Genomic DNA, 72089 nt, shown 5'->3' on the forward strand with positions numbered 1-72089 from the left:
GAAGCAGAGTAGTTCCTGCACTGTAGAGAGAAGTAGAACTGAAGACACGATGGCGGTGGGAAACAGGCTGATATTGGTGGCCTATGCTGCCACCTCGGGCCATTTGCTGTCCTGGCCTGCACTGCAGCTGAGGAACCTGTTAGGGTCCTCAGCCCTTCCGCAGCTGGGTCAGTGCTGATGTCTATGGCCCATGTCACTACCAAAGGCCATGTGGATGCCTGTTTTCTAGGCCACCACCTGAGGCTAAGTTGGTGTCTGAGGGCCATGTTGTCACTGGGACCATACCGATCCACACCAGTCCGATTAGTATGTACAGCCACCCAGGACTCTGGTGACATGGGGGCCTGAGCTGTGAGGGCACTGGTCCTGAGAACCATAACCACAGGATCTCCATGGATCTGGGCAACCGCTGGATAGCTGAGAGGGATTTTGGGGAGAGTCCTGTATTGATGGTGTACCAGAAGCCAGAGGCCTTGAACCAGACCAACAACTCACTGCAATGAACATTTGCAAGTAAGACTGGACAAAAGGGCATACTGTGTGACCCACCGCAGCTCCCAAAGCTACTCTGATAAATGAATATGTGATGAAGAGGCTGGAAGATGGAGAAGGGAAGTGTTCGTTTGTTTTTAAATTATTTTTTATTTTCTTTTGAGGGGAGGTTACAAGGGTAGAGGACAGACATGGAAGGACTGGGAAGTGATTGGGATTGGGGTACATGATGTGAAATTTCCAAAAAAGCAACAAAGCTTATTATTATAATGTGTATGTGTGTGTGAGAGAGACAGAAAGACAGAGACAGAGACAGGTAGAGACTACAGGTGATTTTGTGCCATGGCAAGTATGTGGAGGTCACATGTGGAAGCCGACTGTGGCTTCCAGGGACCAAACAGGCTATGAGATTTCCACCACCAGTGAGAGTCTTTACCTGCTGGTCCAGCAAAAACTGTTACTTTTAACTAGACAATTTGATCATTAAATACCTACTTAGACTATGTTTTGCTGGGGAAGACCTGTAGGGTACCTAAGGCTAACCTGCAATATCTGTCTCTCTTCAGTCCAGTCACTATAGCAGAACATTAGTTGAACATAGTCCCAGGTTGACTCTAGGGTGCCCCCTGTGATTTGTGTTACATGTTCTTGAAGAGCCCATGTGTTAGGCTTGGTGCACATGGAGGGGCCATTAGAACACAGAAGTCCTTAGGTCACTGGGGATGGACCCTTGAAGAGAGCCTGTCTTCTCTGTTCCTTCGCTGCTGGGTTAGGTTGATGAGGTGATTATCTTTGTCCCATCACATGGTTCCATGACATCCTACCTCACCTACTCCAAAACCATAAGGCAAAATAAACCTCTTCTCTCTATAATTTAGTTATTAGTATCTTGCTATAGTCATGAACAGTAAACTGAGGTGACAGTATGATTCTTAGGCGCTAATTCTTCACGTTCATGCAGGCATGAGGAGCAACACGGTATTAATGATCATAGCATCTCCATTCTGACAAGGCTGAGATATTATGTCCCTCATAATTTGACTACATTTCTCTACCTATTATTCATCTTTATAGCAACAATTTCTTTACAAGCCTCACATTATCTCATATTAAGCATGCACAGTTCTGCTTTTAGCCAAGGACACCGGAAAGATCTCACATAGGCTTTGGGGCATCCCATTTCCCATAGTTCCCTCTATATTTGGCATGTCAAAGATTGCAGAAGGTTCAGCTGCCACAGCTGTTGTTCTCTGCTCCAGCCTGGCGTGAGTGATGTTCTCTGCTTGGGCTCCAGCTTGCCTGACTTATAATTGGGAAATTATCCTGAATAGAGAACCGTGGCGATTGTGTAGCTCACCGTGCTAGTACCATTTCCACATGGAACCACCATGGGATTGTGGTCTTGCTTTGCTCACTGTTCCTGAAAACAGTTGCCTCATTTACAGGTTTTAGTTTCACATTTGATTATGTTGCACAGCCTCCCTCTGCTTATTGTCATTTCTGGATGCAGAATTTCCATCTATCACCTGTTTCATTTGCAAACTCTTTAATCTTAGCTACGTCTCCAAACTAATGGACTATTAATTGATTGCATGAGTTAAGATTTGAGTTTTAGAATTAGCAGACTCTATGTGTAGTCCTGGAACTCGCTCTGTAGAGCAGGCTAGCCTTGAACTCAAAGATCCACCTGCCTCTGCCTCCTAAATGCTGGGATTAAAGATGAGCACCACCATGCCTGCCAATTATTTTTTTAACCATGTTGGAGTTTGATGCCCAGGGCCTTGCTCAGTCACTCAGGGGCTTATTTTTTAAACTGAAGTTTTACTCATCCCTAAGATTCAAAGGTGGAAGCAAGGGAAGCCAAGAAGAGAAGGTATTCTCTCTGAGGGCAGAACTCCTGAAGCTTGAATGCTTTGCCACAGAGGTGAAGGCAATGCTGGTGAGGAGGCAACTGTTTGCAAAGGTTACCACCCACTACAATCTCTTTGTATGCCAGACACTCCCAGGGAAGAGGTCATTTCAAATTGAGCCTTTAGGGGTATGTGGGAGTTAAATAAACAAAGGTGTCCTATAGACAGAAGAAATTTCAGACAAGAAAACCAAGAGCAAATGGCAAGTTAGTGATGTTTTTAACCTCATTACAAAAGACATTTGATTGGACTAAAGCCTTGCAGTCACCTGTCAAGTTGGCAAGCATCATTTACATATTAATGCCCAGGAATTTTTCAGGAGTGGAGACCTCTTAGATTAAATATGTGTTAAACATGCATAACTTTTGGTAGTCAGCACTGAAATTTCCCAAGAACTTTAAGAAAATACTGCAATCTGAGATGATTCTCTAGGAATTTATCCTAATGGAAAAAAATCTTCAGACATAGAAATGGTAAAATATAATAATAATAAAATAAATACTACCTCATCCATATGATGACTATGCATCACACCACGATCAAAAGGATGCGTTTAGAGAATATTTATTTGCACAGGAAGTTGTGAATGATCTAATGTCAAATGACTAAAAGTAAACTGTGAATCAGCATCTCCACTAAGCATTAGTTAGGAGAGCCTGGGGCATGCTGCAGTGACAAATAGACTCACAAATTGCAATTGCCCGGTGAAACAGAATCCTATATATTATTCATATTCCAACAGGATGCAGATCACCTGAGTGACTTGTCTTTGCCTGTGAACCAAGGATTCAAGGATGACTTTGCCATAAGCCAAAGGGTTTAGAGAAAAGCTCCTTGTGCAGAGAGATTTGTTCCCAGTTCTGGAAATGCTGTGTGTCCCTTCTAATCCATTGTTCTAACAAAACTTGATCACGTATCCTGAATCCATTTTGAGGGAAATATAGAAATATCAAGGAATACACCAATATAGATATAGGGAGAAGAAAGTCTCTAACACAGTTTGTTTCTAATCTTTAGAAAAATCAATCCATGAGGCTGAAGAGCTGGCTCAGTGGTTCAGATCACTGGCTGCTCTTGCAAAGAACTTGGGTTCAGTTCCTACCATATGGTAGCAAACAACCACCTGTAACTCTAGCTCTATGGGATCTGACACCCTCTTCTGGCCTCCATGGACACCAGACACCCAAGTGGTGCACAGACATATAAATAATACAAGTATACCCACAAAATTAGTCTAAACATTTTAAAAGAAAATCAACCTATACCGTGCATCTATGCATCATCAGCCCACCCATGCACTGTTTCTTCATTGATTCATTTACTTGACTGTGTTTAAGATGTGAAGAAACTCATCAGCATGCACACAGGGATTATACACAGTCCCACTGGGTGATCTCTTTTTCCCCATATATTGAACTGCATGCTCACATGGATTATGCATGACCTACTGGATGATCTTTTCTTTCATATATTGAACTGAAGTTTTTGAGTTTGCTACCTTGTAGGTGTAGTTATAATGAAGCATGTTGTGATGAATTTTATGGAGAGCCAGTCAATACACTTCAGCCATCCCTTTGGTTGAGGGGGACAATCATTTGGATTAGCAGTTATCCCAGTCACAGACCGTTTGCAAAGAGATACAGCTTTGTGACTTGCAGCTACCATCTCTGACCTGCTGTAGCTAATGGGTAAGAAACACTCAGTGATAATAGCCCCATGTTTGTTTACATCTAATTGAATGTATTTCTATGGCTTGAGAACTTCCTTACGTGCTTTCCTGTATCAACTCAACTTATCCTTTTGTATCAAAGATCCTTGAGTGAGGAGAACCCTGGTTTGCGAGTTTTCATTGTGAGCAAGTGAAAACAGATTGTCTGGCTAACAGCAATGGAAAAGTGTTAGGCCTGGGGTCACTGGCCAAAAATAGGCATACAACATCTCCTGCTATATGTAGATGGGTTCTATTGTCTGTTGTGTATAGACATGCTCCATTGTCCACTGTGTAGACATGTGATCTCTCCCACTATGTGCAGACATATGACAGCTCTCACTGTGTGTAGACATGTGATATCTCCCACTGCGTGTAAACATATGCCATCATCTACTGTGTACAGATGTCTTCCCCTATATACAGATGTGTCATCATTCACTGTGTGACATTCAGAGATAGGACCAAGACTGACAGTTTTCACAGAGCAGAACCTTACAGCAAGCTCCCAGAACCTACAGAGGCAGCAAGGTTGCACAGGAACACCTGCCCTGAGTTAGAGGATCAAAGACACTGGGTGTTCTTAGTTCATCAATCCAGGAAGGTTTCCTGGAAGTAAGTCTGAAAGTGCTAGACTCCATCATCTGTCACATCTCAGAATGTGCTTCAGCCAGATCTATATCCATAGCCCTCTCTTGAGCACTTCCTATACAAGAAAGAAGCAGGCAGTGCCTAGGCAGAGAAGTGTTGCCTGTGAGGTGCTCAGTCAGGCCATTCTGCTGTGCACACCCAGAGTACAATCAAGATGTGCAATCAGGATGCAGAAAGCAGGGGGCTGGAGAGATGGCTCAGAGGTTAAGAGCACCGGCTGCTCTTCCAGAGGACTTGGAATTCCCAGCACCCACATGGTGGCTCATAACCATTAGATAGTGGAATCTGATGCCCTCTTCTGGTGTAAAGGTGTACATGAAGATAGAGCACTCAAATGTACATAAAACAAAGGAATAAATGATTTTTTTAAAATGCCGACAGCAGAAGATAGACGAGGCTGCTGCTGCCAGAAGAGGCCCTATTACTGTGCTGTACACTACAAAGTAAGTATTAAGAGGACATGCCACAATGATGACAAATTATAGTAGAGTAAATACATGTTTATTGTCTCTCAAGTGTGACACGGTGTGTATGATGATTGTCACACCTTTATGTGGTCAGATATACCACAGGCTTCTTTGTCCCCACGTTATAACAAGTATAGAGTGACATGTTAATATAAAGTTATAATGACTGCCGAATTACGGTGATACTGGTGGCACTAGGTGATGCAACCTTGGGAGTTCCAGTTTAGTCTGATGAGATCATTGCCACATTGCTGACCAGTTATTTATGAGATGTAGGGATGAGACTTCCTGCCACCCCAGGGCCTTTGCACTTTCTTGACACTCTGGTACAACTGAGTGTCTTTCTTTCTTTTTCCTACTCATCTCTGAAACTTCAGATTTCAGTTTAGTTTTCCCACAAAAGTTCTTGTGTGGGTCCAGACTGCCTAGCATGCCTTCCACACTTCTCTTTCGAGCACCCAGCACAGGAATATGGTTGTAACTTCTTATTTGGTGTTTTGATAGACGCTTGCACCCCCAATTACAATGCAGGCTCCATGAAGAGAGGACACCTTATTATTCTATTCATCCTGACATACACACACACACACACACACACACACACACACACACACACACACACACCATGGCTCAGGCATTTAATGTACATTTAATGTCAAAAGAAGATAAATGAGGGATCCTGTTGAAGAGAGTGTACCACGGGGAGGGTAAGTGACTTTCTCTGGGCCTTCGAGCTTTGAGAACATTCTGCTTCCTGTGATACAGACAGCAAGTAATAAGTAACAGCTCGTATTAATAGATGTTCCTGGAGATGCTGAGAGAAGAGAGCAAGCCAAGTGCTTCATTTTGTCAGCCAAGCTCTGCAGAATCTACAGTTACTTCATTATACTTATTCTGCAAATTGAAAAATCCCGAGTTACATAATGTATTCAAGGGTCTAACTGCTTTTGTGTTTGTCTTTAACGTATTATAAACTTTTAGGGAATGATGGGACGAGAAGTCACGAGCAGATGGCAACAGTGACAGGGTGAAGATGTGAATTCGGGACTGTAAATCTGCAATGACTCCTACTGGGTCTCCTAAACCCAGGAGAGATGTGATATGCCACAGAAATGTTCAGGAAAGGGTGGGATTTCCATGAAAGTGAAAAGGGTGGGAAGGCTGGTCTCTGCTGAAAGAATCGGAGTGTGGTGAGAAATTGGTGGAGAAGTACAGTGGTCTTCATTCCACATGCAAGGAAGTAAAAGAGCAAAGTCCTGATGAGGTCAGAAACAGGGCTCTGAGTGTAGCTTTGAGGCATGTGGTGGACAAGGGGGTGGGGGTCAAGAAAGCTGGAAAGGCCATCTGTTCAGGGTCAGGTGACTGATAGGCATGTACTTGGCATGGGCACTGATGTGTCCAGGTTTACAAAGGAAGTATCAGGTCAAGTGCATGAAAATCAGTTTAGGAGAGTCTGATTATCTTTTTTTTTTTCTCTCTAGTCCACATACTGATGATGGGCCACAGTCACATCAGGAAACACTCTGCTCATCATGCTATGGGGAGTTCTCGTCACACAGGCTGCTGCATCTCTAAGGGGGTTTGAGGGTGATGTTTGCATGACCCACTGAGGGAAGATCCTGTCTTCCTCTCTACCTCTCACTGACTCTGAACTGCATGAGGACCAGTGACCAAACAAGAAGGGATGCTGATTCAAGTTGAGAACTTTACACTAGAAAGATTTTTTTTTACACTCGGTGACTCATAATCAACTCCCTATCCTCTAATTAAGGTCATGGGCTTTTCAATTGAGGCAACCAGGATTTCAGCCCTGAATCTTCCATCCCATGGCTGTGTGAATTTAGAGAAACACTGTTACCTCTCTGAACCACAATTCCTCATCTGTGTTGCTCTATCTCACCTTAAAAAGATTCTATGAAATCTCTAAGATGCATGAAATACAAGGTGGCTAAAGTCAACATCGTTTCGCTGCTACTGGAGTCGGTGTGCTAAGTGTGTCGACTGGTTGTGACTTCAGAGCCATGGGAAAAAAAAGCAGAGAGTCTGCTGTTCAAAGCAGGGAACCAGCCTGAACCTGATCTGGGCCATATCTGCTGATCTTCTCAGTGTGTGCACCCAGATGGCTCAGGAATTCCAGTTTTCTATATTAGATCTTGAGATTCGTGTATCTGCCTCAGAATGTGCATAAAATAATGCTTGTTGAAGCATGCTTAATAACTTTATAAGAAAAAGTATATGTCCATTAAATATTGGCTAAGTAAAAAAAATATAGACATAGCATGGAACATAAATTGTAGTTTAAGGGAAGGAGATGCACAATAAACAAATAAACAAATTACAAAGAGGTACAAGTAATATGACATAATTTATGCAAAATAGGATGTAATTCTATAATCAGGAGAGGAAAATATGGAGATGTTTAAGAAGCTGATGTGCATATCACTGGAGAGAAGAGGAACCAGCAGAGACTAAGACTTCCTGAGCTAGATGTGATGGTGCAGCCTGCAACCCCAACATTTAGGAAGTGGAGGCAGCAGGGACATGAATTCAAGGCCCACCTGTGTTATGCAGCAAGGCCCAGACTTAAGACAACTATGATAACAAAATTTTAGACTCCTGGTCAAAAGGAACTATAGCAGGGCATTGACTTGTTAGACAAATTATTTTTTGTGTAATGTATGAGTGCATGTATGGAGAACATATGCATGCCAGGGTACCTGTGTGGACATCACTGGACAACCTTCAGGCATCAAGCCTCACCTTCCTACTTTGTTTGAGGCAGTGTCTTGGTGCTTCTGCATTAGCCAGGCTGGCTGGCCTGCAGGCCTCTGGAGAGTCTCCTGCCTCCAGCTCCCCACAGGTGTACTGAGATTACAGACGTCTCCACTACTGCATCTGACTTTTTTGTGAGTTCTGGGGATCCGAACTCATATAATCTCCCCATCCCCATCTCTACTTTTAAAATCTTTTACAAGAATATAGTTATATATATAAATAGTATGTGGCCCAGAGGGTAGGATACATTCCCCCTAATACCTAAGTTCAACATCTAACTCTGATTTCTTCCCTGGATGTGAAAGCATCCTCCCAGCTCTGGAGCTCCCAGCCTCTCATTTTTAAAGTCCCTCACAAACACTTTTTTTTTGGGGGGGGGGAATCTTTTGAGAATCTCTTGCCCTATCAGCCTGTGATTAGATTTTTTGGAAGCTTCCTGGAACAGAGGCAACTGCCTGGCCTCTCCACCCCTAGATCCATAGTTAACAATCTGTAAAAGAAGGTTCCAGGACATGCAGACATGGAAGGTAGAGTGTGGGGGAATTCATAGAGGCCAGCTACTGTCTGAAGAGTCACTAAAAAAAGAAATAGATGGAGAGTAGAGGGATGCAGCTGTGAGCTGTCACGAATAAGCAGATGCTCTGGGTAGGCAGCTGTGGTGGGCTGGTGCTCTGACAGCAGAGGAGAAAGTCAAGGATTGGGATGAGCTATAGACATGTTTGATCATTGCCAAGGATTCTGGGACAGACACAATGTGGAACAGCTTTGGAACTTTGCTTCAAAATCCAAGACTGCTTCTGAGAGGCTCACTGGCGCCTGGACCCTAAGGAGATGCTGAATCCCAGGAGTCTTCAGTGGCTTCCAGTCAGTGCTGGGTTCCTTGCCCAACCATGTCTTCTTATGGGGAAAGGAACTGCTAAATCAAGGGCTTCACAGCCAGATTATCTGTAGTTTGGATCAGAACTCTGCTAACATTATTTAAATTGTCTGGGTATCTGTTCTAGTAAGAACACTATCTACAACTTTAAAAAATAAAAAGTGGGGTTCATTGTTACTATTTTAGTGGTAGAGCTAGAACCCTGGGTTCTGTGCCTGCTATGGAGGCACGGTGCCTCAGAATTCCATCCCCAGCCCCATATTTCATGCTTCTTTTATGCGTCCACTGAGCACCCTTGGGAAACCCTGTGCTGTGCCCTCCCCAGCAGGTTGTTGATGTCATCGTCATCTGTAAGGGTGAAAGGGGGAAGCCTGATGACTTGGATGCTGGCCCTTAGACAAGCATCATATGTACTCACATTTCAGTGGACATGGCAAGAACATTGACTCACCAACTCAAAGGGCAGGACAGTCAGGCATTTTATCCAAGCATGAGTGCCGGCACTAGCATTTGCAGTAGCCACCTGAGAAAGCTCACCTTCCCCATGTCAGAATGGGGGCGACTGTGGCTTACCCAGTTCTGTGGTTGAAGTGTGAAATGTCCTCCACAGGCTCATGTGTTTAAATGTTTGGTTTTCAGATGGTGGCGCTGTTCTGGGAGGTCATGAAAGCCCCTGGACATGGAACTTAGCTGGCACACACACGCGCTGGCTCCGTCCATTCCACGTGAGCTCTCTCTGCTTCTTGACTGCTAGACCACAGCTTTCAGTGCAACAGGCAGGCCACTCTTGACAGCATGCCTTCCCTGTCATGATGAACTACATCCCCTAAACAAACCGTTCCTCCTTTAAGTGGCTTCTTATGGGTTATTTGGTGACAGCAATTAGAGAAGCAACGAATACACCTAACAAGTGGTGGTGAGAAACTCAGATCTGAAGAGATGCTTAGCATGATGTACAACCCCTAATAAACTGGCAGTGATCGCCGGCTTTATTAGAGCTAAGGATTTGCGCATCCCTATTACCTACAATCAACTTGGCTCAGCTCCCCACCTTTCCTAAACCTTTATGGTGGGGGAACTCTCTAAATAGCTCAGGTGGGCTAACTTCTTCCTGATTAACCATCTATCTTCAAGATGTCATGAAATGGTTCCCAGGGCTTTATGATATTCCAAGGATTCCTAGGTGAGACTAGTAAGGCAGCTAAGGTTTTTGATGGATCGCATGTTGAACTGAGGGAAGACTGCCATGGAACCTGGAGAGCAAAAGTTGGATAGAGAGAGAGTGCTGAGGGGTTTATTGCCGAAGCTTAGTCATTGCCGGGGGATGGGGGGATGGGGGAGTGAGAAGGGTGAGAGAGTGAGAGGGGGTGAGGGGGTGAGGGACATGGGGGCTGCAGGGAAGCTCATGATGCAGAAATAGAAGCAGGAGCTGCAGGCAGGCGAGCAAGCAGATGGAAGTTATTTTTAAAAGGAGGCTGCACAAAGCCGTAGGCGGAGAAAGCTCTAGACAGAGAGAGCCAGGGCTACAGGTTAGAGCAGAGTTTGGAAATCATAAAGAGAAAACTGTATTATCCTGACAAGGGTGAAATTTTTCTAAGGTTACTTCTTAGGTCTTGTGTCCCCAACGTCAAGGATAAAGTCCTAATTTTGAGAGTTAACACGTGTTTTTCAGGTGATAGACATCTAATCCCAGGCTGCTTTAAACAGAAGGGAAAGCTGATTAGTGCATGTAGTTGGGAAGTCTCAGATGGACAGGATTTCAGGCAGGACTGCATCTGGTTGCTGAAGTGGTGTCATCAATGGCATTTATGTTTATTTTCTCAGTGATGGTCTCAATCTTGTGCAGATTTTTCCTTCCTGGTGTCCCAACTGTAGCTAACACCTCCTCACATCCCAACACAGAAGCTAAACATTTATGGGCATATTTACTCACTAATTGACCTGGGTATATCTCTACTTCCATGAGACATTGGCTTGAAACTTCCTCTATACTGGAGATCACCAAGAATCAATATGCCAGACCCACACAACAGTAACAGCCAACGCATGAGTAGAACTTCTATTATTGATAATAAGATGCGTGGAAATTCTCCCCATAGACTGAGGAATTGTCTTCCCTGGGTGGATCCAAAGTGATATTTCCTGAACCGTACAGAACCTGGATCAAAAGAGTAAGCACCTTATGTCTAGCACTCGGTTTCTCTGCATCCAGCACACCTGTACACGTTCCTGCAAGACCTGTTTCATTTACCTGCTGCTCTCCTCTCTAATGGGTTTTGAACTCCCTAGAAACCATTAGTTTCTTTCTTCCACCTTGCTCCCCTGATGTACTGATCTGGATTGAGCTCATTGTGGCTCTGCTGTTCTTTGAGGCCAGTCTTGGATCTCATTGGTTCCTGCTTAATAGGTGGCTACTTAATGTCAGTGTGATGAAAGGTTGAATGAATGGCTTATGGAGATCCAGCTGGAGTAAGTATTTGGGATTTACAAAACGTAAACCATCACTGTAAAGGTGTGAAATCTGTCAGAAGCATGGGGCAAGTAACTCTCAGAAATGCTCAGGACACGTACAAGCACATGAAGACAGAGATGTCTTAATTCTCAGTCCAGAGTCCTGTGTGCAGTAGCTCTGTCCCTCCAGGGACCCCTGTATCTTGGGATTTCCTTCATTCTCCTTGGACAGTCTCATCATTCTCCTTTTAATAGTCAAGGAGCATAAGATTAAAAACATGATGCTGGAAGTGTTTGTCAGCTGTGCACAGTCCAGTGGCAGATCTGACTCTGTCTTGATGCTCTTCCTCTGGTGGAGAAACTTAGAAAAGTCCCTAGAGTCCAGCTTACCTCCTAGAATACCTATGCTTCCCTGTCTCCTTCTGCCAGGCAACAGCTGGTAACCTGAAATAGAATTGCTGAAGTACCAACCAGGTTGGTGATATCCAGAGCCTGGAGCCTCATTCTGGCAGCTAAAGAGAGCTGGAAGACTCCGGAAGTTCACATGCCAGACTTTGGCTCTGTGGTTGAGAGAAGGCAGCTCTCTGTGGCATCCAGATCCTGGCACACAGCTTCTGCTGCTGCCACCCCAGGCTTGTGGGAGACAGGGGAGAAAGAAAGGGACAGTTCTGTAGAACAGATGGATTCATGTTGGAATTTTCCACGAAATATCTTTATTTCCTTCTGTAACTAAAGCAGGATGCAGCCATTTTCTATGCTAACACCTCACAGGGTACCGGCTGTATCTGTGTCATGCATAATCCCACTTGACCACAGTCACCTTCTAAGAAGAGCCCTGTCATGATGATCCACACATTATCGATGATGGAATAAAGGAGTCACATCGTGGTCGATCAGCTGGCCTTGTCGTGGGTTTCAAAACTGGTGGAACATTGTAACTGAAGTGGTCTCATTGAAGAGCGTGGTAAAACCAAAGGTTTTGCTTTTGGGATCTCCCTAGCTATATGAGCCTGTGGAAGTCTTGCTTTCCTCATCTGCAAAATGAAGCCAAAATGATAAGGTTGATTACCAAGTAAGACTGCACAGGTAAATATCTATTATACAATATAATTCTGTGCAGAGGCGGCACACTAAAGAAGACATAGAGTCTCTGCTCATAAGCAAATTATTTAAGCTCCATGAACCTCATACTTGGAACTGGAGGTGGAAAATTTTTGCTAGATGATTTTGTCTGTTCAATAACCAGTAATAATTGCTACTTATTAAGAATTGTTGTGAGTATTGACTGAAAAGCCATCTGAAAACATTAAGCACAGACTAGTGTGTCACAGTCACCCAGGATGGCTGCTTTCTACTTTTCCCTTTTTGACAATATCTTACTGGCTACATCTTCATTTACTGATATGAGGCTTTGATTCTTACTCTCGTCTGTCAGATCCAGACTGGAAGGGGTTAGAATGAGGCAGATTTGGGAGAGCACCTCTTTATGGGTTCTAGATGAGTAGTTGCATGGTTAAAATTGTTCTTAGTGTTATGAGGAATTCCTTATTGTGGTTGACTCTCTTCCTCCCTCTAAGCAAAGGAACTCTCAATTCCACACTCAACAGAACCACTATGCCAGAAGCAGCCATTGCAAACACTCTGTGGATGATATGAGACAACCAAACAGAGATTGTGGCTGATTGCTGGCTCCTGAAGGAACAGTTTTTAGCAGGCTTTTCATTATCACAAGCCTCTAAGAAATCTAGATGACTCTCGAATTATTTCTACTTTGGCCAGAGGGGGAGCACTCCCCCCAGTAAAGGGACTACAGAGCCTGGAGCTGGGAGATGAGGTTGTGACTAGTCCCCAGCACAAATCTCAATGATTATCATTGGAGCTACGAGGTTAAGATGTGCTCTGTTGCTTAGTTGTTTGTTGTTGTTTTAGTTTGGTTTTGTCATCAATTTGACACAAACTTCTCATCTGAGAAGAAAGAAAATGTGAGAAAATGTCTCCATCAAATTGACCTGTAGGCAAGTCTGTAGGACATCTTGATTAATTATTGATTATATGGGAGGGCTCAATCAACTGAGGACAGTGCCATCCCTGAGCAGGTCGTCCTGGCCACTCTAAGAAAGCAGGCTGAGCAAGTCATAGGGAGCAAGCCAGTAAGAAGCATTCCTCCATGTCCTCTGCTTCTCTGGGTTCCTGCCTTGAGTTCCTATGCTGACTGCTCTTCATGATGAACTGTATACCATAAGATGCAATAAATTCCTTCCTATCCAAGTTGCTGGGTTTTTTTTTTTTTTTCCGGTCACATTGTTTATCACAGCGTGCTCAAGCAAACTAAGACAGTTGGCCCAAACAATGGCTATGACAACAGAAATGAAACTAGCACAGTGAGTCTAAGAAGCCTCAAGATGTGGCAGGAGGAGGGGCATTTTGACCAACCACAGGCATTTGTTTAGACCAGCCACATCAGAGACAACAGAGAGAAGTGATGCCAGCAGTGAGTGTCTAGTTGTCAGCTGAAGAAACAGTTGGATACTTCAGTGGTGACCAGGACAGGAGGAAGCAGAGAAAGAGATGACAAGAGAGATGACTGCAGGAGAGTAAAGGGCTGTAAAGAGCCAGAAGACAAACCTGCAGGTCTTGGTCACCGGAAGAGGGTCAGAGAGCTGTCAAGTGTTGAGGCCAAGAGTTTCAGCCCCAGGTTGAGGGTTGTAGGACTGGCCACTGCCAAGGACTAGGGTTCTGATACCCACGGTCTGTGCGGGGACTGTAATTTGTATATAACTAAAGGCCTGCTGCCCAAGGACTGCATGGGTACTATGGCAATAGAGGGTTCTGCCTGATGCTGCTTACTCCTGTCTACAGCTGCCCATAACTCTGAGGGGAAGGAAGGCACCGGAGACAGCCTTTTGAAGGGCTTCCCCTTAACTACCTACAATTTCTACCCAGGTTGAGCCCAAGGAACCCAGACATGTGACTGGTGATGAGACAAGAACAATTTGAAAGAACCCGGAGAGACAAGGGTAGGTTCAGACTAGGGAAAGGAGAACATATGAAATAAGCACATTTCTAACATGAAGAACTGGGGCCTGGAGAGTTGCTCAGTGATTAAGAGCACATGCAGAGGATCTGAGTTTGGGTCTTAGCACCTACATGGAGGCTCACCATCACATCTAACTCCAGTTCAAGGGGATATGTCGCCCTCTTCTGGTCTCCCTGGGTACCAGTCATGCACATGGTATGCATTCAAAGTTACATGAAGGCAAACACTTACACACATGAAATAAAAATAATTTTGTTCCAATTTACTTACTGCTTACAGCAAAGAAAAGTTGAACTGAGAGACCTAGAGACAGTATCAGGGCCCACCTTAAAGGTGGATGTAGAGAGTTCTGGCAGAGGTCATTGGGATGACTAGCAGGGCTGAGATCCAATTTCACTATGTACCAGCAGGTGACAGTGTTGTCTGTTTTGACAAGCACACTGGTGCCATGCTGTTGGTTCTAAAAAATGAGTTAAGTGTAAATTCTTTGGCGTCAATACAACTTCATACTCTCCTGCTTAAGAGTGTTACATGTAATGAAAAGCAATGTTCCAGGCTTCGAGTGACTGCTCAAAACATGGTTATTACAATTGTGGGCTAAGAAAAGTGTCTCTGAATTCTAAACCCTGGCCTTGGAGAGTGAGCTTATCAACATCTGCCCAAGAGAGAAGAGGAGAGAACAGGAAAAGATGGGAGAAGAACAAAATGAAGAGAGTTGACAGTGGCCAATTATTTTAGTATTTATCAGAACCTCAGGCCAAGACTCATGAGTGTGAAAGTACAAATATGACATAGAATCACAGGTTCAAAAACTTGGGGTTTGCCACTAGTGTCTGAAATGAAGGTGGGGAGACAGCTTGGCAATTGTGAGATCTGATGCTGTCTCCAGGTAGATAGCGTCTGTGGGGATCACATTAAAGGATCTTCAGCTGGTGTCCATCAAACAATTGATCAACTACTTACTAGGAAGAAGTTCCCATACATATGGTGTCAGTGGTCTGGGGTGATTGTAGTGTGAAAGTAGATAGGAAAACCAGCAATTTGTCCTGATAGACACATAGTCGTAAAGATAATAGTAAGTGTTCATGGTGTAAATACTGGTAGGAAAATGCAAAAGGTTGTCAGATTAGATTTAATAAGTAGGGCTCAAATATATTCTGCCTCTGAGAAGTGTACTTCAAATGTAGAGGCTGAAAAGATTAAAAAGAAAATACTGGGTAAAGTTTTATCAAAGAAACCTGGCATGGTTATATTAATGTGAAAATATTGCCAGGGACCAGGAAGTTCATCTCCTAATGATCATAGAATCAATTAATAAAAAAGACGTGGCCAAGCCAGACTTAAGGTAGAAGAAGCAAGAAGAACTGCAAGTGTTGCTGACTGAACAGTACAGCCTGGGATTTCAATACTCTTCTCTTGATTGACAGAACAGATAAAGAGAATTGGCCACGCTATGGATTGTGAGCTCTACCAACAAACTCTACCTAATTCACATTTATAGTATACTCTGACAAACAATAGAAACATATACAACTTTTTCAAGGGAACATACCCCATTTACCATGATGGATCATTTTGAGGGTTAGAAAAATCTCTTAGCCAGGCATGGAGATTCATGTCTATGCTTCTAGCAGTTGGAAACTGACACAGGAGGTCTTGAGTTGAGCCCAGCTTTGGCTATAGAGTAGGACTCTATCTCAAAAATAAACAAATGAATAAATCTTTCAAAATTTAAAAGGATTCAAACCATAGATACCCACAATGTACTTGACTCTCCAAAAGCTAGAAGAGAGGATGCTGAAAGTTTTCTACATAGAGAATGATAAATGGGTGTGGGGTCATCCATATGAAGGTGGTCCATGCCCCAGTGAGTGAGTCTGTAAAGCACTGAGTCCAGTTAGTGTTGCCCATGTGCACAGGAATATGAGGTCACCCTCAGGGGCCTCACATCTCGGTGCATATGGGCAGCACTCGCTGGGCTCAATTCAATATAAAACGGAAAATTAAGGACTGAATTTGGGAAAGAGATGTTCTGGCCGGGGAGTTAGAAGTAGATGTCAGGGTGCATTGTATACCGTGTATGAAATTTAGAAAGAATAGTTTACATAGGAAAATAAAAGAATGATAAATGCTTGGTGTCCTGGTTGGCTTTTTGTTTTTGTCTTTGCTTGTTTGGTTTTGTTGTTGTTGTTGCTGTTGTTTAACTTGACAGGAGCTAGGGTCATCTGGGAGGAAGAGCCTCATTTGAGAAAAATGTCTCCATCAGATTGATCTGTGGGGCATTTTTTTTTTTTTTGATTAATGACTGATATGGGAGGTCCCAGTCTACTGTGGGCATCGCTACCCCTGGGCAGGTGATCCTGGACTGTATAAAAAAAGCACACTAAAAAAGCCATGGGAGCAAACCAATGAGGAGCATTCCTCTGTGGCTTCTGCTCCACTTCCTGCCTTCAGCCCCTGCTCTAACTTCCTTTCATGAAGAACTGTGAGCTGCAAGGTAAAGTAAACTCTTTTCTCTCCCAAGGTGCTTGTGATCATGATGTTTATCAGAGAATAGAAAGCAAACTAGAGTGCTAGCGTGATAGGTGATGTTTTCCAGATGAGAACACTGCACAATGTGTGCTTGTGAGGAAGGCCATACGGTCACACAGTGCACTGTCAATAGGTCCGGTTTTGTGGTTTGTTCTTCTTTAGTCAAGAAAGAATAATGCCAAATTTAGTTTTAGAAAGTGGAAGAAATCTTCAGTTAAAATAATTAATGTGCAAAATGAGTAAACAAGCAAATGAATGAATAACTAAACAGGCTCTCTACTCACAGTGTGAATTACTCTAGAAATGTAGAGCTTCAAGCTCTCACTCCTATAGAAGTTGAAAGCCAAACAGAACTTTTAAATGACACATATGTCAAGGAAGAAGCTAAATAGTGAATTATAAAGTAGTTTAACATGAACAAAAATAAAGATTCAAAATAGGTAAATGTTTGAGACACCACTAAAACAGAACTTAGGAAATATTTCACACTTTATGCCATTTATGCTGGCATTTGAATGCTGATGTCTTCTGAGATCACACCAGAACCTCTCTCTAGATGGACCTTAACAGAAGCACTTGGTCAAGTGTACTCAGTTATAGCAATGACTTCACTCTGGGTTCAGGTTTCTGTGTCAGTTACTTTTGCATTACTGTGTACAATACCTGCAGAAACACAGACACATCTTGCTTGTGATTCCATTCATTATATGGTGGAGATGGTGTGGCAGGGGAATCCATTCATTACAATGAAGAGGGTATGGCAGGGGATCCATTCATACAGTAGAGAGGTTGTGGCAGGGGAACCATTCATTACAGTGGAGGGGTATGTCAGAGCATGGTAGTTCATATCATTCCATTTAGGAAGCATAGGGAAAGAATCTGACTAAGAACCAGATATAATCATCAGGGTCACAACTTCAGTGACCTTCTTCCACTAGTAAAGGCTCAGCCCCTAAAGTTTCTGTCAGGTCCAAAAATAGAGTCATCATATGGTGACCAAGTATCCAAGACATACTCTTTTGGGGGACATTCACATCAAAGCCTAACACCTCGTGAAGATAGTCATAAACATGTTGACTAAAACGTCAATAAATCTAACCCACTGAATGTAACAAAGACGGCATGTGCATGCTCTAATTGTAGTGTGTCCTGGCACTGATGCCAGGATTTTGAGTTTTACTGAATTTTTCAAGACCTAAGTTGAGCTACTCAACTGCAGTTCCTAATATTAACTAACTACAAGGGGGAAAGGTTATGGTAATTTCAACAAATATAGAAGTAATATATAACAAATTCCCATACCCAGTTCCTAATAAAAACCTCTCAGTTGGGCTGGGGTTACAAACAGGAGGACCTGAGATTGATTGAGGGTCCTGTAAAAGTGAGGCCCACTGACCTATCCGTGTAATACCAGCACTGGGGAGCCGGAGACAGGAATCACAAAGTAAGACAGACTGACTAAGTTTCAGGTCAGGCCAGTGAGAGATTCTGTCTCAAAAACAATGGTGCACATCTGAGGTACAACACCCAAGGCTGTCCTCTGGCTTGCACATGCACAGTCACACACACAGGCATGTGTCCATCCCCCAGCCGTTCACTCCAATCCATTAACGTAGGTGACAGATCTACAACTTAGCAAAAGCTGAAGTTTCCCAGCAATTTTTAAGTTGGTTTTCTGTTCTTGTGTTGTTGTTGTTGTATTGTTGCTGTTCTCCTCTTTGAATCTGGGTCCCCGGCATGAAGCTCCGTGTCATTGGCCAGGTGCTTTCTCCTCTGAAATGCTGTTTATCCACCCAAGAGCCTCTGTTTACAGAGGCTGGTGGTGGTGGATGGAAACTGTAAATTATGGGCTGATTTTCAAGCATGAAGGTGATAAATGAACAGATTTTCCCCCAGATTGCTGAGCAAACAGCAGTAGAGCAAACTAATGTAAAGATATAATCGTGATTAATCTCTTGATTAAAATAATTAATCTTGGTTAATTCTGCATTTAATCATTTCTTTTTATCAATGTCTAACATGCAGCTTTATAGAAATATTCATTTAGACTAATGGATATTTCATTCCTCCAATTAGTGTGTTTATTCTGAGCTCCTAAATGCCTTAAATTCCAGCTCTTGCATTTATAGGAAATCTCAGTCGTATCATCTGGGCAGGGTGTTCCTTTTATGTTCAAGAAGTCCTTGCCATGTTTGGTTGAGGGGAAGACAGAGTTAAAATCTCTCTCAGGGTCTGAAGGAGACTCCCTGGGTGTCCCTTATTAAACATTTGCTTAAGGGTTCCAAGCAAAAAAGTTTTACACTGTCTGCTAACTGTTTGTGGTACTAAAAACTACAGTGTGTGTTTTATCAGAATTCACAGTTCATTCTTTTGCATCTAATGTCTGGTGAGTCCTCTAACACAGGCTTAGCTTTCCTGAGTCATTGAGAAGACAGAAGTTCAGAGCAGTAATGTGGGTTCTTGGAATTATATGGCAGAGAACAAAGGCAACATTGCATTGGTCTTGGTTTCTCAGAATCTCTTGCCCTCTGCTAATTAGAATAAGTTTTATAAAAGACAAAAGTAGTTTTGCAGAAGACCCAAGTCTGCAAATTCTTAATAAGTATACGGAGAGAGGCTGAACACACATTGCAGCTCACCTGTCTTGAAGAAGCAGGAGATAGTCACACATTTACTCTTGGCTTATTTATCAACTCCGTGCTAAACATTGCCCTAGAAGTCAAGAGCCCATCGTGGATGTAGGTTTAAAACTGTAACTTCTGGTCCTTGTAAGAATGCTTGGGCTTAGAATTTAGTGCCAGCATCCCCAAAGTAAATTCACCCTAGATAGAATGTCTGGGATGCATCTGGTAAGAAGGACTTGTGAAGGGAAGATGGAAAGAGGGGACTGGGTGGGTCATGGTGGGACGGGCAGGCACAGGTGCTCCTCTGGGTTGCACTGGTAACACCAGTCTCCCCTCCTGCTGGGTCTGTTTCACTCTGGCACTTTCCTTCCATGTGAGCTTATCTGGTGTATTTATTGCTCATCTTAATCTTTTCTTTCTCTCCCCACTGTAACATCAGCCTCAGGGGAACATAAATTGTATTTTGTTTCTTGCTGTATTCTCAGAACACGAAGCAGTGTTTGGCCTATATCAAAGGCACTGGGTAAATCCTCATTGCATGAATGACAGGTGAAATGTAGGGTCTAAATGATAGTAACTAACAGCAAGGAGCGTTTTTTTTCACTGCACTAGCTCCGTAGTAGCAATTTACTGGTGATCTCTCTTCACCACAACAGCATCTCTGATCACTGCCCCAGTTTACAGATAAGAAAACTGACTTACAGAGAAGATGCAAAACTACTTGCTCAAAGTCACTGCCTGTCTGCTGCCAGGGCCACTATGACCCCTAGTGCACTTGGTCAGTCTACCCTTCAGTTTTATTAGGTGCTGAATAATCCCCAAGATATCCTCTTGCCCAGATAATATTTAACCATGGATGCTGGAAGTGTCCCAGGTTTTGGTGTGTTTATTCTTTTTATAAATTATATCAGGTTCACAGTAGATTCATTGCATGATAAGTCTCATGCTTATTTATTTTGATTTGATTTCCTTTGTGAGAAAGGAGAGTAATTGAGTGTAGCCGGGAAGGCAGACCTTGCCCATCACTCTGCTCTGCTGTTTCTCTGCAGGAGCTCCCTGCTAGCAGGTAGGGCTGTCCTAACAGGAGCAGCTCTATAACCTTGGAGAAATCCTCCAATGGAAGAGACATCAGCTCAAAGTCAGAACACCCTTGCAACTGGATAACACTATGATATATCTTTCATTATGTGAAAGAAAGAATATATTACTGACTTAATCCGACATAGGCATTGTTAATAAGCCGTCTGAGCTGCAGAGAAAGTATGAGGCTTATGCAAGGTCACACAACAATATCAATGGAAGTCTAACACAAGCCGGTGGCAGTGAGGCCTACTGCCAACAGCATAATGAATTCTATTAAAAAATGAACCGAAACACTCTTTCCAGTGTTCCACTCACACTTCAGATTGGATCAGAGCACCTCCTAAACCTCTGCCTTCCCTGAAATAACCCTTGCTCAGATCTCTCCTTTGGATTTTAGATGAGGGGTTTGGTTCCTGTCTATGACATAACAAGACATGCCTTTTTATTATAATTATAAAAGATATTTCACAATCTGCTCACAGTCCTCATATCTCAGCTTCATTCTTTGCCACATTATAGCATTAGCTAGGGGTTCCTTTTCCTTAAAATGACTCAGTATATATCGTCCTCTAGTCCCACACAACCTTCACCTCTTGTTCTGCGAGTCTGAAGTGTCTGCTGGCGAAGTCACTAACTCAGCATTGGAAACTCTTGGATTATGTGTAGAAAGTTATCGGAGTCAAATCCTGGCTTCTGAAGAGAGGGACCCTGAGGCCAGGATAGGCAACAAGACTTAGTTCACACAGCTGGGGGACTGCCCTGCTGGGGTTTGAACCCACTTCTTTCTACTTCGTTTCCTTTTACCTGAGTCCATCTACCTGGAATGAGGCCTGCCGTGCACACCGAAGCCTTCTCTGGTTCATTCTGTATTTTTTTTTTGTTGACATTAATAAAGACCAGAAATTTATTTATCATAGATCTTTAGGCTAAGAGCCCCAGAACAAGGCAATGGTCTCCCTATCTGGGTTGGCTCTTTCTTGCTCCATCTAGCAGAAGGAAAGGACTGTGAACTCATTATGTGGAAGACAGAAATCACAGTTAGATATCTCATAACGCTTCTTTTATATGGGTCTATGTATTATTCATGGCCTCACCACCTCTTAAAGTCCCACCCCTTGGTGTTGTATTATAATGCTGACAACACCTGAATTTTGGGACCTCCCTCCAACCATTAGTACCTTCTGTGGTGATCTGAGTGAGAATGGCCCTCATGGGCTTGTCTGTTTGACTACTTGGTCCTCAGTTTGTGGACGTATTTTGGAAGGATTAGGAGGTATGGCCTTGTTAGAGGAGGTATGTCATGGTGGTGGGCTTTGAGACTTCAAAAGCCTCTCCCTATCTCAGGTACGCTCTCCACCTCCTGTTTGTGGATTGTGATGTGAGCGTTCAGCCACCGCTCTAAACCGTGCCTGCCTGCCTGCTTCCATGCTCCCCACCATGATGGTGATGGACTCTTATCCCCCAGCTAAACCCTTCCTTGTCTTGGCCGCGGTGTTTTATTATAGCAATAGAAAAGAAGCTAATACAGAAGTTGGGACCAGGGAGCAGGCTATCGCTGTGATGGACCTGACCATTCTATTTTTGTTTTTGTCTTTGTTTTGTTGAAGAATGTAGAAGACTTTGGGTCTTTGGATTGAAAAGGTGGTTGAAGGCTGTGAGCAGAGTTTAAGGACCAACCCAGTAGGAACTTCCGAGACAGTCATGCTGAAAGTTATTCAGATTGTGGAGGCCCAGATCCAGAGGTTTCAGAGGGGAACAATATTACTAACAGGCTAAAGACCATTCTTGTGGCATTTTGAAAAGCAATTGACTGATTTTTTTGGCAGAGGAGTTTTCAAGATAGTCTAACACTGACTTTGTTGCCTAGTTATTAGTGATCAGTCCTATGCAGATCTATAGTAAAAATGGGTAAACAGTGCAAAAGGGAGTACAAAACATTCAGTTTGAAGAGGAAAACAGCCCCAGGAAATTTAATGTTAGAGCCGAGATGTGTGCTGAAAAAGATGAGAGGAGTAGAGAGGCCAGACCCTCATTAGAATAAAGAGAGGAGCATCCTCAGGACCAGACTCCACTGGACTCAGCTTTTAACCTGTGAAAGAAAAAGACCTAAGGAATTTTACTCTTAAAGAGTAGCAACGGCCGGGCGGTGGTGGCGCACGCCTTTAATCCCGGCACTCGGGAGGCAGAGCCAGGCGGATCTCTGTGAGCTCGAGGCCAGCCTGGGCTACCAAGTGAGTTCCAGGAAAGGCACAAAGCTACACAGAGAAACCCTGTCTCAAAAAACAAAAAAACAAAACAAAACAAACAAAACAAAAAAGAGTAGCAACAAATGAAAGCTGCTGCAAATGTAATTCAAGGGGAGGGGGGAGGGTACACCCCAAGTTGGCCGCCAAACTTATCAGTGTTGGCCATTTAGTTCTGGCCCTAGAGTCACCAGGGATACAGGAGTAAAGAGGTTATGCAATTTTCACCCATGGTTAAGAAAACTGCTAAGGGCAGGTATGTGGCAGGGGAGTTGACACAAGGAGCCCCTGAGACGCTATTGAGTGAAGCTGTGAAAGTGAAGCCTGGATTGTGTTGAGGACCCCAAGATGCTGGGGGTGCCAGAGTGGTGGGATAGCTGTCAAGGGGAGACAAGGCGTACAGCCATTCCAAGAGATGGTAGGATGTGGAGGGCAGCAGCAGCTGGAAGGGCAGCTAAGCCCTGACATCTGGAGTTGGCCCTGCGAGTTTCAATATTGCTTTGTTCCACCACTACGCCCTGATTCCTCCCTTTTGGAGTGGTAATGCATATTCTGAGCCATTGTCTGTTGGAAGTGTATAATTAGCTTTTCGACTTGGGAAATTAGACTAAATGTATTTTGCATTGTGGTTTGGCCATGAGCCTGTGAGGGCCAGGGAGTGGAATGTGGTGCTTTGAATGAGAAAGACCCCTGTAGGTTCATATGTTTAGATACTAGATTCCCTTTTGTTTGGGAAGTGTCTTAGTTCAGGTTTCTAGTGTTGTGATGAAACACGATGACCAAAGCTACTTAGGGAGAAAAAAGTTTATTTGGCTTATACTTCCATAGCACTGTTCATTGAAGGAAGTCAGGACAGGAACTCAAACAGGGCAGGAACCTGGAGGCAGGAGCTGATGCAGAAGCCATGGAGGGGTTCTGCTTACTGGTTTGTTCCCCACGGCTTGTTCAGCCTGCTTTCTTATAGCACCCAGGACTACCAGCCCAGGGATGGCACCACCCACAATGGCCTGGGTCCTACCCCATCAATCACTAATTAAGAAAATGCCCTACATGCTTGCTTACAGCCTCATTTTACGGAAATGTTTTCTTAATTGAGGTTCCCTCTTCTCATATAACTTGACTTTGTGTCAAGTTGTTATAAAATTATCTGGCACATGAAGGACTAGGATGTTTGAACTTTTTGGAAGAGGTGTGTCATGGGGGTGAGCTTTGGGGCTTCAAAAGCCTCCTTGATCTCCAGTGTGTTTTCTGCTTCCTGTTTGTGGATCCTGTTGTGAGCTCCCAGATGCTGCTCCAGAGCCATACCTGCCTGCCTGCTGCCAGGCTCCCAGTGTGATGGTGACAGACTCCTATCCCTCAGAAAGTATGCAGCCTAAATAAATCCTTTCTTCTCTAAGCTGCCTTGGTCAAGGTGTTTTATCATAGCAATAGAAAAGTAACTAACACACCCTCTAAAATGATCTTTTGACCAACAAGCTTCATGCGTGCCCAGCTCTACTGACTAGAACCTGGCACTAAAGGACTCAAATGCCAGACAGAGCCACATTTGCTTCATTATCTGCTGCACAGAGAACACGATGTCTGCATAGTCTTTGCAGAAAACTGATCAGAGATAGCCACAGTAGTCTGCAGGGTACCTGCAATTATCCTCAGTTGTACCTGCCACTGCCAGAAGACATCGGGCTCCAGCTCCTGCATCCCTTCAGTGTGGATCCACACCAGGGACTCTCCATGGAGCTTCAGCGTTGGACCAAGGATGTATCATCACTTCCCCTTGTTTTGACACTTCTATCGTCTTGGTCTGAGCAGCTACTGGGTTCTCTGCCTCTGTAGCATGCAAACAGCCATTGTGGTACTACTAAACCTTGTGTAAGACAATATAATGAATACAATATTTATTTATGTAATATATAATACAACCTGTGTATATATAAGGGTGTGTGTGTGTGTGTGTGTGTGTGTGTGTGTGTGTTCTATTCTAAAGAACTCTGACTAAAACACTCAGCATTTTACTTTCTTCTTCCCCATTTAAGCTCTTTTGAAATTAATGATTCCATGTGGCCATGGGGAAAGAAGAGACCCAGTACAGCCTTCAACTTCATCTTGGAAGGTGGTTCACTCTCCAAGGCTAGACTTTGTGGGGAAAGCCGCTCCCTTGTCTCACCATTAGAGTGGGTACTATAGGCTCAGTCAGGCAAGGGACCGAGTGGCTGCCTGACTATACTGGAAGCAATGGCTGCAGCTTTTCTCCAAGCTGAACTTTGGGACTTTTGTAGCTACTTTCAGTCTAGTGTATTGAAATTCTGTGGTAATTTTTGAAGCAAAATCCTGACAAAATGCCAGGTGCCCCCAAGGACTGTCAGAATCACTTGGAATGAACCAATAGTAGCAGTGTTTCAGTTTCCCTCAGAGATGTTTCTAAGGACCTGTGGTGATGATGAGACATGAGGTGGAAACCCTGAGTTTAGAGGATTAATATGAACACATATACTTCATGTCCTTTAACAGTACTGTTATCATATGTATATATGACATATGTGCATAAGCACAGGCATGTGTGTGTGCGCGCGCGTGTGTGCGTGCATGTGTGTGTGTGTGTGTGTGTGTGTGTGTGTGTGTGCAGAGGTCAGAGGACAACCTGTGGGAGCTGTTTCTCTCCTTCCACAATGGAATCCAGGGATCAAACTCAGACCATAGGGTTTGCATGGCAAACATCTTTACCCACCACGCTATTTTGCCAGCCCTTTGTCCATCTTTTGATTATAAGCTCCTGGGTCAATATTTGAGTGCTGAGACACCAAACAACATCTTATCATGATTATAAGATTTAGAGGGGACTGAGCTGCCCCCAACAGGGTCCCTGAAGGAGAACGTCATGTTGGGTTGGCAGCAGCAGGAAGACTGTAGCAGTGATGGGTGATGCAGCTAATGTATTGGCTTCTTTCTTCTGTCTCACGCCCCACTAGGACCTCCTGCCTAAAACAGGAGCATCACAACCTTGCAGAACTGTGCCTTTAAAAAGAAAAGGACCCAGACTCTCTTTTAATGACCCATAGCAATGCCAGTGATTGGCTCAGTTTCTGCCAGGTTAGGAAAAAGTTCTGTGGTGCTCTTCTCTTTAAGAAGAAATGCGGCCGGGCGGTGGTGGCGCACACCTTTAATCCCAGCACTCGGGAGGCAGAGCCAGGTGGATCTCTGTGAGTTCGAGGCCAGCCTGGGGCTACCAAGTGAGCTCCAGGAAAGGTGCAAAGCTACACAGAGAAACCCTGTCTCGAAAAACCAAAAAACCAAAAAAAAAAAAAAAAAGAAGAAGAAATGCAAGGGATGCATGCTGGATGCAGGATGCTGGTGCGCACGACCTGTTGCCCCACTTGCTTCAGGCACACCTGGAACTGTACCACTTGAGCAGACACAAGACCTTTGGGTCTGCTGACCTTTGCGGGACAGTCACCTTTTAATTAAACCTGCAACCCTTCCCATTCAAAGGGTGAATTGCCGCTTTGAGATCCCTGAGAAAAGTGGATGTTGAGTCTTCTTGGTGTCTGGATTCAGAGCCAATTGTATTACATGCTGGGTTGGGAGAGTGGGTCTCTGGAGCTGTAGGGCAAAGGGGAAGTGGATTAGGGGATGTGTGTGCCAATACAATTCTGAAATTGGATTCTTCCTGGCTGGGGACTCATCACCCTGTGGAGACAGATCAATGTTCAGAGTACAAGGCAAACTCATGCTGGGTCTCCTCACTAGCCCCGCCCCTTGACTTTTGATAGTCAGTTGTTCAATCAATAAATAATTACAGGGCCCCCTGCTGTACTCTGAGCTCTGGGCTAGAGATTTATTTATTGGTACTAAGTTCAAACTGTGCAGGGGGCACTGGATAGGTCTTCATTCATTTGCAAATACTTTCTGAACTCCCATGATAGTAACTATAATTATCGCCCAAAATAATGCTACATTTTTGTCAGGTACTTTTCTAACTGGTTTTGACACATTTGGGGATTTGACTCTTTCAAGAACAATAGGAGGCCAATGTTGCCATTATCCAGATGAGGAAACTAAATCCTGCAGAGATCAGAGCTAGTGACAGCCCAGAGGTTGAGCTCAGGTAGCATTCAGCAGGAAAAGCAGCCTTCTTGACCACTCAGGAAGCTGATGCATTCCTGGCTGTGCTGAGCTCACATCAAGGCATGCTAATAATACAGTACTCTAGGTGCTTTGAAGTCATGGTGTAGACTCCACATCACTTCAGTCCACAACTTGTATCTACTGCCCAGTAGCTTACACCTTGCAAGTTGTTTACACTCTTTCTGCCTCATTTTTCTCCAAAAATAAGAAAACTGATAGTTTAGATGTGCAAGATTATTGAAAGACCAACTGCAAGATGGCACAGCAGTGTGCATGGCACTTGATCCATGTGGTCGTTGTCACAAATCTGTAATTCTCTGTAATAATAAGTCATTACCCTGCCCTGAACATTTATAGTTTAATCGAAGAGAAACTTTCCATGCTGAAGATGTTCTAATTCTAACTAACTTGTATATAAGAAACTAATATGGCAAAGTGACAACCAATTTTAAAATACAGCAATAACAGTGATACATTTTGATTGTCACAACTTTTTGAGAGAAAAGCATATTATTATCTCAATATGATAGTTGGGAAAATAAAGGTTCAGAAATGAGGATAATTGTTATAATAATAGTAATGACACTGATCATGGTAACAATATGTAGGTTCTGGTTCATTCTACAACAGGCTCTTACCTGGTAATTTAAAACCATGACACAATATTAGCCTATTTTACAAATAAGAAAACGAAACAGAGAGATCATATACCTTGAGATGGGTCACAGTACTAACAAATGCAAAAGTCAGGGCTTGAGTCACATCTTTCCTTTTGTATCAAGAGATTTCTCCAACATTCTCATTTGCAGTGCTGAAGGACTTAGAGTCGCTCTTTACCCACAGGTGCTCCAGGGAAGTCCAGGTTATCTTTTGTGTAGCCAGGTCTGCCCCAAAACAATAAGCCAGCTTCTAGGGAAAGGGCAAAATATCACATGATACACATGTGCCTCGATTTCTAGGGTTATGAAAGCAGTGAGTTGTAGCTGAAGTTTTCCTGTGTCCCACCCGTTGCACAGCCGCTCAGACTCAAGTAAACACACAAAGGCTTATATTAATTAAAACTGCTTGGCCATTAGCTCAGGTCTACCACTGACAAGCTCTTACACTTAAACTCAGCCCATTTCTGTTAATCTATATGTCGCCACATTTTCCGTGGCTATTCCTGTGTGCCCTTACATGCTGTTCCCTGGATGGCATGCTTGTGTCTACTGACTCAGCCTTCCTCTTCCCAGAATTCTCCTTGTCTGTTTATCCCACTTATACTTCCTGCCTGGCTACTGGCCAATCGGCATTTTATTTATCAACCAATCAGAGCAACACATATTCATAGCTTACAGAAAGACATCCACAGCAGTGAGTACTCTTTGTGGAGTATGTTGAGTATAATAGAATAGTGATCAAGCAACGGCATTATGAGAAGGGACACAGGATTAGAGCCTAAACAAAGTCAAGGGTGGACCATGACAATGTGGGGAGACGAAAATGACAAGGGCAGGTCCGGCATCAAACAGGAAGAATGGCCAGAGACAGCTGAACTGAGAGGCAAAGGCCAAATTAGGCATCCGTGTCTCATCCTAAGGGGATGTGTATCAGCTGCAAGGCTTGACACAAGTCTGGAAGTGCACTGTGGTCCACCAAAAAGGTTGAGAAGCAGCGAAGCACCCAGACTCCTGTGTTTATGTTCAGAACTTCTGGGCTTATGGCTTTAACTCTCAGAATTCCAAGGCAGTTTTAGTTGATTTTACTATTGATTGATTTAGTTAGACTGGGGTTCGAATGAAGAACCTTTGCACATGCTAGGCAAGCCTTCTGCCATATAACTATACATCCCCAGCCTTCATGACTGCCTACAGCACGCAGGTGTGAAGGGAAAGTAGGAAGGGAGAAGGGAATGAAGTTTCCTTTGGAGTTCATCATTTTCACAGGGGGAAGAAATGCTAAACAGGGAATTTCGCCTACATTCCTCCAGCAGGAACTCAGAGGCTGGTCTCTAGCTGCCAGTGAGTGTGGGAGATTAAACCAGATAGTTAGTCCATTGCTGGGGTTCAGCATGCATGAAAGAATGGAAGAATAGATATTGAGTATGTGACTGGGATTAACTATACACAGCTCTCATTTTGAGGACCTTTATTTAGGAAGGGGAGAGAGAGAGAGTCTGTGTGTGTGCATACATGCACGTGCACATGCATGTGCATATGTGTGTATATGTTACTGAGGATTGAAACTGGTCCATATGCATACTTGATGAGCACATCTCTGCTGACATACATACTCAGCCTCATACCTTGGAAAGAATTTTGACAGATAATTCTAGATTTGTACCCTTTCCTGGCTGTGTGAGCATGATCAGGCTGTGTTCTCATCTTTAAGAAATGAACTGGGATAAGAACATGAGACTAATATCTGAGGCTTTACGTGTGTGTGTGTGTTAAGGCAGGCCTTCACATTCATGTAAAATCCAATGCCTAAATTTTAACATCCTTTGTCACATTCTACTATTCAAACAATGCCTGTGACTACCTGTGTTACTCACTGACTGACACTAAAGGTAGAAGAGTGTATCAAAGAAGTCATCTCCTGAATTTTCCCCAGTCTTAGTTTATCCATTTGTCACATGAAATGATGATATTCATATTAAAGCCAGGTGTGATCCCAACACTTGAGAGGTTGAGGAAGGAGGATTGTTGACTCTGAGGATAGCCTGGACTACCTAGTGAGACCCTGCCTTAGAACAAAGCTTCACATCATAAGATGACTGAAATGTAAAGTGGTCACTCAGCTTTTGAGAAACATCTAGAAGCTTGCTATCAGATAGACTACACATAGTGTCCAACTCTGGGCTATGGGTGGGCCTGTGATCTACAAACCAACTGAAGGTAGGATTTACAGCAACATGACCTAATATATTTGAAAAAATAAAAGCAAGAAAGAAAATGAAGCTAAGTAAATGACATATGATTCCCCCTGGAGTGAGTAAGACTTTTTCTGGATTTTCTGCAGAGCTGAAGCATGACAGATAGCAGTCTATTATGAAAAAAAAATGGGGAAAACAAAAGTTTCTTTTTTTAATTTCCTTACTGCAGATGTCTATTCCCCTCACCTGCCGCCTTTTCTCCCTAGAATCAATCACAGGTTATTTTGGTGTCTCTGTGCTTTTATGCTGAAATCACCACCCCAGATATAGATACAAATATTGTCTTCTTTGTCAGAGGCACATCCCATGCTCACATGGCTACTTAGCCACCGACAGGTTCTCTTGTGCCTGTGCAGTGCAAGCATCTACTTTCTATCAAGGAGTGTGTCAGCTCCTGACTCAGTTCCCCAGAATGGGGACAGGGGTGAGGTAGGGTAAGGGCACTACTATCCTTGGTTCTGAAATGAAGTTTACCATCTTCCTGCCATTGCCTACAGCACCAACACTCTGGGAAAGGACAAAGTATTGAAGAAAGTGACATCATCCTGATCCTCTTTAATGGTCCTCAGGATTCCCAACAAGTCCTTCTGAGCCCCAGAGTTCAGTATGATGTAACTGAGAAGGCTACTTGTCAGTCCACTGAACTCAGGGAAGGCTCAAATCAGATGCAATCAGAAACCAGATGCCAGAGAAACCCTTCCCCACACAGATGCAGATGCAAGGCTCTCCCTGACCCTCATGCTTGTGCCGATTGCAGAGCTGTAGCCATTATTCCATGTTTGTCCACATCTCCCCTTGAGCATCACCTCCTTGCTTCCTTCACGAATTCAACACACACAGGCCTTGGCTGTAGATGTGCAGGACAGAGATGGCAGATATGATCTGTCTTTCCTTTAGAGACTCACACTGCAGCATTGCAGCTCAGGAGAAAGATACATGCATCGATGGATGAGCTTTTACAACCACACTAAAATGTGTATCACATGCATGTAAATACATATACACACATGAATGTTTGTGTGTTTACATGAATAGTGCATGTGTTTCCTATGTGGGTATGGATATAAAGTTTGAGCTAATATTTTGATCAAGAAAAAGTGGAATAAGGAACCAGCCTAACTGAAGTTCTGCAGAAGGCAAAGTGAGTAGAGAACAGATAACAGAAGAAGGAAGTGATAAATATCAGCTATGTCTAATTATAGAAATGAGGCTGTAAGTGTTATGATGATGCCCTCACTAGCCAGGGTACTGAATCAGCCAGTAAGATGAGTCTCCTGTGTGTATCTGCAAGCTTGGTGTTTGGAAACTGGTGAGTGAATCAGCAGACCAAATTTAGTCTGAAGACCTTCTTTTAGTCTGGCAAAGCACCTTCCAACTTCCACGGACACCAGACGTTTAGAGTAGAACTACTCAAGACATATAGAGCATGCCCAAAGTCATTGACATATGGACAAGAAGCAAACAAAGTTTCTACTGCCTGGGAAACTGCTCACTGCCTTTTCCTCATCCTCTCCCTCATCCTGAAAACATTAATGCCTATCATGCAGAATGTGCAAGAATGTGTAAGAGGAAAAGACCAAGGCTAAGACCACAGTGGGAGCAGCAGATTCAGGAAGAAGGACATCTGTACTGCACTGTTAAGGTGATCAGATTTAGGCACAGTCAGGAGGAGATCCAGGAATTATAGGTGAAAAAACAGAGGAAAGACCATGATGGGAAATAGCCATTTAAACCCTGAGGCTTTCAGTTGGCATTAGTGATCAGAGTTCATAACAAATGTTTCTCATAAAAATGGCATTTCCAGTGTACACACACACACACACACACACACACACACACACACACACACACACGTCCCATGCACACACATATCCATATGATTAAAATATGTGGACATGTGAACATGCCAGTACTTGGTAATGTTGGTTCAAATAGCTAAGCTTCTTATGAATCAATCCACATTATTTTCAAATTTCTCCTACTCAGTATACAGTGGTACTATATATTTTCCAATTAGAAAAAAATGAGCAAAGGATATAAACAGAGAGATCACCTGTGCTGTCTATTTTTATGTCAACTTGACAAAAGTTAGAGTATTTTAGAAGAAGAAACCTCAGTTGGGAAAATGTCCCACCAGATTGGCCTGTGGGCAAGCCTGTGGTATATTTTCTTAAGTGATGTTTGATGTGAGAGGGTCCATCTCACTGTGGGTAGTGTCAACCCTGGGCAGGTGGTCCTAGGTGCTATGAAAAAGCAGGCTGAGCAAACCACAGAGAGGAAGCCATTAAGCAACATACTCTGTGACTTTTATTTCAGTTCCTGCATCCAGGTTCCTGCCATGAGTTCCTGTTCTGACTACCTCAATGATAGATTTATAGACTGTAAGATAAAATAAACCCTTTCCTCTCCAAGTTGCTTTTGGTCATGGAGTTTTTCACATCACCACAAATCCTAACTGAAACACCAACATTGAGGAAATTTAAATGGTTCTCAAAATATAAATCATACTAAAACTTATTCAAAATTCAAGAAAAAAAGTGTTTATTTAAATAAACTTTGGGGAATAATTCATAAAGAATGAAATATACACATTTCCAATCCACAGATTAATCACAATGATCACTGCAATCACACATTGACTATTTTAATTGCTACAAGGACATCTCCTTGTGTTGGTTGTCTATAATTTCATGTTTACCCAGGAAACCACTGAGCAGCTTCCTTCTACTAAGACTTATTTGTTTTCTCCAGTTTTGTTTAGATAGATCCAGACATCATAGAATTTTTGATGCCTGGCTTTTTGTCTTTGCATGTTTTAGGTTTTATCCATGTGCACATGTGAGATGTTTGTTTATATCTAATGTAAACAGTTTTCTATCCTACTCATGACTTGTTTCCACACTAGGGCTCTATAGCTGCTCTGCAAAGCTTGTACAACTCTTGCACAGATGTGTTCCAATGTCCCTTGGAAGCACATTTAGGAGTACAATCAAAGGGTTACTAAGTGGACTATGAACTGTATAAAATAACATTGTACTTTTCCACCACCTAAAGGACAGAGTGGAAGCTCCTAGTGCCCATGCTGAAGACTGGGAAGCTGGGTCCTTTCAATTTCAACTGCCTCTCAGGCCCATTTTATCTCAAATTCATCTGAACTCCACACAGATATGCTTTATTTTTCTGTGTTGCATGTATGGTCTGTAGTAACAACTCTTTACATCCCTATTACTGCTAAAATACATTTTCTCTCTTTTTTTTCCCAGCAGAGGCTCATCAAGAGCTAGTTCAGGGAAGCCACTGTCAACCACTTACTCATTGACAGTCTTCTATTCATTTCTTTCCTTTCTTTTGCATTGATTTCTCATTTTATTTTTATTCATTTATTTTTTCTGTTGCTGACCTTGGGCTTAATCTTTTCTTCCACCATACCTTAGGTGCCACATTTCTTTTCTTAATGTAAGAATTTAATGTCATAAGTTTCTCTCTATGCCCTTTGTCAGTTTTATCCTACACATTTTCATATTTCTGAAAATGTTTATCCTAGTTATAATTTTAAATATATTTTATGCTTTCATTTCTTACCTATGAATTATTTAGAAGAAGACAACTTACTTCTAAAATTTAAGGGTTTTGAAGATGAGTTTGTCATTGATTTGTAGTTGAACTTTGTGTTTGGAGAACATACTCTGTAAAATTTAAAACCTTTCAATATTATTGAAACTTGTCCTGTGTATATGATACACATACTTAAAATTAATGTATTTTCCTCTTATTGTTTCATGAAGGATGCCATAACTCTCAATGAGATTGGCATATTATTTTTCATGTGCATTACCCTTGTACTGATCTTCTACTTATTCACCCTAATACTGAGAAGAGCATGGAAAGGAGCATGGAGAGGAGCATAGAGAGGACCATGGTGAGGACCATGGTAAGGACTATGGAGAACACCATGGAGAGGAACAGGGTGAGGACCATGTGAGGACCATGGAGAGGAGCACTACAGTGGTCAGAGTTGATTGTTGATCTCTCTTCTAGTTTTATAATCTTTTCTTTATTTGTTTTGTTGTGCTGTTAGGGACCACATGAAGACACACTTTCAGTGCTGCTTTCTTTAGCTCATTGAGTGGGTGTGTTTGCAATTATTACTAACTCTTGTTGAGTTTATGCTTCATCTAACTCTTGTTGAGTTTATGCTTCATCATTCTGACATACTCCCTACATACACTCTTTCTCACACAGGTTGTTTATCTTGTTACTCTGTTTTAACTTCCTTTTTATTTTTTTTTTGTGTGTGTCTTTCACATCATGCCTCCCAACCCCACCCCCCCAAAATAAACAAAATAAATTTAAAAGAAAAAAGAAGGGAAAAATCTCATCATGGAAGCTATAGAGTGATAGGGTGAGTCACACAATAAACCCCTTTATCCATACATTTTTACATGCAGGTGTTCATCACAAAAAATCAGTGGTCTGGTTTGAGGCTCCTGGTCTCTGCTGCAGCATTGATAGTGGGCCCTCAGTGGGACTCTTCCTGGACATCTCATTGCTGTCCTGTGTCATGGAGATCCTGCAGTCCTGGGTCTGAAGGACTGAACTGCTCCACTAAGATCCACACCGTACTCCAGCAGGTCACAGATGGGATGGATGTTCGGGTGGGCTAACACATGACCCTGGTTCTGGGCCTGGGTAGTTGCAGTGTTGGCCAGCCCTATAGCTCTCCTTCTCCTTCGCCATCAGGGTGAGCTTTGCCCTGGCTAGTTCATCCCTTGCAGTCACAATTTTCTTTAACTCTGATCACAGTCTAAAAACAGCTTTGAAGTCTTTGCTAAACCTAACTAAAAGCAGAGCCCATTCAGATTAACTTTTAATTGATAATTTTTCTGTGTACAGGAGCACTTTTGTTCTAATAACTTGTGTGACTGGTCTGGTCATTTTTTAAAGAAGAAAATATTTTATAACTCTGGATTCTTTATTCTTCTTTCTGCAACTGTTATTAGTGCTACTATTGTTGTTGTTATTGATAATTAATTTACTCAAACTCAAACTGATGATTCCTTCATATATACAGCCATTGATATCTTGGATCCACTTTAATTCTCTTTAAAAAGATATTCAAGACCCAGAACAAATTTCAGTTTATATTATATATGAACAAAAATCACACTAGGCTAAGTATAATGTAATGCTGTTTAGTGAATTTGAAATAAAAGAGGAATAAATTTACTCTAAATTCATCATTAAAATCAATTGTAAATCATTCAAATGAATTAAGTTTATTTATTTGTTTATTTTTATATTTTTACTAGTATACACATATTTCATTATATGGAATTTTCAAACAAAATTGGTTTTTGTTTTTTCTCCTCCCCTTCTCTTCTCCCTCTCTGACTCCTCCTTGTACCCTCCTATCCATCCCGGAACCTCCTCCACTTTCAAGTCTCAGGTCCCATTGCTCTCCCCCTCTGTGGCTCTCTCCTCACCAAGAGAGCTTAGAAACCAGCCAGTGATTTTTCAGAGAAACTGCTCTGAGCAAACAATGTCTTACTGGGAATGAGGTCAGCCAAAGGTCATCCACATGCAAGTGTCACAGGAAATTACCCTTCTCTCCTTTGAGGCAGACCTCCCGACTGGCCTCCTGTGTGAGTCTCCACAATCAGGCACAATTTCAGTGGAGCCAGCCCTCACTTAGAGCCAGAGTCTGCCATGTCAGACCTGTTTCTGAAATCCTGCCTCTTTAAACTGCCCACTGATTCTCACTTCTCAGCCTTCAACTCTTCACTCTGTCCTGGACAAGCCACACAGCTGCGTTTCCCTGCATCTCCAGGCAAAAACTCATTGATAAGGTGCTATAACCTGAAGCTAGAACATTCTTTTCCCAAATAATCTCCATGTTCGCTTTTATATTTAATGTAAAGATGGTCCTTGACTTACAGTGGTTCAATTTATTATTTTTTTATTACCATATTGTAATAGCAAAACACATTGAGTATTAACTGTATTTTAAATTTTGATTTTGACTGTTTCCTGGATGAACATTATTCCATAGAGAATCATCTTGCCATCATCAAGCCACAGCTCCCAGACACCTCCATCATGAGGAGAAATAGGCACAGCTCTGCAGAGGTCTGTGTTGCTGAGCTGGTCAGAGGGTAGCTACATTGCATGTGCTTCCAATTTACACTGAGTTGATGAGGATGTAACCCAGGAAGGGGACAGCTATCTATACTCGACAACTCTTTCTACGCCAATACTACCACATCTCCACTTACACAAACTTCTATTTCTCCTGGTCAGGGACCTGTTTTTCCTTATTCTCAGCCTGTTTGGTAATTTTTTTTAAATTGGTCACAGAACCCTATACACAATCCCTTATTGAAAGTCTAGAACTTTGGGTTATTTGTTTTACTTCAAGTCATGCTAGCAGGCAATTCAGTTGCTGCTGGAATTGTTTTATCCCTTCAAGGTCTGTTTTAACATCTTGCTAACACACGGTGAGGGCCAACTCTACTGTGGGCGTAGTTCATTGTGGTCACTTAATTCTTTCTTCTCCTAAGATGCCACTGTGCCAGGGAGACTGTGAGTGTCTCTCCATCATGGTGAGACAGAGACATCTCAAACATCTCTCTCTCTCTGGTATTACATCTGAGAGTTGGTTAGTTTTCCAGCCCACACTCGGCCCATTTTTGTGAAACCGTGAATCCTAGCATTCAGCCGAGATGGTTGCCTATGCAGAACTACAGAACTCTGGCCTTTCTCACATAACTTCAACATTGCAGACATCCTGAAAGCTAACTAAGTCCCTTCCTCAGGTCCTCAGGTTAGTGTGACCCTGGGGGTGGTGGGAGAGACAGAGACAGAGACAGAGAGAGAAAGAGAGAGGTTTGAATGAATGAGAATGTCCCCAGCAGGCTCAGATAGTTGACTCCTTGGTCCCCAGTTGACAGTGCTGTTTGTGGAGGTTTAGGAGCCTTGCTGGAGGAAGTTTATCCCTGGGGTAAGATTTGAGAGTAAAAAGCCGTGCTCAGTTCCAATTTGCTCCTTCTGCTTTGGGCTTGTACTGGAAGATGACAAAACCCACTCTGCCTGCTGCTGCCATGCCTTCCTGCCGGGATGGACTCATCTCTCTGGAACTACAAGCCAAACTAAACTCTTCTCTCTACAAGTTACCTTGGTCACGGTGTTTTATCACAGCAACAGAAAAACAACTAATGACACATACGTATATATGCATATATGTAAATATATTCACACACACTATAGTACACACTGAGCACAAAGCATATTGCCATTTATGATGCATATCTTGTACTAAGCAGCAGTAGTGTTTAGAAATAGCCATTAGGGAAGGTAATCCACAACCCAATACTTTCCTGAAAGAAAGAAAAAAAAAAAAAAACCTGGCTACTGTTGTCTGTGATTAGTTTTTCGTGTGTGTGTGTGTGTGTGTGTGTGTGTGTGTGTGTGTGTGTGTGTGTTTGCCCAAACACATGTGTGAGTATATGTTTATGACAAAATCCATTTGCTGATTTGCAGAGGACAACCTAGAGAAGGCAGGGTTTGTCCGGCATACTTTTTAGTGTGCGACACTTGTTTTAAAACTTGCTAAGACATGAATGAGCTACAGAGGTGACCCTTGCTTTGAGGTGTTTCCAGGAAACACAAAATCGGAGTCAGTGTGAGGAGTGTGTCAGTCACAATCTGGGTGCCAAGGGGAAATTCCTTCTTTAAAGGATATGGGCACCTAAAGGATCGAGGACAAGAAGAAAGATGTGCCGAAGAAGATGACTTTGTCTGCAATGTACGACTGCAGGGTACTCACAGGAAATTCAGATGAAATAGGTAGAAAATTAGAAATTTGGATATGGAGCCCAGGAAAGCAGCAGAGAATATAAATCTTCAATTTTACAGCTAACTGAGCTCAATGATATTTGAAGAGAAAAGGAGGGAAATGCTCCCCAGTGGGTGTGGGGAGTGAGCATCTTGGAGGCCTGAAGACAGCTCTGGGCCTGTTATATGCAAATAGAAGAGGAACAGGACAATCACTCATTACAGTAGCAAGGGAATAAGCTGATTTGGAGAAGAGAGGTAAGTGAGAATGGGTGTGTCATGGGAAGTAAAAAGCCTATTTGCTTTTGAATCTACTTCCAACTTGGCCAGTGTGACTAGTTCTGACCCATGGACTGAGGTGCAAGTTAGAGATGTGAACAGTGACTCATTGACTCAGTGCTCGTTCACCCAGGGTGAGCAACTCACTCCTGCTCTGCTGCCGGGAATGTACAGAAGGCCTCAGGTTGTAGAATCCAAGTAGTCTAACTGGGCATGGTGGTGACTGTCTATAATCCCAGCCCTTGGATCCAGGAGGATCCGGAGTTCAAGACTCCCCTTGGCTAAGTAGCAACCTTAAAACCAGCCTGTGCTGCATGAAATGGTCTCAACACACATCTAAACAGTCATGGGCTACAGAAACACTTAGTGGAGGCCGGATGCCCCAGAGAATCAGGAACTCCATAGAATCTGGAAAGGGGAAGTCAATCCTTGAGACATGGAGACTTTTCTCTACCGGGGTGCAAACTTACCATGAGTTGAATCTTACAATTGTCCCCCTCTCCACCATCCTGCTCCTCTTCTCCCATCTTTTCTTTCCCACTGCAGTGATGCTCTCCCGCCCCTTTCTTCCCACTGGAATCTTTGAATGGGAGTCACAGTCCACATTTGAGGAGTGGGCAGCTACATACTTTATACAGACTTTGTACATAATTTATCTGAAATTCCTTCATAGGAGAGATTTGCATTTTATCTTTGACTTGTTAATTTATTTAGCCATGTATTTATATCAGTACACACTATGAATATTTATTTTATATTTTTATTACAATCTAATATTATTTTATTTTCTGTCTCTGAACTGTTCACTTTCGCTCATTAGACAGTTTTCAGTTAGTTCTTGGGCTTGTCTGAATATTTTCATAGATTTTATTTATTTATTTATTTTTGCAGTTCAGTGCTTTCTGATGTTATAAGATGTTCCAGGCTTGTTTTGTATCAATACCGAATCAACTAGAACTGTTTACCAATGTTTCCAACTTTACAGCCACATGAATTAGTCAAGGTCTCCTTCCTTTTCTGAGCTGTAAATTTCCACTCCCAAAGTGAAAATGCCACCATTTGCACCCACTGCCATCCGTTTCCTTAACTGTTCAGTTCCTGCACTTCCGTGTGCCCGTGTGCTGCACAGAACTAGACATCCACTTGCCTGTGCAAAACAACTTCACGAAGTGAATGCAGACCTCTGCCTGTCCTATCAGCACCCCATCAACTCCAAATATACTTCAGGTGACATATTTTCTTTCCCTTCAGATAATAAAAACCTAATTTTTAAGTGTAAATTTGTTTTTCATGATATTTATCTAAGGTACATGAGATGATGTTTTGCTGGACACTTGCATAATGAAAGGATCACTAAGGCTCCAGTAAATCATCAACCCCAACAATGTATAGTTATCCTAAAATCTGATCTCTTTGCTGATTTCCAGTTTGCATTTCTATATTGGCTACACTCCTCATGATGTGGTTACATCCTGATGCGTCTTCCTCCTGTACGTCAGGTTTGTGCCCCCTGACCTGCCTCCCCAGTATTCACCTGGTAACTGTTATGTGACTTCTACGTGGATGTTGCTCTCAATTTTCCTTTTTATAGTTTTTATTTTTGAGATTAAAACGTTACAACACTTCTTCTTTCCCTTTCCTCCCTCCTATTTGTCCCATATATTCTGCCATGCTCTTCTTAGAATTCACGGCCTCTTTCCCATTAATTATTGTTGTATTCAGATTTTATTTGTATATGCATATATAATCCTAAATAGAACCTTCTCAGTCTGTGTATTGTTCCTTGTCTGTATGTTTCCAGGGCTGACCATTGGGCACTGGGTAACCAATTGCAGTGCTTTGCTATGGGGAGGGAACACTCCCTCTCCCACTCCCAGCTTTCCTTAGGTTGAGGCCTTATGTGGTTTTCTCCATTCATTTTAGAGTCATCCTTGTTCAGCTCATGTGTGAAGTCATGTTGATGAGACTCTATGGGTGTAGCTTCTGACATTACAAAGAGACCCAGTCTCACAGCAAACTCCCAGATCCTTTGGCTCTTACAATCTTCTGCCCCCTCTTCTGGAATGTTCCCGGAGCCTTGGGTGCAGCAGTGTTTTATAATTGTACAACTCTGTGTTTTGATTGGCTGTAGTTTTCTGTAGTGTTTTCTGTCTGTTACAAAGGGAAGCTAGTTTACTCCATGAGGGGTGAAGACTATACTTATCTGTGGGAATAAGGGCAAAGCCTCTTCACCAAATGTTGCTGAGAAACTGAATATCCACAGGCAGAGAATGAGTTAGAACCACATCTATTACCTTGCACAAACATCAAAATGGATCAAAGACCTAACACTGGAACTACGAGAAGAAAACTTGGGCAGTGCCTTACATGATGTAGGTGTAGGAAAGGACAATTTCTGAACAGGACTTCATTTGCCCAAGAATTAAGGCCAGCAAATGACAAGTGGGATATCACACACACACACACACACACACACACACACACACACACACACACACACACACACAAGCTTCTGTGTAGCTAAAGAAACAAGGTGAAAGGGAAGTCCACAGAGTGGAAGAGATTCTTTGCCAGTTATACATCTGACAGAGGATTAATATCCAGAATATACAAAGAACTAAAAAAAAAAAAAAAAGCCAAAAAAGCAAATGACCCATTTGAAAAACGGGTCCAGGAACCTAAATAGAGAGTTCTTAAGGGAAGAGAGAGACAGAGAGACAGAGACAGATGGAGACAGAGAGACAGAGGCAGAGATGGAAAGAAAGAGAGGGAGAGAGAGAAATGTGATAGGTGTCACCAGAATGTACTCTATATCCACTTGAAATTCTTGAAGAACTTTAAAAAAAACCTAAGTCTGTTATTAGTACATTTTAAGAAAATCACATTAAACACACACACTAATTTATTCAGAATTAATAATTCATAACAACAATCTTATAATACAAGAAAAATATATTATTTCTTACTGTTCAGGCCATATGCTGTTTACCTTATTAACTTTTGAAAACTATCATCATGGGCCTTGAAGGTAAGGTCCTGTGCTTAAGTCCTGAACTGAATCCCAGATCATGACTGCAGGTAACTCCAACTCTAGGGGATCTGACACCCTCTTCAGGACTTTACAGGCATCTGCACCTGCATACCCACATCATGGAAGCCCCACCTCCATACACATAACAAAAAATAAGAATTAAATCTTAAACATTTCTCTTTATGTATACCACACTCTTTTGATTTATAAAGACATTTTAGAAAAGCTGAAGTGTTTCTTACACAAAACCTATAATCGTGATCTTGATTTTTGAGAATAAGATTTTTCACAAGTGCCCAGAAAATCAGGATCCTTCCCCTTCTCCATCACTCACCTTTGCTCCTCCTCCTCATCCTCCTCCTCCTTCTGCTTTCCCTCTACCATCCTCTCCCCCTCTTCCTTCTGCTCCTTTCTATTTTGAAACTGAGTCTCTGTAATCCAGGTTGGCTTCAAGCTTATGATCCCCCTGCCTTACCCTCCTAAACACTGCAATTATAAGCAATGTACCATACTCAGATTATGATTTATGTGTTAAAAGTTTAGAAGTTTAGGAATTATCAGAATCAATATTGCTACCCACCTCTGACATCCCCATCATTTTAAAGTTTCTTTTTTTATTGTTTGAAAGCTTCACACATCATTAATGTATTTTGATTAAATCCACCTTACCATTCCCTTGCACTCTATTCCTCCCTTCCCTCAACCACCATCACTTGCCCTTCTCACTTTGTGTTCTCTTTAAAACTCATTAAATCTGCTTAGTGCACCCTGGATCTGCCTGGGTGTAGGGTCATCTCCTGGGCATGGGCAGCCTCTCAGGGTCCACATCCCTGAAGAAAACTGACCAACTCTCCCCAACAGCCATCAGCTGCCAATAGCACCTCAGACATGAACTCCCTCCTAATCCATCTGTGTTCTTAATCACACACACACACACACACACACACACACACACACACACACACACACACACACACACCATATGGTCAGGGAATATGGGTGCAAGTACATTTAAATGACTTCTAGAGAAAGCTGGGGCACATGCCCACTGTGCAAAGGATGGAATGTTGAGCTTAACTAACTTAACACAAGTTCAAGTCCCCAGTCCTTCCCCATTTCCTATAGAGTTGTCTTTACACCCAGCAGCTCAAGGCCCTCTCCTTCCACATTCCACCCCCATTGTGAGGCCTGAGTCATTTACTATTTCAGGACTGACAGCCTAGAAGAAACCCATCCTACTAGCGCTGAGCTGGAGCGGGTGTTTGAGCCCCGCCTTCAGGAAAGCAGGAGGGAGGATGTACAGCCTGGAACACACTGCGTTCTAAGAATCTTAGTGAAGTTCAGTTCTATTCCTCACGACTGTATTTGTATCACCAGGAATACAGTCACTAGGAAGGAGGTGAAGAGCTATAAAATAAAAATGGATTTTCCTTTTATAGTCAGTTTTACTGGAAATATGTGAAAGAGCTTTTTCTCTTTTAGACTCATGTCTACATATCTGTGGCTCATGTTTTCTGATTTTTTTTTTTTAGAGCAATGTGTAGCAGAGCTTTGCATGCCCGCTCAGCCTGGTGATTCTCAGGTTGGAATCTCAAATCAAGTGACACCATTCATCAACAACAGAGAATAAATTCATTTGGATTCAGATTCCTGCTTTTGTAAGACTGGTCATTAAAATAACAGTTTTGTTATTAAAGTGAATTTCATTTTAATATGATAGAATAAATATAACTTATTGTATAGAAAGTAAAATTCATGTAAAATTCTAAATTAAAATATGGTGCTTTAAGATATTTTTCTGTATGGTAGGACCCTTCAAATTATACTGTACCACAGAGGTGTAGGTATAACCTACCTGTAGGACATACCTATCAGGAAATCTATGATGTCTAAAACTTCCATGGAAAGTGACTAGTGTTGATCTGTTAGTGTCTTTTCCTTTCTCTACCACCCTTGTTTCTGTGCTGATGCACGGATATTATTAATATGTCTATTTCACCTGATACTACTGACTAGCTTTAAGTATTACGTTGTGGGTATATGATAGGATATCTAACTGAGCTCTTACAAGTTCTTCAGTAGCTCCTCCTAACTGGTATACTTTGCTGTAAAGTAAGACTTTGGAAAGCTTGCTTATGTTGTGGAACTCCATGGACTCAATTTGACAAATGCCAACTTATTATCCTTGCTTCATTGCGAGGTGTTCACACAAGAGTGAATTGAAGACCTCCAGACTTCACAAATGCTCGAAGCCTTCTTCTATTTTCAGATGAACCTTGCTATTGTTTGGGGATTGTTTGTCCCCACCAAAACCCATGTCAAGATTTTGCTTGATGAGCAGGGAGGCTTAATGGGAGCTCTTTGGGTCACAGGGACATAGCTCTCTCAAGGCTTGAATTAACCACCACTGAAGAGGGGTCACTATAAAGCAAGATCACCCTTCTTGCTCTGTCCCCCATGCTCATGTCTTTCCCTCTCTAATTATCTTACAGTACCAGACAGATGCTCCCTGGAAATCAAACCAGTGTGGCTCCTTGATCTTGGATTCCCTGAGAAAGGTAGCAGAAATGGTAAAAATGCAGTGAAAGTAATAGAGCAGTGCCATAGAAGAGCGGATTGTCCGAGTCTGAACAGCAAGTCAAACAACCAAGCCAAGACTTCGATAAAGGTGGTCCATATCAAAGTCTGAGTTCTCTGACAAACCATAACTCCAGATACAAGTGAATGATAAAGAACACGGGAAGGAGTGAAACTGAGATGATAGCAAGTAAAGAAGTCGCAAAGATGGACTGACTCTCTGTAACTTCCAATCAGCACTGAGCGTGAGGCAGATTTATCTGCTGGCAGTCGGGGAGCATGAGTCTCACAACACAGAAGAAGTCATTCAAAGAGACAGCACTCACGGTAGGCGGGGCCTGCATTCCCTCTAGGAGGGCCTAAGAGAAGGATTTCCATAAGAGCCATACAAGAAGTTTTTTTATGCAACACACAGGCTATTCTACATGCATGGGTAGAGAGCATCTCCTGGCTTGCACTGCTGACAAGCATACATTTGTCAGCAAAAATGGCCTCCCAGCCACCCAGCCCATCTGCTGAGGACCCAACATGCTGAGGAATTGCTTTGCACCTGATTTTATTGACTCTAACCCCAAATCATCTTTCTTTAAATAGGCTGTTTCAAAGAGAGAGTGGGAAGAAGTGACACTCTATTACACAACAGCCAAGATGAATCATCTGAGAGGTTGGCAGCCAGGAAGAAACCTGTCCCAAAGTTAAAGATGTAGAATTAACCTTTACATCCATCCTGCAAAGTGGGAAGGTACAGGCAAGTGAGATGTAACTGGGGAAATGAAAAGGAGATTCTTACCCAATGTTCAGACAGAAAGTAGAAGCAGTTGGGAGAATCTCTGACAGAGCTGGGTGAGCACCTAGACCTAAAAGTACTCATCAGCTTGCTTCCGCTAGCATCTCTCATCCACGAACACTTTAAAACACTTAAATACATGGCTGCCTCTCCACTGAGTGCTACCCAGATGTTACCCCTGGGATAGAATGGAATAGTCATTTAATGTCAATGCCACTGCCTCTAGCATCTAAAATTTACTTTAAAGAAAACCTATCTCTCCTCCACAGGAAGCCACTAATATGCCTATATTCAGTCAAGATCAGTGAAAATTTTACATTCATCTTGCACAATCTGGCCTCAGCTGACCACTCAGAGACATCATCTCTTGCTAGCTCTCTCTCTCTCTATTAATTTTTTTTGTGTGTGTGCAAAATCTCTACAGTGCAACCACCTTGATCTCTGTTTAGGCCTTTTACCTCTCCAAAGTGTTTTATAATTCAAGACTTTGGATCCTGAACTGCTTATGCTCCCATGCCTTTCTCCTTTCATGCCTCACAACACTGGCTCTCTCTCATCCTTTGCATCTGCAATACCATCCATCCCTCAGTGACCCTCCCTGTCTTCATGATGTGAAGTTCCCTCAGCCTCACCTAGGTTTTATCACACATCTTGCTTGGTGTATTCATAGGACTTGTGGTAGTTGAAGACTGGGGGATAGCTCAGTGGAAGAGTGCAGGCTTAGCATTGCAAGGCCTTGAGCTTGATACCAAGCATCCAACACACAGAGCTCATGGTAGTTGAAATATGCTCCTTTGTACAGTTTTCTGGAGCTCTGCCACTCCCTCAGCAGACCAGAAGAAGCCCCATATAACTGAAGGTTTTGTCTTTCTTACCTTCTCTCCCCTTTTGTTCTAACACTCAACAGACTTTGTAGCTTGTAGGAGACACTGAGTGGAACAATAAAGTTCTCAATGGGTGGACCCACAAATGCACTTATCACCAGCAGCCTTGTTAGTTAGCCCAGCCTGCCTTCTCCACATTGTAGCTCCTGCCCATTTTTTTTTTCTGTTCCAGTTTAGCTGAAGTGGAACCGAGGGCTAAAGGACATTGGAAACATTCTCTAGAAGCAGGATTAAGGAACAGATTCAGTCTTCTTCTGTGACCGAATTACCGAGAATTTTAAAGGAAGCCAAACTCTTGGGACGTCAGTTTCCTTTTATAAAGGAGAGTTAGTGATACTTCTATGGGAGGAAACCATGTTGAGTTGAATCTCAAACCTGCATTTTCCACGAAACTCATGAAATTAATAGAAACAGTGATAACAAGTCATTGCTAACAGCAATTGTGTGATGAAAGGGGCCAACATAATGTTATTAGATGACAGTGACACAATAAAGGATAGTCTATGAAAGCACAGTGCAATTTCTGAGCCTGGAAGAGTTGAGAAGAGCCCTGTGTATGGGGCAGGAGAGAGTCAGTAAGATGCTTTTAGCACTTCCAGAGGCACTGTTCACTGGAGATTACAGAATAGCCTTAAATCTTGGCTGTTACTGGAAAACAACTTTTCAAGAAACAGTAGAACCAACAACATCTTTTATTTTTTTAAGCCCTTAGACCTAATTAGGCCTAAAATCCAGAGTGTGAATTCATTTTCTCCAGTCATTGAAAACTACCTTCAGCTAAGAGGAGAAACTTAGACCTTGGGCATTTAATATAAGAGAAAAGAAACAAGGAGAGAAGGGGATGGGAGAATGAGAAGAGGCACTGGGGTAGGAGACAATGCCCTAGCAAACCAGCTCTGCACAGTTGAACCTTCTGCCTGCACCACCCCACACCTGGCTTCTGTGTGTGGGACCTGGCTGTCTGCTGTCACTGTGATGCAATGCCTGAGATAATTTACATACAGAGATGAGCAGCTTATCTGGGTTACTTTTTTTGGCTGTTTCAGTCTGTAATGGATGGACTCTGTTGCTTGGGGCTGGTGCTGAACAGCACACCACAGTGAGAATGAAGAGCAGAGCAAAACCATTGTATCACGGTAGGCTGAAGACAAGGGTGACCCAGTGTTCCATGGTTTCACTTTGCTTATCAGAGAGGCATGAGTGTTAAAGACAAAAGGCGCAACACACGTGCACATGCTCACACGCACATACACACACGTGCACATGCATGCACACACACACACATACACAGGCATATTTAAGTGCACAGAGATCAATAGTGCTTTGAATAAAAGGTGTGGAAAGGATACCTTTGATCTGCATCAACAGGGTTTTCATGAATGTCTTCATCATTGAAAAGTTCCTGATTTGATTAAACAGTTAAAAGCAGAAACCACATACGACAGTTCACAAAAGGCAGAAGAGAAGCTTGTTGGAAAGAAAGTCTCACAGAACTGTGTGAGGAACACATCCAGCTGTAGAATAACACTAATTAGAACAAGATTTCAATGATAGTAGACTCAAAGTTGAGATAATAAATACAACAGAATAGAATGAAAAGGTGGAGTTCAGCACAAATTGAGAACCCAAGCAATATTACTGTGAATTAAATGAAATCACAAGGATGAAACAGGCTCAGCTACAAAGCAAATAGCTGCATAGAAAAAGAGCTTCTGGGCAGGGAGATGTGTTTATCCTGTAGGTATAAGGACCAGATTTCAATGCCCAGATCCCACATTTCAGAAAGGAAGATGTGATGGTATGTGCTTGTAATTCCAGAGTTGGAGAAATGATAGGCAGATAGCTGAGTTTTCCAACAGCCAGTCCAGCCTGTGGATGGAGTCTCGGAAGACTAGGTGGAAGCATGGTGTGGTGGTGCATGTCTCTAGTCCCAGCACTCAGGAGACAGAAGCAGGTGGAGCTCTCTGAGTTCCAGGCCAGTCTGGTCTACACAGTGAATTTCAGGACAGCCAGAGCTACATATTGAGATGCCCCCTCCTGCCCACCTCTCTCTCTCTCACACACACACACCTACACAAAGACTAGGTGGACATCACCTGAAGGACAATACCTGCGGTTTTCCTCTGACCTTCACACACACACACACACACACACACACACACACACACACACACATACATGAACTTCTCCCCACAGAAACACATGCATACACAAAAAGGAAAATAAATAAATAAAAACAAAAGAAAAGTTAAAACAACTTGACTAAGCCCATGAATGAGGAGGAAAATACACAAGGGTCTAAGAAATTATAAAAAGAAAAAGGTAAGTAAGATTTTCTCTTATTTCCCAGTGTGAAGAGAGTCTATTTGTGTACAAGTCTGATATAGAAAGGGCATGAGAAATAGGCAGGTTGCAAACAGCACATCTGAAATACTTGGTGCAACTGTGCTGAGGCTAAAAGTCCCCCTTTGGGTCATAATAGTAACTCTTTTTTTTCATGAGACATATTTTTAGATAGGTTTTATTTCCCTACATGCACCTAAAAGCAACCTTCCTACTAAAATGTTTAATAGTTCAAAGACCTAAACTAACATTTCAAGTTTTCAGTGTCTTGCTTTCTCACCTGAAATGTAAGGAAATAATCACATATACCCTATAAGTTTATTGCTTGAGCAACATGGCTATCTGTGTCTACATATCACAGTACCTAGTACAATATCTGCCACATAGTGAATGGTATCTGTACAAGTTATTATTATGGAGTTCAGCTATAATTCTGCTACAATAACTAGGGAGAAAATTGGTCCCATGTTATTTGGCCTTGAAAGAGTCCAAAGACTAACTCATGGATCTTAATATGTGATGGGCACTTTTCTAAGCATTTCTGCATACATTAATTCATTTAACCCTACACACAGAGCCTATGGAGTAGGCACATTATTATTCTCATTTATTTTCATTTTATTGAGACACATGGAGGTTAAATAATTTCCCCAGGGTCACACTGCTCATTAGTGATGGAGAGAGTATGGCCTCAGAAGGCATGCTCTTTGTCAGAGCATCATGCAGCTACAGGAAGAAATCAGAGAGCTTGAAACGGGAGCAAATAAGCAGAAAAGACTCCTGAGCCAAATGGCATGATGAGTGAGGCATGGATCCCAGGTAATGCAACTCAAAAGCTTCAGAGTGAGATCCTCTGTAGCAGTCTGTCAAGCCCATCTTTGAATGAGGATCTCCTGTCCACCCTGTCAAAGAGAATTAAGTGAGGAGGCCCTGTGGGTTCTGGTTTCAGCACCTCGGATAGAGAACACTGGGCACAATCCGTGTTCTACCTAGCCATCCCGCCTCTGACATCTAAAATAATTCTTTGACAATAGTAATTAAAATATGCACAGAGCAAATATGCCATTGTAGAGAGAATTTCTGAAGCTCATGAGATGGGACTCTTCTCTTTTGATATGTTGTCAATCATTTTAACAATGTAGCAACTAACAGGGTGCATCTCAGATGAAGGGAGAACAATACAGAGCCAGGGAAGGGCTGTTTCAGGTTTGAATAAAAGCAGCTGCCTAGGAGCTGTGGGGTTGAAGGGGGTGGTGATACAGAATTGACAGCAGAGAGATGGGGGTAGGCGCAGAGTGCACAGAACCTACTTAAGTAAGGAGGGGGCTTAAAAACACAAGGGCAGGCTCAAAAGAGAACAAGAGCAAAGAATTTATTAAGAGTGCACTGCATATTGGGCAAAATTTGAAATCTTAAACATGCAATTGTCCAAGTCTTATGATAGACATAACTGTGTTTTCTCTTCGTCTGTAGAGATAAAGAAAGGAGCCGATGAGGAGAAATAGGTTTGGTAAAGCAAGATGCACGGAGAGCAGAAAGAATGAGAGAGAAAAGAAAAAGGCAAACCCTCAGATATGGAGAAAATTAAAACCAGGCAAAGGAAGGGAGAAACTGGGTTAGAGAGGGCAGGAGAGGAGAAAAGGGTGGGGTGGTAGGGAAAGGGAGATAGAGAGAGGAGGTGAAAGGTAGGAGACACATTCTAGACCTCAGCACCTCAGTGTGAGTTGATCTTTTTGCCAAGGCGGGTTCTACAGGCAGAAAAACTGTCCCCACCCTTGGGTGTAGAGAGGAAAGAGAGGGGAGGTGTTTTGCAAGTGGGAGGGTGGGTCTGGTGACTCAGAAGCCACCTCAGGACAAACAAGTCAGAGGATCCATAGCCTAGATGCTAAGTGGCTGCTTTTTGCTTGACCTTTACTTCTGAAGGAGACAGGTCCATCCTGTGGATGAAGTACCCACCTAAACATCACCACAAACAGCCCCAGAAGGTCATCTCTTTTGTCAGCACCTGAGTTGTGTTTCAGGTCTGGTGCATTGTGCTCTGAGCATGAGGTGTTAGCATTGCTGTTGTTCCAGTTGGAGGGGTTGGGGAAAGGTCATTATTCCTTTTATCTAAGGGGGTGGTTGGTTTGCAATGCTCAGCAGTCCTCTTGATACACCTTACTTAGATGTTTTTGGATGCAGCGTTTGGAATATGGATGGCTCATTTTCAAAGTAGGACAGGTGAAAATGTTAGAATGATGGGAGACTTAACATGGAAGCTATGGAAAGGAACTCATCGGTGGAGTCCTCTGACAGGTCCAGCAGTGATGCGGGGTGAGCTTATATTGGCAATTCACCACTGTGCATCAAATTCCCTGGCTGGTTACATTCAGTAAACACTCTTCCAGCTCCATATCTAGGTCTGTGACCAACACACTGAAGCCACAAGGACTAGGATGGGGGGGGAGTCACTCTGCAAAAATAAACAAACAAATAAATAAATAACAACAGTATCAAAACTAAAAAAAAACTAAGGAGGTGGCTCAGTTTGTAGAATATTTGCCTTGCAACTGTAAGTACCTGAGTTTGATCCCCAACATCCATGTCAAAAGCTAAGTGTCTTGGCACACATCTGTAATAACAGACTTGAGGACAATCATTAGGTCTCACTAATCCAGTTTAGCTCAATCAATGAATTACAAGCTCAGTGGGAAACAGTCTCAAAAATAATGTGTGCAGAGGAAGACAACATGGTGTACACACACACACACACACACACACACACACACACACACACACCACAAAGCACCATTACAATAAGAAGGGAAATGGATGCTATCAAAACAGAACATCACTCCAATTCTTAAAAAAGTAAAAAGAAAACCTGCTTTGGAAACGGCCGTTCATTTTAAAAAACAAAACGAATGAGTCAAAGCAGGGCATCAGATAAGACCACATCAGTCTGACACTTGAAGATCTCTAGCTGTGGATGTTACTGACCTTCCCATGCTAAACACCCCATGGGCACCTCAGGCCATTCTGAGCATTTTTCATGTCCTACACAAGGCTCTCAGCCCCAGCAAGGACACACACGGTCCACTTGGATGCACCTGTTGGCTGAAACTGCTGGCTAGCAGAGATTAAAACTGTGAGAGTGACATGCAAAGCAGGCATTAAACAGTGATTAGAGGAGAATGAGCCAAGAACTTCTACCACTAATGTCCTACTGTCCTCCAGGTGCTACAGTTGACAGCCTTTACTTGTTTCATTCAGGTCTTACTACAACTCTGTAAATTCAGGGCTTGTTATTACTGGATAAAGGTGGGAAATTGAGTCTAGCAGTAGCTATGCATCCTGGACAAAAGCATGCATCTCAACACTGACTGGGTCAGAGTATGGACACAAAAATTTATCCCTTATGCCCATCAAGATGGGGACACTGTCCTTCCCCTGTAATTTTCCCATGGTAGCATTTATCACACTGTTGCCTCAGGCCACTAACTCACTTACATATGTCAGGCTGCAAGCTACCAGAAAACACGATTTCACCTGTTCAGGTAACCACTCTATCACTAGAGTCTAGCAAGATGACAGAGCACTATGTGTGTGTGTGTGTGTGTGTGTGTACTCAATATATTATCTGAATACACAGTGGCTGAAGAGGTGGGTTTGTGCTGAGAAAAGGCCATGTAGATCTTACTCTACAAGCCTTATGGTTGATGTTCTCTGGTGCCTTATGTCAGCCTCACCTCCTGGGTCCATCCTTCCACACCCAGGCTTAGCCTTGACTACAAGCAAAGACAGAAGCTGAACTTATACAACAACAATCTGTCTCACAGACTCACACAATGAGTTTGTGTACCTTGCTTTTCTCACTATAAGTGTATCTCTAGGACGGCATGTATAAGACTGGTCCGAGCTGGGCCTGATGGCTAACACCTATAATCCCCTACACTAGCAAGTTGAGGCAGGAGTGTTGTCATGAATTCAAGGCTCAATGATCACATCTCAAGAGCCACCACAATCTAGACTAATCTTCTTTGTGAATGTCTAATAATTTAGGGATGAATGTACTGTTTTTTTCCAGCTTTTTCTTTAGTTGTTGAAATTCTGGAGATTTCTAACATTTTGTCTTTTCAAATGTGCTGCCATAACATCTTTGTATACTTATTTTTATTTTCTCATTTTTTTAAACAGAATACAGTCCTGGTGCAGGGTTTATAAGTTCAAAACTGGTGGCTTCTAATTACAATATATGTGTATATATGTATCATCAGATGGCTTTCCAAAAAGTCTGTAGCCCTCCTTATTCCTGAGGAATAAATAAAAGTAGACCTTTTCTTCACATCCTAGCCAAAGATGCATATTCACACTTTGCATTTTTTTCTGATCTGTTGAATAAGCAAAGATGATACTTTTCTATATCCTAACAGGTTTAAACTCATTGTCTCTTTTTTTCTTGCTCAATGGTTTGTACTGCTGTGAAGGAGAAGGATCAAATTGTGATAGTTCTCTAGCTTATCCTCCAAAACCATACCTCCTTCCTCCCAAGCACACTAACTAGACTTCCCAGGTTCATTTGCAGCCCAGTAGGACCATGTGAATAATCCGAAGCCAATGGAATGCAAACATTATTATTAATAGCATTCTTCTTCCTTGAAATCCCCTCATCTGTGATTCCTTGTTCTTATCTCCCAAACATCAGCCTCACATAGTGGACTGGGAGATCCTTGGGAAGGGCAACATCAAGATATTTAAAGAGCTTGAGTGTGAAACCCTACATTAGTGCTCCCTACTGCACAGGAATACTCATGCCAGCCTTTGCTGGCTGATAGAGAATTTTCGGTCATTTTACATTATGGAGAGCTGCATACCACACAGCATCATCTCTACAAGAACAGTCCAGAATTTTAGGTTTGTGGTGCTTTTTCTTGACATTTCTAAACCACCTGCATGTAAATATTAACCTGTCTTCAGTGTTTTAAATGTCTGTCTTCTCAATTTATTGCTTTGTAATTTTTCTTACTTGTGTATTTGTTTTTTCCCCCCCCCCCAGTAGTCACATCAGTTGTTTCTAACTACTCTTCCAATATGAGGACTGAAGAAAATTTCCCTTCAGTGGGTGGTGGTATTTTCTCTCACACAAAGTTAAGGTTTAAATCCAGGAGGGATTCACTCCATGTGTTGTTCATAGAGTGGGTCTTATTCCCTATCCTCCCAGGTGGCTGTATGCCAGACCCTTTTTAAGTGCTCTTGGGTTTTCTCATGTGAGTTAAAGTGCTGCTGATAACATGCATTATGTTTGTATATGTTCAAGTGTGTAGTTCTGCCTGCTTGGCTGCTTCCTACCATGATGTCTGTCCAACCTGACATCAATGGTGCTTAGAGTAGGGCATCTTTAGAGTTAGTCTCCACGGAAAAGATAGCACAGTTCTCATTGTTGCTTCTTTTCAAAATTCCAAATTTGTCCCTTACTTATCTTATTTTGTCTTATTCTACCCAAACTAGTCAAAACAGTAATTCTGACTGAAACTTGGTAAATGATTTCACAAATCTGGACAGGGTGGATATTTGATGACACAGAGTCATCCTTTTCAGGATCCTGCTATGTCTCTCCATTAATTCAGATCATGCTTTATGCTTCTCAGTAAAATTTTATAGTTTTATTCAGATAAGTACCATGCTTGTTAAATTTATTCATAGATATTTTATAGTTTTTACAACTCTTGTGAATGGACCTCCCCTCCTCCCACTTTCATTTCTAACTGATATTTTTAATATTGAATGATCTTTGATTTATTGCTTCTATAACTCATGTTATTCTAGGACAGCCTCCCTATCATCATTTCTACAGATAGTGTGGGGAATGCCTCCTCCCAATGTTTCTCTCTTTCTGACAAGAAACAGAGGTTTACAAACTATGCATCTTAGACACTGGGAGCTCTGGAATGAATAAGTGATCAGGGTATGGGCAGAGATAGGGCTCAACCAACTTCCCTGTCACAGGTATGCTGGTTTCTCTTACAAGGCATGGGATTTCACTGTCTTAGGTAGGGAGTGGTAACCACTGCTTGTAGTTTAAACCTTGTTCTTTCTTGATAAGGTCATGAAAAAGGGACCAAGAATGACAAGAAGAAGACAGTAGTAGGGCTGACATTAAGGCAGGTAAACTGAAAAGTCAGAAATGGAGGTCACTGGAAGATTCACAACCAACAGATAGGCTCAGTGTGATGATGTAAAGGCACAGCACCCAAGATTGACTACATGCTTATGTTCTAGTAGCAAATGATTGGAACCATAAATAGCAGTACATGGGGGGGGGGTTCTAGCAAAAGAAATCGACAAGGCACATTTTTAAAGTACTAAAAATGGAAAGATAAAACATGTTCACAGATTAGAAACTCCATTTTGCCAAGTAACTGCTTATTCTTCACAAACTCTAGTCAGAATCTGAGCAGGTCCTTTTGGTAATAATTGATATGCTAATTAAAATTTGATGTTGAGGGCCTGGAAGATGGCTCAGTGATTAAAAGTACCGGCTGCTTTTCCAGAGGACCTGGGTTCAATGCCCAATACTCATATGGGGGCTCACAGCCATCTGTAAGTCCAGTTCCAGGGGATCCAACATCTTTTTCTGGTCTCCATGAGCACTGTGCACATGTGGTGCACAGATGCACATCTGGGCTCAACACCAATACATATAAAATAAAATAAATAAAGTTTTGTAAAAGTTATTTAGAAAGGTAAAGGACTTACAATAGCCAGAATGACTACCATTTGTTTTTAAGACTTGAAGTAATGCTGGAGTAATAAAATCACACAGCACTGATCTCTCTCTCTCTCTCTCTCTCTCTCTCTCTCTCTCTCTCTCTCTCTCTCTCTCTCTGTGTGTGTGTGTGTGTGTGTGTGTCTGTGTGTGTGTGTCTGTGTGTCTGTTGTGTGTGTGTGTGTGTGTGAGACTCATCTGAGGCAGACTTGAACAAAGGTCTACTCATCCCAGACCCGAACCAGCTAGAGGCGTGAGTAACACTCCACTAGAGTTGCTCTTGGTGAACACATTAGCTTTGGAGAGATTCCTTACAAGAGCAGGGGTGACTCAAAGGCAGCGGCTTCACCAAAGGCCTGCAATAGTCTGAGTGACAAAGCATGAAAGCAAGAACTCTGAAGCTGTCTGAATTATTGCAGGAAACATCAACATGGAGAGTCTCCTTGCCAATCTTTTCTGCTTGTGTAATATTGAGGAGGGAGGAGCCTTGTACCTCTTGTAAGTTTCAGGGACTTTCTGAGACTTGAGAGGTATTTACTTCCTGAGTCTTATGGAATCTTCCTTTAGAGCTTCTGGTGTCTTTAGGGGAAATAGCTAGTAAGCTGAGTTGAGGCCACAAACTCCAAAGTGATTTTACTCCTCTGCTTTTGAGACAACTGAATCTTGAGGAGGTGAGCGCTCTTGGGCTCCAATGTAAATAATTTGCAAATGCATTATCTTTCTGGGGCCTCAAGAGGTGAAAATTAAAGCAGCACATACAATTCAGTGTGGAAGCTCAAATGATGGCAGCTGAGAGCACCATCTTTGCTGGTGGTGTGTTAAATCACACAACGTGGGACCAGCTAAACAGAGAAGCAGGCTGTGGGGAATCATTGCATTGGGAGACTACTTGGTGGCACAAAAGACCCAAATACTCCTACCCACAGCCTGGAATGAGTCTAATGTTTATGAGTCTCACAATCATGCTTAGAAGTAGAAGAAACACACCCAAGAAATTCAGTTCTTTGTCACATTTTATCACCTTCAAGAAGTTGCAATAAAGAATGAGGTTACCTCCAAGACAGGGACATTGCCTGCGATGGATCTGAGAGAACTTTCTAGGGTGTGGAACTATTACCTGTTTCATTCAGCTAGCAGTTAGGTAGGTGACATAAAATTCAACGCTTGGCATCTGCGCACCGTGTGTATAAAGTACATCATTAGGAAGAAGAAGGAGAGATGCTCAGTGGTTCAGAGTGCATGTTTCTCTCACAGAGGACCTGACTTTGGTTCCCAGCACCTAGGTCAGGTGGCTTACAACAGTCAGTAACACCACCTCCAAGGGATCCAATGTCTCTGTGTCCTTGGGAGGGGAACAATTTAGGAGTAGGACTTCCTTAGATGAAGCAGGTCACTGGAAGCATTCCAGAACTGTCCTGGTTTCCTGATTTCTTGCTCTCTCCTCTGTTTCCTGATCACCATGAAGTAAGAAGTTTTGCCCTATATATATGATCCTTCCATGATGTTCTGCTCACCACAGTCCCGGACCAACAGAAATGACCTTTCTTGTTCTGTTTATTGTCTCCAGTGTTTTGTCACAGTGATGGAAAGTGGATTAACACAGGTAGTGAGACTCCAAGCTGATCTCCTGCATAAGCTCTTAGTGTTTTTTAAACATTAAGTACACTAGACTTGGGTCAGTGCTCTGTAACCTCTGAGACGCTTGGGGGTAAAAGTCTGAGTGAATACTGAGAACTCAAGGCTATGACCCATGCCAAGTACAAAGGAAGAGAGAGGAGAAAAGATCTTTGTTCTAACAGTAACCTCTTGCTCATGAAACTGGCCTCTATCTGTGCAAGTGTCAGAACATGCATTCTGGAAGAAAGGCTGAGTTTTGAAAGACACCTGAGAGCAGGGAGTTTTGTGACCTTGTGGTATGCCTTCAAAGCTCTTTATCTCATAAGAGTTGTGTCTTCCCAGAGTGGGATGGAGGGAGATTATGCTGAGAGCTTCAATCCTTGTACCTTATTCACCAATGACTCCCCAGATCCAGTCCTGGATAACTGTTAGTGACTGAATAAGTCATCCATCCATCCATCCATCCATCCATCCATCCATCCATCCGTCCGTCCATCCTTTCAACCTTTCATCAACTTTACACTTCCTCATTCTTGTCTGCTGTGTTATCATAATCTTATCATAAATTCATTCTGACACAGACTTATTGCTTGGGCGGTATTAACTCTTACCATGAACTGTCCTGGAGACAAAATGAAGTTGCTCACTGATTGCTCACTGTGGTCGCCTGCACAGGTCAATTGGAAGAGGACCCCTAACTGCTCCCCACTTGGCTCTATGCCTGTTCTGAGAAGCTCATAGAAGCAGCATTTGACAGGATTAAGGTTTGATTTGATGCCACACTCAGTTGTGCCAGCACTGGAGTAGCACTTATTGGTTTCTGAGGGGATGGAAAACAATTTAAGCAACTTCTCTTCTTTTCAGCCCAGACACACACCATTGCTCTGTTGACTTAGGAGCAGCTGCTGAAACTGAGCAGAGACGGGCGCTGTCTCTGAAATCCTTCTCTCATCTGTCTCCAGCTCATCATGGAAGCACTGCATGCAGCAATTAGGCACAAGCCTTCTTCACACCAACCTCCCGGTTCCAATTCCATCTGCTTCTTCCAAAGAAGAAGAATGAGGCTGGGGGATAGCATTTGTCCTTGAATCTTGGAAGGATGGAAGGCAAGAATAATATGTGGGGGTTTTATTTTTAAGGATGTAGCTTAGGCTGCAGAAACAGCTGGAAAACACCGAGCAAACAATGGGCATGAAGAGGTGACCCAGGAATTCCAGCTGAAACTGAGTGGGTGGCTGTACAGAGACACTGATCCAAATCAACGGGTTAGATGAACGGAAGGCTTTTTTTTTTTTTGGTTTTTGGAGACAGGGTTTCTCTGTGTAGCTTTGTGCCTTTCCTGGGACTCACTTGGTAGTCCAGGCTGCCTCGAACTCACAGAGATCCGCCTGCCTCTGCTCCCGAGTGCTGGGATTAAAGGCATGCGCCGCCGCCGCCGCCGCCGCCGCCGCCACCGCCACCGCCGCCGCCGCCGCTGCCACTACCACCCAGCCGGAAGGCATTTTTTTAAAAAGTATTTCCACAAGGGGTTGAAATAAATACCCAAAGTCTGAACCATCCAACTTCTGAATAACAGAAATTTCCAGAATCAAGTAGAAATGTGGGTCTGAGCGTTGGAGAAAGAAGTGTCACATAACACTTAAACTCTTGAGTCAGCTCAGGTTTGAGAGTATGGGGAGAAGTGGAAGGAAAGCCAGAGCTGCCCCCAGGTTTCGGGGGAATCTCCAAAGACAGACTTTTAGGTCTGTTATGCACTGGACTTAGTCCTTATCAGGATCCCCGCGGTCCAGTGAGATTAAGATAAAGGTATGTGGGTAGACAGTAAGTGCTGCAACACTCAATGAGCAAGAGACTTGAAGTTTGGGCAGTGCAAGTTAGGAGAGAGTGCTGGGGATGGGAGTAGTTTCTGTAATGGCGGCGGGGGAGGGAGGGAGAGGGGAGTGCATACATGTCCTACTCGTAAGCCTTCTAGGGAAGGAGACACCTAGAATAATTATTTTGGAAATGACACATGTTAGGTTGCTGGAGAGACACACTACATCTGGTTAAGAAGGTGCGTGTCCCATTGGTTTTGAAACCTGGAAGCAAATTGGAATCCATGGAAATGTCAGCTACTAAGCAAGCCAGGCGTCTTCAGAGGAGGCTCCTGTATTTAAGGCCTCTTCAAAGTTCACTTCCTTTACTCCTTTGAGAAAACAGAGCATGCCCAGAGTTGTCCTAACTGTCATGTTTTTTTTTAAATAATTTTTTTTCATACAATGTATTCTGATAACAGTTTCCCCTACCTCCTCTCCTCCCAGGTCCTCCCCATCACTCCACCCACTCAATTCCATACCTTCTTTCTTTCTCTTTAGATAACAAACAGAACAAAAACAAAATTAAAAAACCAAGCAGAAATGATGAAAATCATAAAAAAACATATACATACAGAAAACCACACACTCACACAAAACAAAATGTATAACCACATGAAATTGGAAGCTATAATATACAAGCAAAAGACCAGTGAGGTTAAAAAAAAAAGCCTAAACAAAGCAATATGAGACAAAAGTCTACAAAATATCACCGAGCCTGTTTTGTATTGGCCATCCATCTACTGCTGGGCATGGGGCTTGTATACCGAGTGAAACTCAATGAAGAAAAAGAACTTTTCCTTTGCAGGAGGTTGTCAGTTGGAGATAGCTTCTTATTTAGGGATGGGAGCTCATCCCTCCTCTCAGCACTGGGGCCCCATCTTGCATGGACCTGTACAAGGCCTATTCATGATGCCACAGTCTCTGGGAGGTCACATACACATCAGTCCTGTTGTGTCTGGAATACAGATTCCTCGATGTTATCCATCTCCCCTGGCTCTTAGGATCTCCCTGCCCTCTCTTCTGCACAGTTCCCTGATCCCCGAGGGGAGAAATTTGTTGAGGACATCCAATTATGATCGAGTGCTCCAAGGTCTCCCACTCTTTGCGTGTTGTCCACTTGCGGGTCTCTGTATTACTTTCCATCCACTGCAAGAGGAAGCCTGTTAGATGATGGCTGAGCAAGACACTGATCTATGGCTATAGCAGAATGTTGTGAGGAGTCATTTAACTGTGATCTCCCTTTAGCACAGTGTTCTCAACGTTCCTAATGCTGGAACCCTTTAATACAATTCTTCATGTTGTAGTGACCCCCAACCATAAAGTTATTTCTTTGCTACTTCATAACTGCAATTTTGCTACTGTTGTGAATCATAATGTAAATATATGATATTCAGGATATCTGATACGTGACTCCCAAAGAGGTCATGAACCACATTTGAGAACCACTGCTTTAGTAGAACACTAGTATTTGGTTTTCCCCCTTAGACTCATGGCCTATCCAGTCTCAGGTTCTTAGTTACCCAAGGAGTGTCAGCATGGGTTCCATCTCATAGAGTGTGCTTTAAATTCAATCATATAGTGGTTGGTTACTCTCACAACATTTGTGCCACTATGATACCTTATGTATCGTGAAGCTACCTCCCATCTTTAGGATTGAAGATGAGCATGTCCAGATGTGTCTGTCTACCATCTTAACCTTTAGAACTTAAACTCTATGTCCATGAGATAAGCATGCTCAAAATTATGTCAAGCAGAGAAGCCAGCTTTTCTTCTTGATCTATGACCTTAAACTAACCTGCTCAGGCTATGATCAGTTAACTGATCATGCTCAGGGGCGTTCTTGTCCCTAAAGTACACTCCTGTAAGAGTGTACAGGCTCAACCAGTAAAATCCACACACTCTTCTCTTGAGGATGGCAGTCTTTCTGGAATTGGCTCCAGCGTGCTCTTCACTTGCTTCAGGTAAAAAACAAAACAACTTTCTCCATTCCTTTATTTCTCAGTAATGTCTGGTTTTGACTTTGAACTCATCAAGATCCAAACCTGTGAACTTATTGCACTTGGTTAGCAGGATGTTTTGAAAACTACAACTAGCTCCTTACCTATGGAGAAAACATTTCAAGACCCCCTGAAACAAGAGATCATAACGAACACAGAAGTACCTCCTTTTCCCCACTCCGTGCCCTGAAGTATTGCCACACAGCACCAAAGGTAACCTGTGCTTCTGCACTTTACCACTTGTGGTGCTTGGGTTCCCACCGTTGAGTAATGTAAGGCTTGAACACTGGATTTCTTCATCATTTGTATGAATGTGATTTCTTCATGGTTGGTGTGAAGACTCATAAGGCTCTAATGTAGTGATGCACTGGTAGCACATCCTGTGGAGATCCTTTGGACAGAAGGGTGACTGATATGCTGGGTGGATGGGTAGAGATGGTGACACATTTTTGTCACTCCGCTTAGAAATGTGCCTAAGTTTAAAACTCATGGATTGTTTACATCTGGATCCCCATCTAGTGCCTTCAGAATGAAGCTGAGAATAGGTAACTAAACGTGTGAATTGCAATACTGTAGACAAGGAACACTGCTGGACTAGTGTTCCAGTATTACCTCTAGTGAAGTGGATTTAATTGGTTTTAGATGAACATTAGAATTGAATATTTATGAAGCCCATAGGTACTCTGATGAATAGTGTGAGCCAAGACCTTCTGGGGGTGAATAAACTGTCCAACACCAGGAATTTGAGTTTTCATGTGTTTGTGGCCATGCAGCATGTTTCTTTACTGACAGCCTTTAATTCCCCCTGGGAGATAGGCAGCTTCTCGGTATGTGAGAAGCCTCAGGTACTTGGTCACTTGGGGTGTGATACTATACAAGGGCTCCCAGACAATGCAAATTTGGGGGTTGGGGTCCCTAATTCTGTCAGCTTTGTACCAGTAGATAGATGTACCGATTTCAAAGGTAAGACATTTTTGTCCGACTTGTACAAATATACCAGTTTCCCTGTCAATCAAGTTGGCTTGCTCTCTATGAACTGCAAATGTATGCATGATGATGGTGTGCACATGGAGCTCTCTTCCCTTGGGCTTTGTGTATGAACTGTTCAGCAGTTGGTTCACCCCAGTGCCATGAGGCAACTCTCTCAACCCTTGCTGTAAGGGACCTCCCAAACTCCTTTAGTTAGTCCCCGTCTTTTCAAAGCTTTCTGTCTAAACACTGATTTTTACATGTTAAATAAAGTTGGTGTGGTCTGAAGGAGGAATCCTCTGCACATGGATGGTTTTGTTTTTGATGAGAGGTTCTGACAAGTCTCTGGGTAGAGGTGATACCTGTAGTCTCACAGAGTTCAGAAGGAAGGATTCCAGATAAGGAACATCCTAGCAAAGCCTTGGGGAGGAGACATGACCTTTTAGGAGAGAGGCGGTGTGGGCAGTGAGACAGGAAAGCCTGAAGAGGCAACATTAGGAGAGTACAGGCAGCAGCAGTACTTCAGTGAATGTTCTGGAATTTTCCTGCCCTTCAAACTCACTGCTCTCTAGCTGTGTGCTATCAGCGTACTGTGTAACCTCTCTGCTACAGCATTCACCTGCCAAATATTGGCCATGGGCAACTCATCCCACAGGGTTGCCTGACAGGAAGCACAAGGAAACCTGGCATGCAAACACACAATGTCAGCTGTAAATTATGATGAAAATTTGATTTCATTCTCAGTGAAAATAAGCAGTCCTTGGAGAATTCTAAGAAGAGAGATGGGAATTGCTTCAAGGCTAGATGATGGCTATGGCTATTATATTAAGCACAGTCTGAATTGTTAAGTGGAAAACCCAAGGTTCTGCAAAATGGCCATTGTGGTGCCTTGGAGCCAGGTGACAGTGGCTCTTTATTCCACTTTGGTTACTTAGAGCTACTTCCTACTCTGAACTAAGGCCCCTCACTGTTCTTGACTGCAAACCAAAGACAGCAGGAAATGAGGCAGAGAAATATAGATGGCCAGATCATATAAGGCGTTAACTGCCATTCTAAGAAGCATAGGCTTTCCCATAAAGGCAGTGGGGAGTCTTTGGAATGCTTCTGAAGCAGGGGAATGAGGCAATCAGATTTGCATTATCCAAAGCTTGCCTTGGTGCATGTAAAAGGTGATAAGGAAGACACATTTGGAGCACCAGAAATGAGTGTCATTGGATAGGTGACTGCATAGTGACATTAAGTTCTTGGAGGAAACCAACTAAGATTGGACCTGCATTTTGCTCTTCTGGTGGTGTATGGGGACTTCTAATCTAGGGTACAGATTGTAGTGTAGCAGTGGGCTGAACTTGCTGGAGCCTGGAGAGAAACACCTCACATGAGGCTGGCTGGGAGAATTTCATCAGGCAAAAATGTCGCAACTTCATCAAAGCTGCTGGAAATAATGCTAGACACCTGCTTGATTCTGCACTAGGGTCACGAGGTGTGGCAGCTCATGGGCCCCAAACAATGCAAACACGTTTTGTTTGACCCTCTCTGTATTTAAAAACATGAATTAGTTTCCATGGCAATTTCACATTAACACTTGAATTTCCTGTACAAACACTCTGGCTGACCACGTCAAGGCTCCTTCCCATGGGCAGTCATGCATCACAGATAGGAGGCAATGGTTCCTGATCTCCAAGTCGCCCATCTACAAATTCTCCTACAGTTTCCTCTTCCTCCAGGCACTGAGGAGGGCTGCGTGCTTCTAGGGCAAGCTGTGTCCACATGCACTGTAAAGAGAACTGAAGTCAAGGGAAAGATCAGAGGGACCTGGGAGTTGGACTCCTGCTTGTCGTTTGTGCACAGTCCTCCTCAGTGCCCAGGCTCCACACTTGGTGATGCCCTAGCTGTGGTCCCTAGGGTCCACTTCCCCTAGGAGTTCTCCTCCCTCCCTCAATTCTACCACTTCTTGTGCCTGGCTTTCTGGCCCTGGGAATAATTGGGTCTGAGCAAGCACTGCCTCTATAAATATTAATTTGGATATGCTTGGAATACTCTGCTGCTTTTAGATGAATTGCTAACTAGCTTTCTAATATGGAGCTTCTTGACAAGCACAGCCAGATCTCTCTGCTTGCTGCCTCCAGCCTCAGTCGGGTGGGGGAAGGTAGACACACTGGAAATCACAAAGATTTCTTTTAAGAGGTGAATTTTATGTGCTCAGCTCTGGAGCTGCAGGCACCTTCCGACCCTTCTGAATAGTCTCAGTAAGATAGTACTACCCTTCTTTGTCCAAAATTCACTATCAGGAGTGTGGGCTTCTAGCAAGCAACAGGTCATAATTAGGGCCTTGTTCTGCCACTTAGGAAAGGCATGCCTGAGGTCAAGTTACTTAACCTCTCTGCACCTGAAGCACCTCATCTGTAAGATGAAGGTGGTGATGTGTGCTGCCTATGGTTGTCATGGAAATCAAATCAGCTAGCTTATAGGTCATTCTCAAAACAGGTCAATACTATTAATGAAGAAGGGGGATTTTAGAGAGACCTTGGAGAAGCCAGTGTGTTTATTACTTTATATTCTTTGTATGTGTTTGTGTGAGTGTGGTATATATATGTATATTTGCATACATGCATGTGGAATCCAGTGGACTGTGATCCTTTATCACTCACTTTTTAAAGCAGGATCTCTCACTGAAACCATAGCTTACCCATTTAGTTAGTCTGGGTGGTCAGTGAGCTCCCTCTGACTCCTACTAATAAGGTTATTGGCAAACATGACCAGGCCTGTTGTTTGTTTGTTTACACAGGCACAAGGTTTTCAAACTCTGGTCCTTATGCTTGTGGAGCAGCTGCCCTGCTTCACTGACCCCTCTTCTCTGTCCTGCCAATGCAGGAGATGGTGCTGATCAGCTGTATAGACTTGAGAGCTGTTGCTGAAAGGTGTGGATACTAGTCAAGGTAGAAAAAGCTCCACCACAACATTGGACCAGCTCAGTCATAACTATATTATTGCTTTCTGGATTTTTTTTTTTGGTTTTGTTTTGTTTTGTTTTGAGATAGAGCCCCAATATGCAGCTCAGGCAGGCTGTGAACTAATAATCTTCGAGCCTCAGCTTCCTAAGTGCTAAGATAATAGGCATATGCTACCACATCCAACTTCAGTTGTATTTTGGAGCAGCAAATGTGTGTGCTTGCTCACTCTCCATTTGCACACTGGAAAAACACCCTGAGCACCATGATGCAGCAGAAACAGATACAGCCCTGGTATCCTCCATGGAGACATTTCTTGCTGGAGCCCCTGGAGTCTAGTGGTTAGTGGTTCAGACTTGGACTACAGGGGGCAGTAGCCCAGCATTATGTGACTTGTTGATCTTGGGCCAGTGATCTCAGATCAAAACAATTTAATTTCTTTTTCCACAACATGGGAACAATATCTCCCCACCCAAGTTGGATGTATGCAGCTTTTGATTGCCTTGCCTGCTAAGTTTTGTTGTTTAAGGTTCAAATTCAACAGACTAACTGATACAAACTTGTTTCATGTGCTGTCAAATGAACATGATGTGGGTGTCCTTTTCTGAAAGGAATGCCCTTCACCCAGCAAATGTCAAATTCTGCACTAAGCCCAGTGTGTAGCATGGGCAGCCCCTCCTAGAGCTCAACTTTGCTTGCTCTCTGTCCCAACTTCAGATCTTCCTTCATTTCCTGGAGTGAGTGGGCTGGTGAGGAAGGGGGTTGGGCCACCAAGTTCTCTTTGTAGTGATCTACTCCCTTCTGTCTCCCGTAAGGGCAGTGAACTAGAGCCTCAGCATTCCCTAGGAACTTGACCAGATGGATATTCTTTTGTGCTCTGTGGAATCCCAGCTCAGGAGTCAAGAATAAAAGCCAAAGCTGTTTCTGGCCATGGCATGCATGATAGTTGATCTTGATTGACAGATACCTAGAATTAGTGATTTGTGTCTCTGAGTGTGCCTGTGGAGCATTTCCCAAGAGAAACTGGCATGTGGGCAGTAGCAGAGAGGAAAAGCCCACCCTGAATGTGGATGGCATAATCAAATAGGTTGGAACCCACATGGAAAAAGTTGTGAGTAGAAGCCAGCACTCACATGCAAACTCCACTCTTCTTGAGATAGTACTCATCACCCAAGGGCATCAGACTCCAGTTTCTTCAGCTTTCCAGTAGATCTCCAAGAAGCCTCCAACCTTTAGACAATAACTAGGACTATATCAATGGTCCTTCTTGTTCTGAGACTTCCAGCTTGTTAAAGTTACCAGGTTCTCTATCTCTCTGAGTGTCCAGCTGACTCAGCCTCTCTTCTGTAAGCCAATCCAATTCATAGATAGATGGATAGATAGATAGATAGATAGATAGATAGATAGATAGATAGGCAGGCAGACAGACAGACAGACAGACAGGGAGATAGATAGGGAGATAGAGGAGGTAGGGAGATAAACAGATATATAAAATACAGTCTATGGTTTTGTTCCTCTGGAGAAACCTTGCAGCATGCTTTGCAAAAATCTTCTAGACCTGTGGTTCTCAATCTGTGAGTCACAACATCCCACAAGAGTGTATATCAGATATCCTGTATATCAGATATTTACATTACAATTTATAACAGTAGGAAAATACAGTTATGAAAGTAGCAATGAAATAATCTTTGTTGGGGGCCACCACAACACAAGGAAACTGTATCAAAGGGTCGCAGCATTAGGAAGTTGAGAACCACTGCACTAGACTGTCAATTCTGGTAGTGCAGTACAGTATTACAGGCATAGGCACTGATGTAAAAACTCATTAGTTGCTTTGCCATGTTCTGGCACATGATCTGTAGAATCTTACTTAACTTTGAACTTATTTTCACTGAGAGCAGCTGAGCTTTACTTTGAGCTCAAGCAAACAAAAGCAGTCAGTTGCAGGAGCCGCAGAGCAAGCACTTACAGAATGCTCAGTGCTGTGTGTTACCTGGCACTCCCATTCCTCAGACTCCATGGTGTCCTTGGCTGGAAGAGCCAGTGCTAAGCCTGAGATGAAGGGAAGCGTAATGTGATTGGTGGTGGAAGGACCCTACTCCATGCAGGATAATCCACACAGGTGAAATCCCTCCTCTGCAGTCATGCACAAATGTCCATGCTATCTTTGCTTTGGCATGTGTGATGCAATGATTTTTTTGTTTTTGATTGAGAGATAATCTGGTTTTATTGTTATTGCAATACTGGTATCACTGATGTTATCTGTACTGGACTGTAGACAGTCCTGGTGGTGAATTGGGGTTGTGTAAACTCTGGTTTTCACTGAAAGAGCCCAGCATGGGGAGAGAGACTAGGATGGGATAACTCTGGGAGAGAAAGCTGGCCTGACCAGAGGGCTGTCATCATTTATATGTGTCCTTTGTTCCAGGAGCAGTTTCCATAATGAGCTGCTAATTGTTCTTTGAAGACTCCTGCCCCTTCCTTGACCTGACTCAGACAGACACTACAAAAGCATCTTATACAAGCCCAAGCTACACAAGCTCACACAGCTAGAATGCCATGTGCCCTCTGGGTGTGATTATCCACTCTTTTTAAGGCAATTGGGAAAACCCAGGCAAGAGCAGTCTCCAAGCAATCACACTGCCAGAGGCTGGCTGCTCAACAGTCTCCACCTGCTATGAAGGTTGAAACTGCTTCTTTCTGTGGATGCCAGGGCAACCCAGCTGGCTGCACCAAAGGCTGATTTTCAGGACAAAGAAGTCAGAGTGCCTTCAGATGCCTCTGGTAAATCCACCATAAGTTAAATATGCACTTATTACACCTGATATACTAAACTGCAGAGCTTAGCCTGGCCTCCCTGAAATGTACTCAGAACACTTACAGTAGCCTGCAGGTAGGCAAGATTGTCTAGCACAAAGCCCATTTTATAAATAATGCATTGAACACTCATGTAATTTATTCAGTTCTGTACTGAATGTAAAAAGCAGAATTGGTGTGTTGTATGCTTTCAACCAATTCTAAAGTGGAAAATTTTGTAAGAGAATCATGGTAAGTCATGACTGTCTGCATTTTTCTCAAGAAGAATAGGACCAAGAATAAAGTGCTAGCCATTTTTGCTCATTTTATCAGACTTTGAACTCAAAGAAGCTAGACTCATGTCTGTCTAGTTGGTATCTGCCTCTACAGTGCTCAGCATGTAGCAAGTACTTGTAAGTACCAGATGGATGGATGAGTAAATGCAAGGATGGATGGATGAATGTGTGGTTGAGTGAATAGGTGAATGTATAAATGTGTGGATGAATGAGTGAATGAATGAGGGTGTGACTAGATGGGTGGATGGATGGATGGATGGATGGATGATGATAAATAGATTGATGTTAATATAGTTGGGTAGATGGATGAGTAGGTGGTGGTGGATAAGTTTCTATGTATCTTTGATATCACCTGACACCCTCAGACAGTTATAGCCTATTTCCCAACCTATTCTTCTAAACTCAGAGGTTTGACAAAAAAGTCATTCCTTGCCCATTCCTATCTATTTCTATCTAAGTGGCTGACACACCCACACTTCTCATCACTAACTATGAGTAACCTAAAAGATCCTTGTTATTCTTTCCAGAATCCCATTCACCACACTTATATTCTGTACATAGGCATCCTCCAACTGCAACAATCCTCATATGTCACACACTCAGTGTGAGGACACACTTCTTCCTATGGCACAGTCCAACCTGTCATCAGGCAACAGCCTCACATGCAATGATTGAGCAATACAGTTTCCTTCCACCTTGTGGCTCACCTCAAGTCTTACACTCTAAAGCCAGATACTTAAGCTATGAATAAGAAGATTGAAACAAGATCTACTGAGTAATAAGGGGCTAATTTGAACATGGCATACAGTTTATTTTCATACATTTCATGTGCCAGGACCATCATCATAGTGACCCCAGCTTAAAAGTAAACAAGCAGGAGCTACACCAAAGAAATAGGGTTGGCGAGCTTGTCTGAAGTTCACTGAAGAAAGTCAATTTATATTGAATAGACTCAGTTATTAGGCATTGGAAGAAAGAGTTTAGTAATTGTGGAGAGATGGAATATCATGAATCAAGGTCAAAGCTTTCTTAGACTCTCTTTAGTCTCTGTCATTAACTTCACCATCATCCTTTGGATCAGACCTATCATCCTCATGACTCCTAAATAAGATACTGGGATGAGTAACTAAGCTCACAGATCTCTATCAATGTGTTTGTTAAATACATTTATTTAGGATTTTCTTCTATTCTCTTTCAGGGTGGACAATGTCATTCATGGCAACATGAATCTATTCCTGGCCCAGAGTCCTCCTATTTAGTTATTGTAGTAGTTCAGAGGCCAAAACACTGCTCTGTTTCTCCTCATTAACCTTTGTAAAGTTGAGGCCACACTATTTTCTTACAGTTTCCTCTCTTGATTGGTTCTTATTCTGTGGTTTATTTACAGACACACATAACTACACACACAACACACACACACACACACACACACACACACACAGAGAGAGAGAGAGAGAGAGAGAGAGAGAGAGAGAGAGAGAGAGAGAGAGAGAGTCTATACCTGTATACATCTTTTGCACACTGTATTTTCTCTAGTCTAGTTCTCAATCAAAGGCTGAGACTTGGCTCCCAGGCATTCTTCAGAGGAGGAAGGTTGAAGAATCACTGGGGAAAGACCCCACTGAGACACCCAGACCCTACTGCTTCATCTGTGAGCGATAGGAGGAGCCCTGGTTATCATGGAAGCTGCAGCTGGGAGTGAAACATGTGAACACTGGCTGGATGGCCACTGATGCAAAAATTCCTGAGTACAATCGGGGTGGGAAATAGACTGTGTTTAGCAACCTGCGCCAACACTGAAGATCAGAATGGCCTGTCTGCAATGGTGTATTGCAGTTGGCTGTGACAGTAGTGGGCCAGCTCTGGATGGAGAGAGCAGTACCAGGTCTGGGTGCAAAAGGGATCAGAGCGTTGGTGCAGCAGGGAAGGAAGCAGACTCACTGACCTGACTGGGAACTCATTTGACAGTCTCAGTCTTTCCCCATCCCTTCAGATTTGCCAGCTGTTTCCTGATTGGTCCCATTTTAAACATCATTTGCATACACACACACCCAGCCAATCAGAGCTCCCCAGGCTCTATATAACAGTGTACACACAGCCGTTTTTTGGCCACTCTGCTCACAACTGTCTCCCAGGCTCTCGTGGAGGACCTTGGCTCCTAAGCACTCATCAGAGTGCTCCTCAAACCTTCTGCAGATTGTCCTGCAGGAGACCTACCACAGGCAGGAGAACACACTGTGACTCCAGCTGTTTTTGCTCCACACAGCTTCTACTTTAAGATCTTCTGTTGCCTGCCCTAACTTCCAAGATTTGCTGTCTTATCTGTAAACAGGGGTACTCTCCCAGCCTTTGAGAAGTGCTAGAGTCTGGAGGTCAGCGACTCCTGCACTTTTCATTGGTGACCTCTTTCTGAAGACTTGCTATGTGAGGGTCTGTGCTCTGCAAGAACACTCAGTTTTAATACCTGCAGCCCCTGTTAGAATCCTGCTGCCATCAAGGGTCTCAGTTTCTAATTCCATTCAGGTTTCTTCTTTCCCTTTGGAACTGTTATGGGTAAAAACAAAATTTCCCCTTTGTTTGTTCACCCTTCACTGTCTGCATAATCTGTTCTTGGAGAGAGGGCAAGACAAGAGCCCAAGATAGGAGAATTGACTCTCAATCCTTTCAAACTCTAAATCAGAGTGATTGCATTTAGGTCACTTCAAGAGCATGGATGGGGGACTTTTTACAGGAGCATGGATGACTCAAAGACAGCTATATCATGGGAAAGCCCACCCCTGAGACTCACATAGCATTTACATCTCTAGAGCTCCCTGCATGCTTTTCAGAGATGTAGCCTGACCCTTCTGTGTTTTCTCAGCAGTTGTTACTTTTTGCATAACTTTGTGAACCCTGGAACTTTTGCTTACTTCCTGGGTCTTGTACGTTTTACTTTCTGAGTCTGAAAGAGCTTCCTTCTAGGAGAAAGTGTTTCAATTTAGAGGAAGTAGCTGCACAAAAGGCTACTTATGCGATGTATATTTCCACCTGTCTTGTGGGAGAGTTCTATCTGCTTTGTTTCTTTGACATCGTTTAATATGATCAGCCTTTAAAGTTTGCTTTGTCTGATTTGTTTTTGAGACAGGGTCTTGTTATGTGCCTCAGGATACCTTCAGATCCTGCTGCTCAACTTCACCAGGCTTTGTCTTTTATGCTTTAACTGCCACTGTAGGTGCTGAGATGGCCACTTCCTACTGCTCTCTCAGGAAACCCAACAGCCACAGTGAACTCAAATGGTATTTTTGCTCTGCTCTTCACAAGCCCTCTTCAATCCATTTTTCAAGCCACATCAGAGGGTCACTTCCCTATTGGAGCCCTGGACTGCCTTCTGGTTTTACTTAGGCATAAATCTGTGCTCTTACTATGACCTTCAAGTCTCCACATCTCTCTTCTCAACATTCAGACTTTAGCCTAAATAATGCCTCCTCCACAGGACTTTCTTGATCACCCAACTGAAATTATTTCTCCATCTATTCCTCTATCTAGCCTATTGTGTTTTCTCTACACTTCTAACCACCATCTGCATTGTTTAGTCCATTGGCTCATCTGTGAACTATCTTTACCACTCAGCTGCAAAACTAAAAGCTTGGAATTGAAGTTATGTGCATTGTGTCTCCTCTTGTATTCAGGGTCTAGTACCAGGTACCTTGAAAACTTTCTATGACTATTAGGTGAGTGATCTGCCTCTGCCATGGAGCTTGGTCGTGTGCAGCCCATAGTTCATGTTCATGTGGCCTTTTATTTTGGCTTATCACAGAGCCAATGCATATCTCAAGTAAATGCCTGACCAAGAATGGACTGAACCCACAACTTGACAGCTGTGTTTTCTTTCGAATCCTTCTGAGTCTCCTGGAAACATTCATTAACTTTCCAGTCCAATTCTGCCCCCTGTTCCCTGAGAACAAACCCCTTCTCTATAGCTTCTATAAAACCTGCCTTCCAGGGGACTCTTGGGGAAGAGAGATTTACTCTCCCTTCCAGAGTCACCTGTGAGGGCAAGAAAGGTATTGCTATTATTTTATCCATTTTTCACTTGGATAACCTGGGGCAGGAGTTAATGGAATCTTTCTCTGCACCTCCTATTGTGCCCCCCTCCCCCAGATAACTGGAGGCCTCTGTTATGGACTGAGTGCTGAGACTGCATGCTAAGGGCCCTCTTCTTCCAGTGCTCAAGCCAAAGCAGGGACAGAGAAGGCTGTTCTGAGTGCTCTGAAAGAAATAAGGCCTCTTCCAAGCAAGTTCTAGTGGCATAAAGAATTGACACCATAAAATAGGCAACATAGTCACAGCCTATAGGGATCACTACCAATTTGGAATGGCAGGCAGAGGTCCCCTGGGCAGGCAGCAGAGATCCCCTGGGCAGGTGGGATGGACAGGGTTGGCAGGCCCTGTGCTGAGAGGCCCTTCTTTCTCTCTCTCTGCCTCTGTCTTATCTGACTCCACGTCTCAGTTTCTCCCTCTCTGTTTCTTTTTCTTTCCCTCTTATTGGCCTCATCACTCCACTGCAAGATTATGTGGACCTGTCCTCTAAAATGACAAAAATGATGTCTCCATTCCTCCCTAAAGAACACAAGCATCTCTGGAATGAAACTCTCTGAGATCTTACTAAAACTATCTCTTTTCTGTGCACACATGCAAGTAAAAAATATGAATAAATACATTTGCCCTCCCCCACATACCTCTACCCACTTAGAGGAACTAGTTCTTTCATATTTGAACCCTTTCTATCACTGTTTCTCCCCGTTACTTAGGCCCAGGCCTCTGAAACAATAAAGCTTAGACTCTTCCTTCTGAATGTTTTGATTCTCTCTGTCTCTGCCATGTACTCTTTTGTGTTGCTCAGCTTTGTGCCACTCTCACAAAACACCCAAGGTAATCAACTTTAAAATAGGAAGAACCTGTATTGATTTGGTTTAAGAGGTTTTGGTCCACAGTTAGTTGGCTCTTCTATTTGTAGAACCATGGAATGGCAGATCATTATGGCGGTAGTACATGGAGCACAGCTGCTCACCTCAAAGTGACCAAGGAGAAAAGAGTGGGTGGATGAGAAAGTCAATGAGTGTTTGGGTGATAGGTTGATATATGGATGCATAGATGAAGGGATGGTTGCATAAAGGCATGTGTGTGTGGAGTTGGATGGGTGGTAGAATCAATCAACCCACCCACCTCTTCATGCCCAACGCCCTTATTTCCTTCTCTTGCACTACAT

Source organism: Peromyscus leucopus, chromosome 1 (genome assembly GCF_004664715.2).
Source record: "Peromyscus leucopus breed LL Stock chromosome 1, UCI_PerLeu_2.1, whole genome shotgun sequence".
Classification (NCBI taxonomy): Eukaryota; Metazoa; Chordata; class Mammalia; order Rodentia; family Cricetidae; genus Peromyscus; species Peromyscus leucopus.